Source organism: Loxodonta africana, chromosome 20, assembly GCF_030014295.1.
Source record: "Loxodonta africana isolate mLoxAfr1 chromosome 20, mLoxAfr1.hap2, whole genome shotgun sequence".
Lineage (NCBI taxonomy): Eukaryota > Metazoa > Chordata > Mammalia > Proboscidea > Elephantidae > Loxodonta > Loxodonta africana.
In genome coordinates, this window is record NC_087361.1 from 69,144,187 (window position 1) to 69,197,781 (window position 53,595).

Genomic DNA, 53,595 nt, shown 5'->3' on the forward strand with positions numbered 1-53,595 from the left:
CGGCTGCTAACCAAAAGGTCAGCAGTTTGAATCCACCAGCTGCTCCTTGGAAACCCTATGGAGCAGTTCTACTCCGTCCTATAGGGTCGCCATGAGTCAGAATCGACTTGACAGCAATGGTTTGGTTTTTTCGTTTTTCCCTTATGGGGTTGTAGTTAAGCTCCGTGGCTAAAGGACCCAGCCAGGAATAAAAATAGAAAGTCATGGAATTTGTAGAAGCTTTGTCTTCCTTTTCTGACTTTTGTTAAGTGTTTTTTCCTCAACTTTCCATGCCTCTACTCTCTCTTTGGAAACCCTGGCGGTGTAATGGCTAGGAGCTATGGCTGCTAACCAAAAGGTTGGCAGTTTGAAGTCACCAGGCACTAATTGGAAACCTTATGAGGCAGTTCTACTCTGTCCTATATAGGGTTGCTGTGAGTCGGGATCGACTCCACAGCATTGGGTTTTTTTTTTTTAAACTCTCTCCAGCAGAGCAGGGAGAAGGTTCAATGTGATAAACTTATTTGTGTTAAGATATGAGAGCCTGAAGGTTTTGCCCCCTCCTAGGGGCACCTGCAAGGAGCCCTGGCGGCGCAATTGTTAAGCGCTTGGTTGCTAACAGAGAGGCAGGTGGTTCAAACCACCAGGTGATCCATGGGAGAAAGATGTGACGATCTGCTTCTGTAAAGATTACAGCCTTGGAATCCCTGTGAGGTAGTTCTACTCTTTCTGATAGGGTCACTAGGAGTCAGAATCAATTCGACAGCAACTGGTAGGGCCACCTGCTGGAGTCTCTGAGTGGTGCAAACAGTTAACATGCTCAGCTATTAACTAAAAGGTTGGTGGTTTGAGTCTACCCAGAGGTGCCTCAGAAGAAAGGCCTGGCAATCCAGTTCTGAAAAATCAGCCATTGAAAGTCCTACTGTGCACACCTCTACTCTGACACACGTGGAGTCGCATGAGTCGGAATTGACTAGACAGCAGCTCTTTTTTTTAGGGGCACCTGCATTTGTACTTAATGAAGTAATGTCTCACCTAACTGTGGGCTGTCAGCTTCAGTTATGAGTCATGGCATTGTCAGCAAACCTAGGTTTGCCCTAAGTCTGCCGTTCTCCCGCTGCATGTCCATAAGTTCCCCTAAGCTTTCTGAGACTCAGCTTGCTCACCTGTAAAATGGAGTCTAATGGCTCCTCTCTAGCCACCCTTTAGGGTTGTTGTGAGGATAAAATGAGTCAGTGCACACAAAAAGCATTGTAGGCTGTGAGATCCGGACAGAAGGAAGGATTCCTCTTGCCACGTCCTTGGGTAGGGTGGAGTCTTCCCACGCCCTCCAATCATGCCAGAGTAGACCAGTGGCCTTGTGTGGAAGCCACCTCCTTTTTAATCTTACAACTGCCAGCAGAGAAGGGAGCCCTGGTATCTCTTTCACCTTCAGCCCCGCCTTCAGGGGAAGGGTGAGAGGGAGACCAGGAGAGGCCACTGGAGTCCGAATCTTGCTCCTCTCACTCATGTCAAGAGGGTCTGGTCTGGGCATGCAGCAATGGAGTCCCTCTGGTAGTGAGAACATGGGTTCCAGATGCCTGGTTGCCCTCCACCCCTGACTCCCCAGATCTTGCTCAAGCCTCCATCTCAATAATGTCGACAGCCTCCCTTGGGTTAGCTTCATTCAGGGACACCTTCTTGGATGTTAGCCGCATCAGTCTTTCTATCTGAATTTTTCCATTTGTTTGGAGATGGGGACGCGGGCCCAGAGGGGTCACACGCCCTGCTTAGTTTCACACTGAGCCCCCCGCCCGAGTCGAGTCCCTAGGATCCCAGGTTGTCCCAGCTCTGCCTCAGAGGGATGCCTTTCCTTTCCTGTCTCTCCCAAAGCTCCTTTCACCTCCCTTTCAATTTCAAGCAACATCTCAGACGCCCTTGAGCGTGAGAGGTTCTGGGTGGGGTTTTCCTTAGCTCTCTGAAAAGTCTCCTAATTCCTGCTCCTCACTGGAATGGACTCAGGAGCCCCTTCCCCATGTATCCTGCCCTCTGAAATGTGGGCTGGGCAGTTCTGGTTTTGAAACAACCACAAACCTTCTCGTGCCATGGAACGGTCCTCTATCCCGCCTCCAGCCCCAGGACGTGGCCAGAACCACCAGCTCTTACCCAACCTCCAAAGCTCCCAGAAGCCTGCCCAGAGCTCAGCATCAGAATGAAGACCTCCCCCCATGGACCACCTTCCTCAGCCCCTAGTCTGCATTTATCCCTGCCCACCTCTACATCAGAGTCCCTGGGTGGTGCAAATGGTTAACACATTCAGCTGCTAACCTAAAGGTTGGAGGTTCAAATCCACCCAGAGACACCTCGGAAGAAAGGACTGGTGATCTCCTTCCAAAAAATCAGCCACAGAGCAGCCTATGGAGCATAGTTCTACTCTGACACACATGGGGTTACCATGAGTCAGAGTCAACTCTACATCAACTGGTTTGATTTTGGTTTTGGCCTCTGTATCAGAGGCGTGTGTGTGTGTGTGTGTGTTGTCCCTACTCCTCTACAAGCTTGCTGAGGGCAGGACCATGACTTGCCCTTCTCTGTGTTCCCAGCACCTGTCCCAGCACCAGGCACAAAGTGGGTACTCAAAACCATGTTTCTTGAATTTAATTGAACCTAAGGCTGGCAGTTTGGGGGCCACACACCTGGACTCCAGGCTGCCAAACAACGATGGGATCTCTAAGACCTGCAGTGGAGGACAAGGAGAAAAGGATTGGGACCAGGCTCCCCTTCTTGGCCTCCTCCTCCATCCTCAGCAGACCCTCTGCCTCTCAGGTCTTCCTACCCTTGGCTGGGCCTGGTCCACCTGGCTGAGAAGGCGAGGAGGGGCCTAGGCAGAGAGAGCAGGTCTGTGTGGTGACTTGCCAGTTGCATGAGTTGATTTAATGCCCCAGTTCATGGGGAATCCTCCCCACCCCACCGCGCCCCAACTCTGGGCATGTGGAACTGGCCTCGATGAGGAAAGTAACAAGGAGGTCACCTCCAGCCACAGCCCAGAGACAGCTCCGGGGAAAGGCGGGTGGGTTCTTGCTAGAGCAGAGACGCAGGAAGGAAGGTGCTACTGAAAGGACTCAGCCTTCCAGAAGGAGACCAGAGAGCAGAGCAGCCCCCAGACCAGAAAGACCCTTATCTTTCTCAAGTTTTTACTTTAGGCTTATCCCCAACCAAAAAAAAAAAAACAAAAACCCATTGCTAAGGGGTCCAACTCATGGTGACCCCATCCTAGTGAACCGAAACAGCAGCAAGAGCAACCAAAGTAAGGCAACAAAAGAGCCTTTAGGCTAGCAGGTTGGCCAGGCAGAAGAGCCAGGCGTCGGCTAGCTTGTGAGATCTCCTTCTCTGGGTGCTTTGGAAGCAGAGGCGACTGGGGTGAATGGCTGCCCGGAGGCTGAGGCATGACTGAGGTGTCCCGTCCCACACTGCTGGGCCTAGGAGACCTCATCTGGACAGTCAACCTTGGGGTGTGACCAGCTCGGGGATGGGCTGTCTGAGGAGGGAGAGCCCTCCTGGGAGGCCCCCGTGTGTGGGAGGAGGTACTGCTGCCCCCACCCTGGACGACTCTCTGGCTGGCTGACTCAGGCCCTGCCGTCAGGTCAGGATGTGCTGGGGCAAGCCCCAACATCCCCTCCACACACACCATCCCCCGCAGCCTGGTGTTGCCTGAGCTTCTCCCTCCCATCTCCATCTGGAGGTTGGCTACAGGTCTTTTGCCTGAGAGGTCACTGCTGGCCACTTCCCAAGCCCTGTCCCAGGCAGGTCAAAGCCCTCCCTGGGGGCCAGAGATGGGAAGTAGTATCCTGACAGGTGTTCCCATCAGGAAGACCTTCAGGTGATGTGGGGGCAGACACCTGCACCTGACATCTCTGGGCCCCACAATGGCCCTGCTGGTTGGGTAGCACAGGTATCTTTATACTCATGTCTCAGGTGGGGAAACTGAGACCTATGCTTCACAGCCCACGAGTGGCTGAGTCTCAACTCAAACCTGGGCTTTTTGATGCTAATTCCAGTTCTTTCCTAGACCCCACACACAGGGCCATGCTCTAGAAGATAACCGACATCCTAACACACTGGTAAGGCCAGGGTGACAGCAGCTGGCCTGGTCCCGGCAGGCCTCTGTCCAGTGCTCTCTCAAGCCAGGGCTTGACAGCATGCCACTAGACTAGCTTTGCTTATAAGACTTAGGGAAGAGGCTTCTGGGAATAAAGCAGGCTCTCAGCTCATGGGAAGAGGAGCTGTGAGGGCCTCTACTGGGCTAATAGCTTCTCCTTTAACGCTTCCGGGGCTGGAGGCAAGACTTACTCAGTTGGCCTCAGCCTTATTTGTTCTCCTAGGGTTTGCTCAGTCATCTTTGAGCAGTTTTGTCTGCATTTGAACATCCCTGTGGGCTCAGGTCTGAGGTGTAAGAACTGCCTTGGGTTAATCCTCATTATGTACTAGGCACTGGGCTAAGGTCCTGCCACGCAGCCTGTCAGGTCTCTTTTGCCCCAAGTCTGCAAGCCAGATGCCATTTGTATTTCTATTGGCAGGTGAGGAGACTGGTCTGAGAGTACTGGCACCTTGTCTAAGGTGAGCAGCTGTGCTGGGATCTGAGCCCACGTCTCCAAAGCCAGTACTTTTAATATTAGGATTTGACTTCACCGAAGGGTCTGACATTGAAGGGGAAATTGAAGCTGCAAAGAAACTCCTTCTTCTCTCCCCACCCCAGAGTCACCGTGGAGTAACCTGGAGTGGCTGTTGATGTTAGCTGCTGACAAGTCATCCCTGACTCCTGGCGAGCCCATGCACAACAGAACACAGTGCTGCCTGGCCTTGCACCAACCGCGTGATGAGTTGTGGCTTGGACCGTTGTGATCCACAGGGTTTTCACTGGCTGATTTTCAGACGTAGATCACCAGGCCTTTCTTCATAGTCCATCTTAGTCTGGAAGCTCCCCTGATACCTGTTCACTATCATAGCAACACACACGCCCCCACTGACAGATGGGTGGCGGCTCTGCATGAGGTGCGTTGGCCAGGAATTGAACCTGGGCCTCCCACACGGAAGGTGAGACTTCTACCACTGAACCACATGGGGTGGAGGGGGTTAAGTCACCTCTTAGGGCTGCACCTGCTGCAGCACCACTGTTTCCATGAGGCTGGCAGGGAGTGTCAGCTCCGCATGGGCACAAGCCACCTGCCTGCTGCAGGCCAGCCCCTGCCTGCCAGGTGCTGCTGGAGCAGTGAAGCACCAACTCCGCCCACTCCAGCAGAGAGCATTCTCAGCTGCCCCCACACTGGGCAGGCAAAGGCTGGGGAATGGGCCTGCCTGGCTGAGCCTCTGGCTGCCCCAGGTGTGCAGCTGGTGTTTGGGAGGCGGGTGCCCCAGAGGAGCCTGCTCCTTGGTCCTGCTGTCCAAGGAAGGATGGCCCACAGCAGAGGCAGCCACCCTGGTTGACTGTCACCTATGAACCTAGGGGGAGAAGCGGGCCACTCCAGCACGGGGATAACTCACCCCTTTTTAGGAGGGAGTAGAGACAAACAAGGAAGTGTCAGTGACCAGCAGAGGAACAAACCCAGTTCCCAGAGCACACAGCTCTGCAGATGGCACTGTTGTCACAGCAATGAGACAAGCATGGGACATATTGCGTCTGCACTTTTTGCAGAAGATGGTCCTTGTCTCTCCTCTGTTTGCTTTGTGGCCTTGGGATCAGCTGGGGAGAATGACCTCCACCCTCCCTTCCCCTCCTCCTTTTCACTGTGGACTGTGGCTGGCAGCGACATTTAATGCCAGTGTGGAGAAGGCACCTGACCTTGGGGAGGAATGTGGAAAATGTCTGCAGCCCAGAGCAGCCACCCCCCACCTGGGGCCCAGGAATGTGGCTCCTGCCCCCCAGGCCCCCAAGGGCGCTGAGTGTGCTGGGCCGCCAGCAGAGCAGAGGGTGCCGACACAGGAATGGCACTGTGGGAGGGTGCTGCAGGGGTGCCCTGATGAAACTCCTGCACTATAAGAAGGCAAAGACAGAACTGCCAATACCTTGCTCCTCACAGCGCCCTCTTTTGCCCGTAGGGCCCCTGTTCTCCCTGTCTCCTGGAATCCCCTCAAGCCAGAGATCATGGATACAGTTGCAACTTTTGATTTCTCAGGTCCACAGAACCTCAGAAAGTCAGAGCCCTTTGAAATTAGGAGCTCCAGCATCTGTCCCAAACTACAGATGTGGAAACTGAGGCCCAGAGAAGGGATGCGAGTTGGTCACAAGTGCACTGTCATGGGCTAGGACCCGGGTCTCCAGACTCTGGGGTGGGTGCTTTTCCCACAACCCCTCCTGCTCCCATTATGCTGGAAGCCAGTATTTCCCTCTCCTGCCAGGAGGAGACAGCTGGCCTCTCCCAAGCTCTCACAGGGTTCCTGCTGGGAATCCGGTTCCTTTTGTGGGTGTCCATAGGGAACTGCCGGGGTGGGAGCTATAGCCACAGAGAGCAGACCCTGAGAGTCTGGCTTGTGTGTCCAAGGCTCTGCTCCCGCTCCTGGTGAGCAGGCCATCTGGGTTCTGTCTGGACTGCACCGATAACCAGAAAAACCCAAACCCATTGCCGCTGAGTCCATTTCAACTCATAGCGACCCTATTGATAAGGCCAAGTTAACTCCAATAAATGCCCTTCTTTGGGATGAAGCCGGGGAGAGGGTTTAGAGTAGGGATTCTGCAGCCCTCTTGTGGCCATACACAGGCATGACTGCTGTCATCCAGGCCTCCCACTGTAAGCTATGGAAATCTCTCTGCCACATTCCTTCCTCCTATAGAGCGCTGCAGGAGGGCTGGATGCGGTGGGTCTGACCCCTCTTTCCCCTATCACTTAGGCCAGAGCTTTGGCTGCACAAAGAAACGTGGGAAGGGTAGAAGAGGCTATGCCTTGCTCACCATCCGATCCTGGAGGAAGGAGGCCTCAGGCCAGTGGGCGAGGCCCAGCATATTCCCCAGGACACTTAGGTGTGGGGAGAGACATGGTGGTTTCCATGGAGACAATGTAACCAATCAACACGAGACTGGATGGCTTGAAAATTTAGAGGATATTTATTTCTCGGGAAGGTTCACAACAGCTGGCAGGCACTGCCCTTCCCCGCTCTGGGAGCTTCCTCTCTCCTTTTCCGAGAAATCCCCTCTCTTCTTGGAAGGGGCCATGGGAAGGCTGGGATGTGAAGAGAAACCATACACAACACTCCAGAGCCTTAAAAAAAATGAAATGACAAACAGCCCTCTCCACACAAACACACACGTACAAAATAAATAGATGTATAAAAGAGGCCCGCTCCTTCCATCCTGGGTGAGGCGTTGCTTCCGGAGGCTGGGCGGGGCAGCTTTGCCCACTTCTCCCAGGTGGCATTATCCAGAGGCCACACAGTAAGGGAGCACCCTAGTGAGCCCAGAAAAAGCCCTGGCTGTGGGCCGGGGGTGAGGGGTGGGGGCACAAAGAAACAAATAAATAATAAATAGAACCCAACTTGCTCCCAGAAGCCTAAGGGCATGGGCTGAGGCTGGGGCCCCTGGGGCCTGTTTCCCTGAAGATGGCAGGTCCAGTGACAGGCGAAGAACAGCAGGGAAAACACAAGGGAAAGCCACACCCCATGGCCTCCAAAGCCTGCAGCCTTCACATCACCAGAGCAGGTCCAGCTCCAGAACCCCGCCTCTGACTGGCTGAGGTGGGAAACGGGTAGCTGGGCCTCCTCCCTTGCTCTCTCGCCTTCATCCTGGCCATCTCCATGGGAGGAACAGTAGCTGCCTCCAAGGTGGGCTCCTCCCCGGGAAGGGTGAGGCACAGCCCTCCTTCCTCTCCTCTCTGTGGCCTCCCTGACTGGGGACATCCTGAGGTCAGCTGGCAGAAGTCCTAGTGTGACTGCGAATAATCAAAACAACCCAACCCCCATGTCTTCCTCTGCCCCCTGGCCACACGTGTCACCTCCATCTGTCTCCACCAGGGCTGCACTCTAGGCTTCCCTGAGGCCAACAAGGAGGCATCAGACAGAAGCAGGGCAAGGGAAGGGGCAGGAGCTGCTGGAATGGACAGTTTGGGCAGAAGGCCAGACCGGACACACGAAGAAGTCCAAGGGACTTGGCGGTCCAGGTCCCTCCCGGAGAAGCAAGGCCAGCGGGGCCGGGAGAACTTGGGGCTGGGTGGGCTGGCCCCTCAGCTGGGCAGCAGCACGTGTTCCAGGAGGTAGGTGACCGAGTCCCAGTGCTTCCAGAGAAGGAAGACGACGAGGACCAGGAGGGCGGTGCTGGTGATGCGCAGGCGTGTCTTCATGAGAGGCGTGATGAAGCTGGCAATGGTGGACACGAACACCAGCAGCACGGCCATAAGCGCCAGGATCACATTGATGAACTTGCCCAGAAGCGCCCGCGCGTTGGCGTTCTCCACGCCCTCCAGCTGCACCACCTGCTGCTGTTGCTGTTGCAGCTCCAGCTTGGTGACCCGGGTCAGGCAGGACTCCACAGCCTCCTGCAGGGGCAGAGGGGTCAGCATGGGAGCTCAGGCAGGTGGGACCCTCAGGCTGAGCCTATCTTTCTGCCCCACCAAGAAGGTGACAATGCACGAGGTCCCCTCCAAAGGGGTGTAGGGTGACCAGCTGCAGCTGGGGGCTGACTCCTTCATGGCTATTTAGGACAGATGCTAGGACATGGGGGTCTTGATGAACATGGGAAGGGGAGGATGGCTCAATCCTAGCTCCCTCTTGAGGGAGGCTAACCAACCAACCAGCTGCCATTGAGTTGATTCCGACTCATGGCAACCCCATGTGTTTCAGAGTAGATTGTCGGGCCTGTCTTCCAAGGTGCCTCTGGGTGAGTTTGAACCGCCAATCTTTGGTTAGTAGCCCAGTGCTTAACTATTTGCACCACCCAGCATCTCCTAAACCAGCTGTCTTGAGTTGAGGGTTTCCAAATATTCATCTCCATGGCTGCCATGGAAGAGGTCAGGATGTAGGCAGCCTCAGCAGTCAGCTTGCCTTTGTACCCTGCACTCTTGCTCTGCCTCTTGTCTCCACCCACCGCACGCTGCCCTCTGCATCCGTGTGCCTATCTGCCCGACCAGTGGAACAGGCTAGGCTCACCAGCCCCCACTTGGAAACCACCTGCACCCTCTGGTCCCTGGCCGCACCTGGATGTCCCGAGCCCTCTCGTAGGACTGGTAGGCCACCTTCTCCTCCATGCTGGCCAGCTCCTGCTTCAGGTTGGTCATCTCGTTCTGGTGCAGCTCAGTCAGGTCATTGAGCTGCTCCTCCAGACGCTCGTACCTGGCCAAGGGAGAAGGTATGACACCAGGCTTGGCTCCCCGTACCTCCCTTCTATCCCCAGGATTGATTTCATTCATTCTCTCCACAATGACTCAACCCACCCCACTGTTGGGCCCTGTTCAAATTTCAGCAGCAACAACATAAAGCTACTATTGACACAGCACTTATACGTGCCGGTGCTGTGCTAAGCACTCAGCTCATACCTCTATGATCCTCACCACATGGCAGGTGCTAGTGTCATTCCATTTCACAGATGGGAAGACTGAAGCTCACAACTTGCCTAGGCTGACATGGCTTATGAATGGAGGTGTCAGGGATTGAATGACTTCAACCTGGGCTCTTACGCCCTGGGCCAGTATGCTTTCCTGGGTAACAGGGACCCACAGGTATAGAGGACATGGTCCCTTCTCTAAAGGATGAAAGATCAAAAGATGGCTATCATGGAGTGTGGTAGGATTTTAGGCATGCTTTCCCCTCAATTTTCCAAACCTTCTTCATATGTGTAGAGATGAAACAGAAAAAGTGCTGATGCATTAAAAGATCTGCAAGCGTACCAGGGAGCAAGTGTCAAGTGCCACATGGCAGATACAGAGCAGAGGCCAGCAGAGGGAGATGAGGGACCAGACTCCGCTTGTCCAGGCTGACCTCAGGAGTTTTAACTGGAAGTTCCAGCTCACCATGTATATATGTACAATGTACACACTCTGACTTTACACGTCTGGATACACTTCATTTTCACAACAACCCTAAGAGGTAGGTATCCATATCATCCCCATTTCACAGACAAGAAAACCAGGTCCAGAGAAATTAAGTACTTTGCTCAAGGTAAATGGTAAATAGCAGGGCTGGGATTTGAACCCAGGCAGTTCTACTGTCCTACAGGGTTGATATGAGTCAGAATCAACTGGACAGCAAGGGGGGAATCTGGCTCTGGAGCCGATGCTCTTCCCCAGAGTGTGTCCAGATGAGAGGCTGTGGAGCTGGTCCCTGTCTCAGCTAGTCCCCTTCTATCCATTGACCACCTAATGCTCCAGGGCAGGAGGCTCAAAGCATCCTGAGACAGGCAGGGCCTTCCTTCCACAGGTCCCAGGATCCATGTCTTCTGGCTGCCCTGACAAGTCTGGAGAAAGGCTTCTCAGGCCCTCCTCCTGGCCCTTCTCAGCAGCTCAGGGCCTGTCTCAAGGCTCCCTCGTCAGTGTCTAGAACCCTGAGACTGCAGTTGGTGGCCCTCTCCCGCCCACAAGGGCCCGTGGGTCCCCAAGCTGGCACCTACCTGTAGCGCTCCTCCTGCAGGCACTGGGTCATGTAGGTATAATCCCTCTGCAGCTGGGCCTTCAGGTCCTCCATGGAGTCCTCCAGGTGTGACTGCCCCTCTTTGATCTCCCGAAGCTCTTCCAGCACCGTGTCTAGGTTCCCAGGGGTACCGTACAGTGTGTTTGACTTGGGGCTCCCCAGTGCACCAGCGGGCCCCGCCCCAGAGTTGCTGCCTGCCCCAGCTGAGCTGGCGCTGGCACTGGAGCACTCGTCATCACTCCCATACTTGGGGCTGGACACCAGCGTGGCGCTGCCACTCAGCGCCCGGGCCGCCTCCTCAGGGGGCCCATCCTCCAGGGGGTCCTTCAGGTGGGCAATGTTGTCGGCACTGCCGAATTTGTTACGGATGAGGCTGGCGAACTCCCGGGGCTTGGACACCACAGCGGTGTGGGTGGCCTGTGACAGGCCTGAGAGGCTGCCCTTGACACCCTCCACCACGCCGCCCCCGAAGCCGCTGATGCCGGCCCGCATGTTGGCGCCCACGTCCTTCAGGCCCTGCTGCATGTCCCGTAGCACGTCCTTGGGCTGCCGCGAGGGCCCGTTCTGCTCGATCTCCTTCAGGCGCCGGCGGTAGTGCTCCAGCTTCTTGTGCAGCTGGGCGATGGTCTGAGCGGACTTCTGGTTCTTCTTCTCGAACACCTGCTTGATGCGTGACACCTGCTGCTTGTCCGCGTTGTTGGCCAGCTTCAGGTACTCCGCCACATTGTCGTCCCGTGCCTCCTGCTCGATCTTGATCTGTTCTGTGATCTTCAGGATCTTCTGGTGCAGGTGGTCGATGGCCACCTTTGTCCGCTGGGGGTCTGGTGCCCCGTCGGGCACATCCAGGCTGATGGGGCCATCGGCATCACCATGGCCTGGGCCACCAGGGAGGCTTAGGGCCACAGGGTCCCCCTTTTCGACCTAGGAAGGCAAGGAGAGGAAATGTGGCTAAATCAGAAAACCATGGGTGGGGGGTTGGGCAGAATTCTCTTATGTGTTCCTGGACACCTGTGGCCTGGGTGTCTCTGGGCACGGTTTCTCTGCCTGTAAGATGGCTGCAAAGATGGATAGGAATCTTCAGGGAAAGAGTCCAAGAGAATAACAACAGGTCCCTCACAGCTGCCTACCAGCCGCCATTTATAAAGGACTCTCACCTCAGCTATCTACCTCTCTACAAGATCCAAAAAATGCAGTCTGGGCAGATCTGCTCCTCTTTGTCTTACAGATCAGGAAATTGGTCCAGAGAGGTCAAGCAAGTTGCTCAGGGATACACAGCTACAAAAAGACAGAACTTCAGCTCAGAACTCCTGTTGCTCCATCACACAGGAAAGCAGGTCTGAGGCCTCATCAGAGAGCCACAGGGTTGATTCTCAGTGGAGACAAAACGGTCCCTCTGGACTCACTTAAGACTCGTGTCTTGGGCAGCCTTTCCCTCAGAGCTGACCAAAGCCTATACTTTGGTCCCATGCAGGGGAAGGATGTCTCCCTGGTCTCCCTACCCTGTCTTCACTAATGCACCCAGCAGCTCCCCGCCAATGCTGACACCTCTCCTGGCCCCGTTACCTTCCAGTTCTCTGGAGTTGTCAGCAACCTCTTCCGCTTCATAGTGGCGGGAGTACTCAGCCCTGCCTGGTCCTCCAGACCTGGGAAAGGTGCACACACCCACCTGCCCTGATGGCTAAGTTGCCAGGGCTTGAAGTCTGAGAGGTAACTCACAGGCCAAGAGAATCGGGGACCAGCTTTGGGGGTACGAGGGGCCAGCCACCCAGCTGGCAGGGGACAAACACGCAGGAAGGAAATGACAGGCCCCTTTTCCCCACCAGTTGGCAGGCTTCCTGAGCACATTAAGAAGGCACAAGCAACACAAACCTCAGAGAGCTGAGGCAGAAGAGGAGGGACTGAGAAAGATGAGAAGGAGGTAGAGAGGAAGGAAAGGTCACAGAAGACAGGAAAGGGAAAATGCAGGGTCAGAGGAGAGGGCAGGCTGGGGACCCTCTCTCCCGGGGGTCTGGCCCCCCGTGGCCCGTGGGGTGGATCTCTCTGTCCACAGCTGAGTCCTGGGTGTCTTATCACCACACAACAACGGAAGCAGCAGGAAATGGCTCAACCCCATGTATTTTTACACACAGCGCGCCCCAAGAACAGCTGGGCCAGCTCATTTGTTCTTTGTACGTATGGGGGGCAGGGGGAGGGCGAGGTATACGTGGAGGAAGGGGTTAAACACAGAGAAAGTGGCCCAGTCACACCCACTGGAACCAGAAACAGCCGGTGCCAGTTAAAGGCAGTAGTCACGGGCTCCACTTTTGTGAGGTGCAAAGTTACTGGAAAACAGTCCTGCCAACCTCGGCAGCAGGGGAGGGCTGCTCCTCTCTGGGCTTCCCTGGGCCTTTCCAGGTCACAGTTCTGCTGGGGACACTGGGGATGCCCTTCCGCATTCCCCTTGAATTGCTCTCCTAAATGCCTTGGACAAAGGATAAAGCTGTAACAACAATTCCTATTACTAATACTTGTTGACACGTGCCGGGCATGTTCTAAGTGCTTTATGTATATAGATTCATTTACAACAGAGCAACAACCCCACGAGGTCAGTATCATTATTATTCCCATTTTACAGAAGAGGAAACCAAGGCTCACAGAGGGTAAGTCACTTGCTTAGGACTATAAACCAGCAAATGAAAGACCAAGAATTTGAACCCTGTCTGTTTCCGACACTCAGGCCCTGACCCCACCTTGGAGGCTGGGAAGTGCCTGAAGATTCCCAGATCCACAGGGCTGCTGGAGCATCTCTGCCTCTAAGGGAGCCTGGTCCTCGCAGCGGTTCCCTCGTCCCTGCCACCTCTTTGGGACACACAAGTCTAGATCAGTGGTTCTCAACTCCAGAGCAACTAAATCAGGGTATCCTATAATTGGGGCTTTACAGAAGCAAGGAAAAAGAAAGGTGCTCTCCCAGCCCTATCCTGCTGTCTCCACAGCCAAGAGCAAATCCTTGGAAATGTCTACATAGTGGCCACAGCAAATAAAGTCACCTCTGCAGACTCACCACTGTGACATTTCCAGCTTTCCTCACTAGAGCTAACCCCTAATCCTAGAGACCCAGATATCTCCAGGAAGACTTCACTCACCCACCCGCAGCAACCACCCCTCCTGCGGCGACCTGGGGGAGGGGGGCTCTGCTGCTAGTACAGGCCCTGCAGCCCACCTGTGTGGGGGGTGTGTGTGAGGGAGGGAGAAAGAATGAGAGAGAGAGAGAGAGAAAAAAGGGTTGGGGAGGGGAGAGTGACCTGGGGGAACACTGTGTGAGAGATACCAAGATCCTGTCTGTGGCTTTTACCCTCAGGACTGAAATACCTCAGCAGCCACTGACATCTGAATAACTCCCCCTGCCAATTCACCACAGAGAGAAAGAGAACAAGAAAGAGAGAGAGAGAGAGAGACTTACTGATCTATAACGAGAGATTCTAATTCAGAGACTGGGCTCACCCCTGCTTCTAGCTCAGAGCCCATCCTCAGGGAAGCCTTTCAGGAACTTTCACTCACCTGCCACTTCCTTAGACCCTGCAGTCCTCTCCCTTGGCCCTCAGCTGTTCTCACACCACTGGGAGCTGGGAAGCAGGCAAGGGCTTGCCTCCTCACTCCAGGCTGGACTGAGGCACCCCTAACACCAGCGATGGGGTGATCTCACTCAGCTCTGCCCTCCCCACACACAGGCTGACGGGACCTGGGAAAGGTTGTTTCAGGGTTCTGGAGAACAAGGAGCACTCTAGATGCTGACAGGAAATACCAGATGCCCTGTTTCTCTCAACACCCCCTTCTCCAGTTTTCTAGGACCCACCCTCATCCCTGGAGGCAACTCTAGATTTCCCAGGACCCAGTTCCCATGTCTGAGGAGGGTGGGAGATGGCAGCGGTTCCCTTCAGAAGGAGAGAGGGTGGCCGAGGGACAGAAAGACAAGAAGTGGCAGACGTACAGGCAGAGATACAAAGAGGGAGTTATGCTTTAACAATGGAAGGAAAATCAGAGAAGGAGAAAGGGGGAGAGTTAGGGAAAAAGACAAGAAAGCTATTAAGATTGAGAGTGGTGGAACCAGACGAAAGTATGAGAAGACAAGGAGATTTGCCAAGAAAGAACAGCAATAAGACAGGATACGGGGCCTGCAGGCCAATGGAGCAGCCACTAAATTTGGACTCAGACACCGATTAGAGCCCTGGCTCTGTCGCTACCAGTTGTGTGATCTTGGATATATCACTAATCTCTCTGAGATTCAGTTTTCTCATCTATAAAAGGGGGTCAATTCTACCTACCTCAGAGGGCTGGCGGGAGGATAAAATGAGGTCATGGGTGAAGGCAACCACCACAGTACAATAACAGGGCACACAGCAGGGGGTCAAAAACAAATTAAGAGAGTGAAGCAAGGGCTCTAAGACAGGAGGGAGACCTGGTGTGATGGCCAGAGTCTCCCAACCTGCTGGCCTGGGCTGCAGCTCCATGTGGGTATGCACAGGGCACATGGGCCTTCACTGCAGGGTCACATTTTCACAGAGCAGAAGCTCGTCCTCACTCACTCCAATTCCCTGTCCTGGGGCTGGGGGACTAAAAAGAAGCCATACAGCTCACTCAACTCCTGGTCACTAGCAGGAAAAACTCCAGGGTCCCCCAGCTTGGAGCACCGCCACACCCCTCTGGAAACTACCTCAGAGCCTCACCCGGCCCACATGGCCCAGCTCTCTGCTCAGGCCCAGCCACCAGCACTACATGTGGAGGTGACTCCCAGCCTGAAGGCTTCCTTACCCCACTCTCCTGGGGTGGCCCCAGAATTAACCCCAGTGCACAGGCTGGGCAGGCTCCAAGAATCAGAGAAGTGTGGTGGGAGGCTCGTGCCCCTTCCTCAGCTCCCACCATTCATGTTGGGCAACCAGGGTGTCCACCAGGCAGGACCTGGGCCATTGACCTTGTTCTACACCAAGACTGAGTCCAAGAGGTGCTCAGTGAATGTTCTGGATGGGGACTTGAGCCAGAGCTGGGGCACTCTCTGAAGTGTCAGGCCCTACGCTCCCCTCTCCCTCTCCCTGCTCCAGTGAAGCCTGCCTGCGCCCACACACACCTGGAGGGCACCCCTCACACGGCCCTCTTCCAGCAACACTAAAGGAGCCGGATTAGGCAGTCCGCCAGATTACAGGAGCTGCCAGATCAGGCTTCCCAGCCTTGGCTTCCATGGCCCTCCCAGGACTCCCAGCTCTCCGGGGCTGAGCTCAGTGTCCTCATGTTAACCGGCCCTGGACCCGGGAAGCCTGCTCGTCCTCTCACACTCCAGCCCAGCAGCCTGGGTCCCTGAGGTCCAGGGAAGCACCAGGTAGACATCGTCCAAGCAGAAAGCATCAGGCTTAAGTGAAGCTTTTTTGGGAGTGGACATGTACACCCACCTCGTCCCCCAGGTGATAAGACTGTCAAATGGACTTGAAAGTTCAATAGACTTGAAAGCTCTGAAAATTGTGAAATGTGAATCATGGTCCTATTCATTCACCAACTGTATAAAAACAGAAACATTCAGAAGGATGGACCATATAGTGACCACTTGTAAGTGGTATGTGCAAGCGGTCATTGTTTGTATGGTCTGCCAGAGGGACAGCAGAGGTTCCGAACCTGTCACTTCCCTCACCCTGGGGTCAAGCAGTCCCCTCCTAGATTTACAAAGTGGGTTCCCATTAAGGGACAAAGCAGGCTGTCCTAGGCATCTGCTAAGGGGGCTGGAAAGCCAGCATCGTGGTGGCTCTCAGATTAAAAAGAAGGAGGAAGGAAAGAAAGAAGGAGGGAGGGAGGGAGGAAAGGAGGAAAGAAAGAACGACAGGGAAAAAGATGAGCTTTCTGGGCTTCTATGCTTCCCTCCAGGAGAACAGGGCAGCCCTATCATCCAGGGACAGGTGGCCCTCAGGTCCCATCTGGGGCCAACCCTGACTTGTCTGTGGGTCTGGCCAAGCAGGTGAAGGATCCATGCAGGATGCTGCTCCTGGGAGCAGGGTCTGGGCTCCCAGTGGGCTGTCAGGTGACTCAGCAGAGATGCTTCTATCTGCTGACTTCTGGCCCTGTGATTCTGAGCTGAGTGCCCCTCCTGGCATGGAGAACATTCAGATTCTTCTTCTACTAGCTCTCAAGGTAAGGGGGGAAAGCCAGGGCCAGGAAGGACAGGAAAATCCAGCTAAAATCCTTCAGCTCAAAGAGGTAGATTGACAGTCTTTGACCTTATCACGAAGCTGGGAGGGAGGGAACTTGAAATGCCCCACACCAACCTGGCATCCCAGCCAGAGCTGGAAAAATTACTCAGCCATTAGGGGCCTGCCCCCAGCCCCCCAAACAGCTGACAGTCCTCCTGGTGGGCTGGTGGCACTTTCTCTTCCTGGGGGAGACATGTGGCCATGAAGTTGCCCAGCCCCAGCTTTGGACGCATCATCACAGCTGCCCCAAGCCCTCCGTGGTGGGCAAAGTGGTGCAGAGGGCGGGGCGGTGAGGGGCGGGGGAGGCATTGGCCCGCCCCGGGTTCTACTGGTGTCTGGGAGCCTAAGCGGCTTTTCTCCAGAGGGCTGAGAGGCAAATGCTTAGACGCTTAAGGGCTACGTGTGGGGCAGGGTAGGGTGTAACCAGCCCCCACAGCAAGGTCCTAGCTACCACATGGGGGATTATAGGGGTAGTGCCCCTTTCCTCGTGCTATAGCACGCCCTTGGTGGCTTTACAAGGAATTCCACTCTGCTGCAAGGGGGCTGAGTCCCTGGTAGTGCAAACTGTTAACGCTCAGTTACTAGCTGAAAAGTTGGAGGTTTGAGTCCACCCAGAGGCACCTCAGAAGAAAGGCCTGGTGATCTACTTTCCAAAAATCAACCACTGAAAATCCTATGGAAGCACAGTTCTAGTCTGACACACTTGGGGTCACCATGAGCTGGAGTCAACTTAATGGCAACTGGTTGGCTGTTGACAAGGGGATCTTTGGAGTAGATTTCATAGAGATGAGGAAGCTCACTCCCCACCCCCAACCCTTTCCCACAGCACCTATGGATCTAAGGCATAGTGCAGCTAGCACCTACTATCTCAGCAGCCCAGGGCCCTGGAGGCAGGCTTCAAACCATCTCCTGCAGCCAGCGATTCTTCCTCCACCCTGACCCTAAGGGCTGCCCTCTCTTCCTGGTGGACACACTCCTCTCACCTAACCCTTGGCTTCTGGGCCTTTCTGTTAGACCCACCCCTTGGATGCTGGTCCAAACCTCTGCTGAGAACAATGCCTTTTTGTGCACACAAATATCACACACTCTCCTCTCCTTACACCCACAGACCCCTGGGTGAACCCCCACACCTGCCCTCCCACCTTGGGGTCTCCTCATTTCTCCACCCTCTGAGTACTCCAAATTCTTCAGGCCCCTAAATACTTTGCTCCTTGTGGACTCTCCCACTGTCCACTGGGCACCGCTCACTGCCCTTTGCACAGGGACCCAGACCTCCCCACGCCCTCTCCCTGCCACATCTGCAGGCAGAAGCGACCACGACCCCAGGAACGCCTCTCCCACTTAGCTTCACATTAGCTTCTCTGACCCCAGCTGGAGTGACACACGACCACTGGTTTCTGGGGTTGCCGTCCCTCTCATTCATGCATCCTCCTGCACCAGAAGCCCAGCCCCAGGGGCCCTCCCTGCACTTGTCTTGACAGCCTCAGGCTGGGAACGCCTGGTACAGCCCCCTCCTCCATTCTCCCAGCCACAGGGGCTCTCCATCACGGGAGAGGAGAGGCAGCTGCACCCTTGAGAAACCAGAGGGTGCGCATGGCCCACCTGACAATCTGCAAAAATGGTCTTCTCCCCATTCCACAACCCCACCCCACCCAGCCAGGGCAGGGCAATGCTGGCCCCTACCCTCCCAGTAAGCTTCTCTCCTTCACCCACCAGGGGCTTCACCTGTGTGGGCGCCATTTCCAGGAGCCGGGCTGGTGATGGGATCCCAGGGGTTCTGAGGCCCCAGCTCTCTGTGGACTGTGCCAGGGACTCGGGGTCACAGTCCCTGGGCAGCGCCGGGCTTGCCGTGGGAAGCCGGGGTCTGCAAGCGGGTGTGCCTGAGCTCCCAGTCTCCACAGCCGCCATGCCTGGTCTGAGGCCCAGCCCAGGGATTAGGGGCGATTGCTCTGGGAGATTTCCTCCCTCACCCGGGGGCGCCTGGGCTGCTCCTTCCCATCTGGCAGGAGGCCACAGAGGTCACCAAGCAGATGGGCCAAGCTCTCTGAAGAGGTGTCCCCAGCCCCCCACCAAGTCCAGCTGTTGCCCTGTGTGCTCAGTGGGCATGATACCCAGGTGTGACAGGCAGCCCCGCCAGCACAGAGCGGGGGCACACCTGGCAGCATTGGGGGCATGTTCATCTGCATCATTCACCCATTCAAATGGGAGCTCTGCCTGCCCCTCACATCACGCCGTGCTTGGCCAGAAATGCCTCCACCATCAGAAGTCCCTGTCACAGAGCACAGCCCAGGCACAGTCCCACCGACCCCCTGCTGCAGCCTCAAAACGGAGTGGGCCTCCTAGCCTGGATTCTGGGAGTAGAGAAGCTCTCCAAAGCAAGAAGACTGAAGCCTGGAGGGGGTCCTTCACAGATCCCGGCACAGCCAGCTTGGCCCCAAGGCCCCTCCCTGCCGCCCTGCCCACTGACTCCTCAGCCACCACCGCCCACCAGGCCTCCTCTCTACTCCAATAAATGCCTGCAGAAATCAGACAGCAGCCAGCCTCCCTGGGCTCCTCCAGGGTAGTTCCTCTCCCTGAAATGCATTCTGCTGTGGTCACCACTGCAGCCACTTCTCCTCTCGCTTCTGCTTCCCACTCCCCCGTTCTCCCTGTCCCCCAGTGCTGCCCAGGCAAAACACCCAAGACGAAACATGACATGACGGAAAACTCACAGCAGGGCCTTCCTCCTTGGACTTCATTTGGGCAGTCCCCGCAGGAAGTTCTGTGAGTGGCCAGCAGAGGGGGTCCGGTGTCCACAGTTGAGGACGGCAAACAGTGGGGCGCTCGTGGCTGGCAGAGTCCAGGGCCGGCTGGGGCTCTCTATCCACAGCTTCCCAGGGCAGAATCACTGGCCAAAGCGGACTCTGATTCTGCACCAACTTGAGCCTGGAGGGCAACCTCGGGCTTAAATACGAGGGCCAACACGGATCCCACAGATGGGGTGGGCCCAAGCTCAAGAAGGCGTAAAGAGATAAGAAAGACCCAGTGCTATCTCTGGGGTTCTGCTGCCAGGGCCTACAGCCAAAATCACCAAGAGCAGGACTCCCATACCCTGGGCTCACGGAAACCTCACAAACATTTGTGGTGGCCAGTGACTCAGGGTTTGTGAGGACAGGGGTCCAGCAAAGCATACTGCACAGGCCCCAGGCTCTGGGACCAACTCAGACACTTCCAGCAGCTCCCCACACCTATAAACGATCTCCTTCCTGTGGTACTCAATTTCTGCTTTATACTTCAGCATTCGCACTGCAGGAGAAAAGGCCTGGCGACCTGCTCCCATAAAGATTATATACAAGAAAACCCTCTAGAGCTGTTCTATGCTGTAACACATAGAGGCGCCACATGGAGGAATGGACAACATGGTGCAAGACAACAACTGTTCATGTTGCATAATGGTTATTTGTAAAGAGGTTTTACTGCCCCCATTAAACGACCAGGGGGAAGGGACCATCACGTGATCACTGTGCCTGGCAGAAGACTGACCCTCAATATCTATGTTTATAGAATGACTGACTGATCTATCTCACTTTAGGCACAAAATAGGACAGTCCGGCTATGGCTGTTCTGTCCCCCGTAGCAAGGGAGACACCTTGGTCTTCTCACACTTCCCTGACACCCCTTTCCTGCCCCCTCCTTTCTAACCCACTAAGCTAACGTTTTTAACTTTTCTTTACAAGTAAAAGAGGAGCAGAAAGAAAGAAGGAGAGGCAGCAGCAGGCAGCAGGAGAGGCACAGAAGGGGCTGAGTAAGTTGAGCCCTGGGGCTCTCTCTGTACTGAAGGTCTCGCTCCCCTGGTTGCCCAGAATCGTGAAGACCCAAAAAGAGCTTCCAGTGAGGCCACGCTGTACCACCAAGATGACATCAGGGAGCATCTCCCCCAAGAAAGGCACGTGCCTTCTCTCTAGTGAGAGAGTCAACTCCACTCCAGGGACAACTTACTCATCACCACAAAAACTAAGCAACAGGAAAAGAGGATAGGGGCCCAGGGGTGAACCAACAGCCTGCTAAGAGAAGAGGAACAAATAGGAACCAGGGGGATGCCTACCAGGCAAGCTGCCAGGAGACAGATCCATTTTTCTCTATGATTCTGTTCTCGTCTTTGGACCAAAGAGATGTTCCCAAATCTGCCAAGGATACAGAACTACCTGCTCTGGGTGTTGGGGGCAGGGAGCCCACAGTATCATGGCATGGTGGGAAAATCAATTCCCTGAGTTTGAGTGCTAGTTCTACCACTTATTTGCTATGGGACCCTTGGTCAAGTCACCACAGGCTTGGAGACTCAGTTTTCATGTCTGCAAAATGGGTAGGCCTCCTACCACAGAGCCGATGGGAGGAGTGTGTGAAGTATGGGGAGCTTGGAAGGCCTTGGCTGAGTTGAATCTGTTTGGCAGGAAGACATGCCAAGGCTGGGCTCCCTGGGCACTGGCAAAGGCCTTGAGTAGCAAAGCCGAGTGCCCTGCAGTCAGAAGACCTGGTGTAAATCCTCACCCTGTCTCTGCCAGCTTACGGCCTGGGCGGGCACTGGAAATCTGAGGTTTCACACGTGTCTTCACAACTACAAGAGGAGGCAGCTGCCGCTATGCCGCAGCCTTGATGGAGACCCGGGTGAATGGGATCTGTGGTATCAGGAGGTTGAAGAGAGGAGGGTAAACAAGCTAAGCCTTTGCAGCCAAGTCTCAGTTTTCCTAGCTGCAAAATGGTACTAATGATAATTCTGTCCCAGAGCCTTAAAAAAAAAAAATCAAACCATTTGCCATCAAGTTGATTCTGATTAATGGAAACTCCATGTATGCATGGTAGAACTGTTTCCAAGGCTGTGATCTTTCAGAAGCTGATCACCAGGCCTTTCTCCTGAGGTACCTCTGGGTGGGATCAAACCACCAACCTTTTGGTTAGTAGTAGAGCGCTTAACTGCTTGCAACACTCAGGGACTCCCCCAAGGCCTTGGCAAGGATAAAATGACGACGTGCTTGAAAATGCCTGGCACACAGTAGGTTTTACTTCAATAGAGGACTATTCCCAAGGGCCTCCTACCAAGTGGGTATGTGCACACACACGCACACAATCCACATCAAACGATACCGGTTTGTGCATCACTCAGACTGAACCTGGAAGACCTGCCTGGCACAGGGAAAGCCAGAAAAGGGGCTGCCAGGTGGAGCAAGGGCGAGACAGTGGCAGGCAGACGTGGGACTCCTGCAGTGAGAGCTAAAGCGACAGTCTCTGAAAGGACGTGAGCCACAAAGCAACTATCCTTCTGCAAAGAAAAGGTGCAGCTGCGTAAAAGCCAGTCCTGTGTACGTCCTACTAGGTCCCGTCTACCCCCACTCCCTGCTGCCTCCTCTCTGGCCTGGCTGAGACAGGCCACATGTCAGCCGAAGCAGGGCAGTCACTGTCCGTTCACAGGACTAGCTGCTGAGCACTGGCAGTTTCCAGCTTCGCTCTGTCTACTCTTCCACATTGAGCCTGAGCCTGGGGGAGGCAGGTGGGCTCCGGCCACCCTGCAGGGGAGGCAGGAGGCTGGCCAGGTCCATGCACAGAGCTCTTCCCTGGCACCTCCGGCAGGTTTGAGCCCTCTCTTTCACCGGGCTCCCGAGTGTAGTTTTTCCTCCACAGCCTTCCTGTTTCTTCCGCTTCCTTATACGTTATGCCACGCCCTTTCTTTCTTTAACACGCTTTGTTATGGGTTGAAGTGTGTCCCCAAAATATGTGTTGTGAATCCTACCCCCTATGCATGTGAGTAATCCCATCTGGGAACAGGGTTTTCAGTGTTACATTAACAAGGTCATATCAGCTTCGGGCCTTTGAGATATAAAGGGTAGATGAGGCACAGAGATGGAAGCACAAACAGGGGAAGATGGAGGCCACGTGAAGATCAGCAAGGAACCAGGAACACAGCTGAAAAGAGACAAGCACCTTCCCCAAAAGTCAACAGAGAGAGAAAGCTTTACCCTGGAGCCGGCACCCTGAATTCAGACTTCCAGCCTCCTAAACTGTGAGAGAATAAATTTCTGTTTGTTAAAGCCACCCACCTGTGGTATTTGTTACAGCAGCCCAGGTAACTAACACACTCTTCAAGCATTACATTTTTCCTTTCCTCTTCCTTTGCCCTTTTTATTATTCTTCTGTCCTCCCCCAGCCCCTTTTAAAAAAATCTTTCTACTTGTAGTTCTTTCTCATTAAAAAAAAAAAAAAGTATAAACCACACATTCTGAAGGGTGGGAAACCCAAGAAGTCACAGGCTTTAGGAGCAAAGAACAGTGCTGAAAAACAGCTAAATTTAGTAGCTTAGAATACAAGGTGAGGCCTCAAAAAACCGCAGGCCCCAAATGTGCTGTGAAAATCTCCCAGGTAGGGTTCCTCCTTGAAAGGCCAGGCAGCTTCCCCAATGCTCCCAAGTTCTCTTGGGAATGGGGCTTGGGAGAGTGGTCAGTATTCCTAGGAGCAGGTGGAGACACACAGCCGTATGAGCTGGGAAGGAAGACAGAAAGGGCCAGACTGGCGGATGCAGGGGAAGCTGTGGGGCCACTCCCAGGTGCACACAACATGCCTCCCCACTGCAGCTGCTGCCAGGGAAACAACGCATTTCTTCGCCCCCTGGTCCTTTGCGGACCTAATGCCACAGACACTCCTATTTCGGGAGGTGCAGTTATGTGCTTGGCTGTTAATCAAAAGGTTGGAATCTATCCGCAACCTCAGAAGAAAGGCCTGGCAATCTACTGAAAAAATCATCCACTGAAAACCCTATGGGGCACCGTGCTACTCTGACACACATGGGGTCACCATGAGTCTGGGTTGACTCTATGCCAACAGGTTTTGGGATGGACAGCCTCTCACCTAGGTCACCTTTGTTGTTGTTAGTTGTCATCAAGTTGGTTCTGACTCACAGTGACCCCATGTGTGTAGAGCAGAACTGCTTCATAGGGTCTCCAAAGTCATGACCTTTTGGAAGCAGGCTGCCAGGAGCATCTGGGTGGGTTCACACCACCAATCTTTCAGCTAGTCGTCAAGCGATTAACCCTTTGCACTACCCAAGGACTCTAGGTCACCTTTCCAAAAAAAAACCAAACCCATTGCCGTCGAGTCGATTCCGACTCATAGCAATACTATAGGACAGAGTAGAGCTGCCCCATAGAGTTTCCAGGGAGTGCCTGGTGGATTTGAACTGCCGACCTTTCGGTTAGCAGCCATAGCTCTTAACCACTGTCTACCAGGGTTTCCAAGGTCACCTTTAGGCAAATTAAAATTTGTGCTGTACAGGTAGAAAAGACTAATAGTTTCATGCCTTTCATAGTCACTCCTAGGAACAGGCCCAGGAGAAAGTGACCATCTCCTTTGGGGGCAATTTTTAAGAAGCAGAGTGTCCTGCTGTTGTTAGGTGTCATCAGACTCCTAGTGATCCTGTGTGACAGAAATCTGCCCAGTAGGGTTTCCTAGGCTATATTCTTTACGGGAGCAGATCATCAGGTCTCTCTCCTGTGAAGAGGCTGGATGGGTTAAAACTACCAACATTTCGGTTAGCAGCTGAGCACTTAACCATCATGCCACCAGGGCTCCTTAGGGCACCCTCTACCTCACTCTATTTGTCCAGAATAATTTAGAACAAAGGAGCCCTGGTGGCACAGTCATTAAGCGCTCGGGTACTAACCACAAGGTCAAGGGTTCAAACCCACCAGCCGCTCCAGGGGAGAAAGATGTGGCAGTTTGCTTCTGTAAAGATTTACAGCCTTGGAAATTCTGTGGGGCAGTTCTACTCTGTCCTGTAGGGTCGCCTTGAAGTCAGAATCCACCTGACAGCAACCAGTTCTAATTTCAGAATGATTCCTTTCTAAAAGCAGAGGATGGAAGCACAGAAGCCATGTGGGGTCCTGCTTACTCAGGGTTCAGAGCTTACCGAGAGCTGATGTGATTAAATGAGAAACATACGTAAGAGCACTCTGCAGACTAGCATGCTATTCCACTGACCGTCAGATGCCAGCCAAGAAGCTTCCAAAGGGACGACTTAGTAGACAGGTGTGAGGCCCAGATGATATTGAGTCTGAAGCAGCCTTCTCCTGCAGGGAAGAAACCTTACGTAATGAAGCTAATGTTACAGAGCACTTGTCTCCTCAGCTGCCCAGAGGAGGCCTCCTAGTCACAGTATCTCCAGGACCTGAGGGAGCTTTTGCCGAGCACGCTGCATTATTTACTAGCTACGGATACTGGCCCGGCTCGGGTCCCTGGCTGGGCTATCTGTAGAGACTTTTAAAAGAAAGAGAAAGGCATGCAGGGAGAACTTGCCCATATCCAGACCTGGGAGAGGTCCAAGGGGACACAAGCAGCTGGAGGCATCTCAGTCAGCCTTGGGAGGATGTGGGAAATGGGCTGGGGAGCCAAGAGCAGCCGGACAACCTGCTGGGAACATCTCCAGTGCCACTCACTGGAGAAAGAAGGGAGGTGGGAGAGAGCTGCTGTCCCAGAAGCTGCGCTCATTATCCCAGCCCCCGACTTCAGCCTGGAAGGAAGGCAGCAGGGCGTGTACATTCACCCCTGCCTCTATTTCAGAGCCCTCTGCCCCTTGGGGTATAAGGAGAGAAAGCCCAAACTGTGCCTGTGAAAAGGAAGAAGAGGGAGAAGTCAGGATCAGGTTTGTGATATTGTATTTCCATTACCTCACCTGGCACCAGAGGGGACCAGGGTCCAGTGTCACATCTCAGGGATGTGGCCAACCCGGGGAGGGATCTGCACAGTGGCTGGGAAGGCCTGTGCCAACCCCCATGGCCCAAGCCCACACTGCCAGCTCCGGCTCCTCACCGTCTGCAACCCAAGGACAGGCAGCTGCTCTGGCTGCTGACTGTTAGCGGCTCTGGCCTGGGGAGCACGTCCGAGGGGACTGGGGCCGAGGTAGACAAGGCAAGGGGGATGGCTGGAGACCTGAGCAGGGGGCCATCACTTGTGCTCAGGCCAGCACCCTCTCTGCCCCTAGGGCCACAGCGAGCCAGAAGCATCTCCCACAAGTTTCTGGCCTGAGCTGAGACACGAGGGTGGCAAGAAGGCACGGCCTCTTGCCGTGTAACTTGGAAATTATCAAACTTTACTCCCTGTGCCCCAGGGACATCTACACTCTTGGGAGCCAGGGCTAATTTAGAGAACACTGGTCTCCATTCTAACTAGAAAGAAAGTCGAGGGTGTCATGGGAAAAGAATAAAGGAAAATTCCAGAGACCAGTTGCCTGCTGGGACAATTCACTGAGCCCACAAGTCTGTTCCAAAAGCCGAGAGGATGGTGCTGCTCATGTCTCGGGCGTCACAGCTTCAGGAAAAGGGCAGAGGCTTCATTTTTTGACTCGACTCCTGACTGGACCAGTAAAAGCCAGTTGCTGTCTAGCTGATTCTGACTCCCAGCAACCCCACATGTGTCTGAGCAGAACTGCGCTCTACTGGGTTTTCAGGTGGCTGATTTTTTAGAAGTAGATCACAAGGACTTTCTTCTGAGGCACCTCTGGGCAGGCTCGAACCACCAACCTTTCGGTTAGCAGCTGAGCGTGTTCAATGTTTGCACCATCTAAGGACGACTCCTGATTGGACAGGACCTCTGAAAGGGGTTTCACCTGAATATGAGGAATTCAAATCAAACTAAAGGAAGAACTTTTTCACTTGCCAGGCACAACGAGGTCTTCTGCTATGGTGAGGCCTGAAGGCTTCTAGGAAATAGGGCCCTTTAATCACCTAGATAGGGAGCCCTGCTTCCTGGCAACTCCCAGAGTACCCAGCCCGGCCTGGAAAGTGGGCTGGCAGGAGTGGCACCGCCTCTTTGAGGCCTGCTGGCTCTGCCTGTAGCCCAGGAACCTTTCCATGACAGAGAAGGCATCTGTCCTCCCAGCTCCCGACAGAAAGCCTGGGTGTGAGTCCAGGCTGGCATGGGCCCAAGCATGTGCAGAAGTGGCCTCCCATGCACCCTGGCCTACGAGCTCAGACACATAGGGGGCTCCGTGGTGGAACGGCCTGGCCTCTCCCAGTTGCCGAGGAGACATGTTTAGAAGCCTCTTCAGCAGAGCTGGCCCCACCCTGCAGGCTCCCAGACATAAACAAACCAGTGGCCCTTGGCAAGGGCCTATGGCTAAGGGAGGCCCCTCACTCTCCATCCCTCAGCGTAAACAGGTTTGCTTACTTATGTCAGGGCAGAGAAGAAATCTCATTGCTGGGTAAATCTGGTGGGGGAGTGTCCCAAGAGGACAGGGTGTCAGGGTGGGCTCTGGTCTAGGTGATGAGCCAAACTCCCCCACTCTCCCTGTCTGGGTCCTAGAGATAACAGCTCCGTGAGCCACAAGAAAGCAGCCAGTGGTGACATCACCTCCCTGCCTTCCCCCCCTCAGCCCCCACCACCCCTGGTGGAGACCTTGGCCCTCTCTCCTACCCTCCCCTCTAAGCCAGGGGGCAGCAGCCTAGCCTGGCTATAGAAGGCCTCCCACAACTGAGCACCTCCACGCTGGTCCCCAAAGGCCGCCCTGATGCTCCCGGCTCCCACCCCATCCCCTCCTCACCCTCAGAGGAGATCAGCCACACTGCCTACAAGGGGAAGGGCAGGGGCTAGGCTGGCAAAGTGGGCCTCGAACCAGCTGCTTGCTCTTCCCCTCCAACCGTCACCCTCCTGAGACCCTCCACCTGGATGCACCTTGCACAGGCTGGAGGCGCAAGCTGGGCCGAGCTAGCCCGGGAATGCAGTCACAGCTGGCAGAGGTTCTGAGCAAGGCAGAGAGGCAAGTGATGGCCGAGTCAGACACAGAAGAGATAGCAACAGAGTACAAGCTGCCGACCCTCGCAAGGGCTAATCCCCTCCCTAAAAGCGGGGGCATTGGGGATGAAGGCAGGAGGGAAGAGTTGCTAGATTTTTCCGAGAGAGTACACATTTTCCAGGAGTCACTGTTTAGCAAAAAACGGAAAGTCGGAGTCAACTCCACTTCCACTCCACAATCAGAGACTCCCTCGGCAGCCCCCATCCAGGCCAGCGTTTTCCCGAGGCTAAGACAACACACCCACCCATGGGGAGCCCAGAGCTCACCTCACTCTCCAGTCCCGGGCCAATGCCCCAAAAGGCAACAAGTGGTTACAATTTTTTTTATCCACCTTACACATACAAGTCATACAAAAGCATACAAAAGGCAGAATGGTGGGGCAGAGATGACAATTTGTTTTTGTAGGGAAAGAATTTAAGGCACGACCTGGAAGAAAGCTGAATCTGATGGGATCAAATGATGACCAAACTACCACCAAACTTCATCACCAAGGTAAGCCTGCTTCACTGGACCAGGAGCCTCCCTCTGCACCTCTGTTGCACCCCTGTTCTCGTTGGGGTTCTAAGTCCCCTACTTTCTTAGGTGGGGGTAGGGTGAGTCTTTCCAAGACAGCTTGGCCATTTAAGCTGCCTCCAGGGTGTTTCGGTAACTCAACCCCTGCCTGGGCCCACTCTGGTCCAAAAGCCAGCTGGTGAGCTCCGAACAATGGCCAGGGTGTGGGCCGTGGGGAGGCTTATGAATTAAAAATAGATGCTAGTAATCGCCGGCGCTTGCTGAGCCATGTGGGGCTGTTTACTAGAGAGAAGAATACCTTCTATTCATGCCCAGAAACCAGGGCGGAACCACCATGGGGATCATACAACCAACAGCCTCTGGGTCTGGGGGGTCAGCTGACAGAGCAGGGCTTCCCCATGGCTGGAAGACCCCTTTCCTCTCAGCTCTCTCCTTGGGACCCCAAGGGCCACAGCCATCCCTGGAAGGCCAGCTCAGGTCACAAAAGCCATATAACTGAAGGAGAAACGCCAACCAAGAGATAGCATTCCCTCCCTTGGCTGAGGCAAGGCTGCTCCCTGTGGATGGTGCATAAAATGGGCCCTAGCAGTTTCAGTTGACTTCAGTTCTCAGCTTGGTCTCGTGGAGAGTCTAGGAACACGGATCTAGTCCTCTCTCTGCATTTAATGGCTGAGTACCCACAGGCAGGTTGTTTCTTGATTCCTCCATACCTCAAGCTACTAGTTGCTGTTGAGGTGATGATTCCAACGCATGGTGATCCCGTGTGTATCAGAGAAAAACTGTGCTCCACAGGGCTTTCGATGCTTGATTTTTCAGAAGTTAATCAACAAGCCTTTCTTCCGAGGTACCTCTGGGTGGACTCGAACCTCCAACCTTTTGGTTAGCAGCAGTGCACGTTAGCAGTTTGCACCACCGTGGGACTCCTAGTCCTCAGTCTACTGTCTGTAAAATGGAGATAATAATACCTGCTCTGCCTACTTCACAGATATGTTGTTAAGATTAACCAGACAACACATGTGACAAACTCTAGAAAGCGGCAAGTTCTAAACAAGGGCATAAAGCTGTCACAGTAACAACCATTTTCCGCATTATCACCCCGAACCAGTCAGTTAACCCAAGAGTCTTTGGGCCTGGTAGTCCACACGCAGCAGGAAGAGACTCCTCCCCGCCCTCTGGATACCTCAGGGACAGAGTGAAGACCACATAGGAGCCACGTGGAAAAGCAGTTAGCCTGCTGGTGTGCCTACCCCTGCAGCCCCTGACCCACTGCACACCCACTCAGCAGGCATCACAGCATTGCCCACTCTGGTCGGTGCCCACTGCCCACCACCCACCCCTCCATCTGCTCAGGCAGTTGGAGATCTTCACGGGTGCCCTGGGTACCCGGAGGCCACAAGGTTCCCATGTTCTTGCCTCACAAAACAGCTGTAATACCAGGGCCCCTTGCTGGGCAGGATTTTTTTTTTTTTTTATTCTTTAGATGAAGGTTTAGAGAACTAGTTTCTCACCAGACAGTGCACACATTGTTGTATGACATTGGTTAACAACCCCACGACATGTCAACACTCTCCCTTCTCCACCCTAGGTTCCGTATTACCAGCTTTCGTGTTCCTTCCTTTCTTCCAGTCCCCGCCCAAGGGCTGGTACACCCCTTTAGTCTTGTTTTGTTCCATGGGCCTGTTCAACCTTTGGCTGAAGGGTGAGCCTCAGGAGTGACCTCATTACTGAACTGAAAGGGTGTCCAGGGGGATACTGTCAGGGTTTCTCCAGCCTCTGTCAGGCCAGCAAGTCTGGTGCTGGACAGGATTTTTAATTTGATTTTTAAATGTATTCACAGACCTACCTTTGAGAGGGGGGACCGGCTGCTGCCCACGCAGGGCCCTGGCACACTAAAGGCTGAACAACCCAGTTCCTTCTCCTGGACCCCGCTAGCTCTTCATTTTACAGGGCCCTGTCATCCTCCAATCCAACTCATCCCATCTCACTCTTTGAATAGACTTTTCCCCAGTTGAAGCTCTGCTTACAGATGGTCCAGCATCATGGTTTTAAATTCTACCTATACTGATGACTCCAGTCTGGATCTCTCCCCAGGACTCCAAAATCACGCATCTGACTGCTTCTTTGGCACTTCCACACGGATGTTTAATAGCCATTGCAAGCTTAATGTGACTAAAACCCAGCTCTGATTTCCACCACCGCCACCCCTCCCCACCAACACCCTTGCCGAATATCTGCCCCACTTGCCATTTTCCTCAACTCAGTAGCTACTTATTCTTTCTAGTTGCCCAGGCCAAGGTCCTGGGAGCCAGCTTTGGCTGCTCCCTTTCTGTCCGGGCCAACATCCAATTCATCAGGAAAGTTTGTGGCTCTACCTTTGAAGCAAATCTAGACTCCAGCCATGTCACCGCCTCCACCATTCCCCTCCACCCCGCCCCGCTCCAAGCCACCATCACCTGACCCTGGGGAGCTCCAACAGCTTCCTCACTAGACCCTGTGCAGACCCTTGCTTACAGCTACTTTCCACACAGCAGCCAGAGTGATCTTTTTAAAAGGTATCATTCATCTGCACAAAACCTTCTAATGACTTCCCATCACACTCAAAAAAAAAAAAAAAAGTCCTTTTCCTGGCCCACTAACCAAAGCCAAAAACCCACTGCCAACGAGTCGATTCTGACTCATAGTGACCGTATAGGACAGAGTAGAACTGCCCCCATACAGTTTCCAAGGAACACCTGGTGGATTCAAACTGCCAACCTTTTAGGTTAGCAGCCATAGCTCTTAACCATTATGCCACCAGGGTTTCCCTATTTAATCTGGAACCCTCCTCACTCCCTCCCCACTCTCCTGCCCCTACCCCACCTCCCCGGTTTCGACCCTTCTACAGGCTCCACCTTGTTCCTTCCACTCCAGCCACACTGCACTCCTTGTGGCTCCTTGTACATCCCAAGCGCGTGCCTACCTCAGGGCCTTCTCGCCTACCTGTCCCTCCTCCTAAAATGCTCTGCCCCAAACATCCCCATGGTTCATTCTCTCAGTTATCGGAGAGCCCTTTCCTGACCACCCACCACGCTCTGTCCCTCACTCTGCTTTTATTTTGCTTCTTAGCGCTCATCACAACGTGATACACTGTGTACTCATTTATCTCGTGTTTGTCTCCCCCTACCAGCTAGGATGCAATCTCCGTGAGAGGACCAGTTTCAGTTACCATCAAGTCATGGCAACCCCATGTGTGTCAGAGCACAACTGTGCCCCATTAGTAGAACTGTTCCCCAAAATCAGTGGCTGATTTTTCGGAAGTGGATCGCCAGGGCTTTCTCCCAAGGTGCCTCTGGATGGACTCAAACCTACAAGCTTTCAGTTAGCAGCTGAGCACATTAACCATCTGCACTACCCTAGGACTCTTCCACGAGAGTAGGGGCTTTGTTTTCATTCACTACTGCATCCTCAGTGCCTACAGCAATGCCTGGTACATAGCAGATGTTCAATAAATATCTGTTGAATGAAGAGGAGGCAGGGGGGTGCCTGGTGAAGATGTCCAGACTACTGACGAGGAAGGCAAGAGGGCAGCTGCTGACTCGAAGGCTGACCAGGTGAGGCTCTGCTATAGACAAATGGACCATAAGTACCTGTGGGAAAGTCCTTTCTCCTTACAGAAATCTAGAAGCAAGGTCATTTGTGGAATATATGAAACGACATTTCATGGGAATGATGATGTTGAAGCACAGAGCTGGGGGCTGTGCTGTGTAAAACATGCTAAAGGCTGTGCCTGCCCATCGCTGCCTAGGCTTAGTGCTGGCACACGCAGAGGCAGCACAGCATGGTGGGGAGGACACTGGATTTGGGGTCCACAAACCCAGGTTCTAGCCCCAGCTCTGTCTCTTAGTAGTGTTGTGACCTTGGACAGTCACATCCACTCTTTGGGTCTATTTCTAAAAGTCAGATGTCACCATATCACCTGGCTTACCTACATCGCAGGACTGTTTTAATGAATTCGTGAAACAATGTCTACAAAAGCACTTCATAAGTTGGAGATGTGCAAAACAAACGTGAGCTGCTGGACAGTGTCTGGCATATCGCACACACACACGAACGTCTGCTGAATGAATGACCTCTAAAAGTATTCCAATCTCAAGATGCACAAGAACCCAAGAACTGATGCGAGGACAACTCCAGGTCTTGTGTATGGACGTTTATGTGCTCTGGTGACAACCGATGGTTTACCATTTGATACCAGAGTTTCTCCTTGAACCTGAACGCTAGGTAACCAACCCACTGTTGTGGGCTGAGCATGTCTCCCAAAAAGATATGTTGAAGTCCTGATCCTGGGTACCGGTGAATGTGTCCTTGTTTGGAAATTGAGTTTATGAGGTATAATTAGTTGCATTAATATGAGGTTACACTGGAATAGGGTAGGGCCTAATCCAATATGACTGATGCCCTTATAAAAAGAGAAGTGACACACAGAAGGGAAGACGGCCATGTGAAGACAGAAGCAGAGACTGGCGTGATGCAGCCACAAATCAAGGAACACATGGGGCTGCCACAAGCTGGGGCAGACAAGGAGGGATCTTCACCTAGAGCCTGCAGAGACAGCATGACCCTGCTGACACCCCGAATTTAGACTTCTAAGCTCCAGAGCTGTGACACAACACAGCTCTGTTGTTTTAAGCCCCCCCTCCCCCGCCCCAGTTTGTGGTCCTTTATTACAGCAGCCACAGGAAACTAATACACCACCAAGCCTCACAGCATCCAAATGTTTAGGGCTCTGGTCATCCATTAGTTTTCCCACTCTCAACTCCGTATTACTCAGGTTCTCTTTTCTTTCACCCCTTCTCCCCCTTTATTCCATGGCAGACAGGCTACTCCCACCCCACGACACACGCCCCTTAGAGAACTACATCCACATTCATGATCTCACCCTCAGTGCTGACTTCTAAAGCTCTACCCCAGCCCAGGCCTTTCTCCCATAAATCCCACTGCCAGCTGGTCCTCTCTGGTTGCCCAGAACCCAACCAGTCCGAGGGCACTGGGTCCACTCCAGGTTTTCATTGCAGCTCTCCTTCCCCTGCAGTCCTCTCACAGCCAAGCCACTCTCTCTGTCTCTTCCTCCCCCATTTCATCATTCTGGAGGCAGGACAAGCATCCTAGTCCTCAGGTTGCTTCAGTGGCATCACACCTTCACCCTCATGGACAAGCCCGCCCTCCTCCACCTCCTTCTCTGCCAGCCAAGATTCCAAGGTCAAAACCTTTGAACACTCTCTGGCCCAAACCCCCAACTCCTTTGTCATACTTGACCTTTTAACAGCTACCTAACAACCCCCCAACCCCAGATCAGTCTGATAGCCCTTCAGCTCCACTTCTACCCTCTGGCTACTAGAAGGGAAGACCACTGGAGGGAAAATAAATCACAACCACTGGGGGTACTGCCAGTACAAATTCAGAGCCTCCCACCTCAGCCGGTGCCTCCACTACACCAGCCAAGTCACCCACACCTTCCCACTCAGAGCCTCCCTCTGCCCTGAGCCAAACGTGTACTGTCCTCCTCAAGCCAGCCCTTTCCCCCTCGCCCACTACCCTCAGTAAACAGCCTCCCCTTTTGTCCCTACAGAAGGTGGCATCAAGTGAGAACTCCTGTCAGCTTTCCATCACCACCTAGCCTGTACCTTTTCCAACCACAACACTCACTCTTGTCTCCCAGAGGAGGTGACCCTCTTCCTGACCAAGAGCAATGCTGACCTCTGGACCTCAGCCCCTCACCTGCTCACTACCTCACTACAATGAGAATTCCCCTTCCTCATCAGAGTCTTCAGTCTCTCCTTCCATAAGACCTCTCCTGTCAACATAGAGATTGCGCAGGTATCTCTCATCTTCAAAAAACCAACAAAAACCTGACTATTTCAACTGTACATCCTGCAGTCCTCTCTCCTTCCCAGCCCAGCTACATATCTGTCTCCCCTCCCACCTGCTCCTCAATCCAATGGAACTGGTTCCTTGCCATGAATACCAATGACCCCTACAGCTTGGTATTGACTGTGTTCACTTCCAAATCCAGATCTTACCCGTCATTTCTGCTACGTTTCACACTGCTGACTACTTCCCCTTCTTTTTTTTTTTTTTACAGAGCAAATTAGTTTCTCATTAACAATTAATATATAAATTGTTTTGTGACATTGGTTGCCAATCCTGCGATGTGTCAATACTCTCCCCTTCTCGACCTCAGGTTCCCCATTTCCATTCGTCCAGTTTTCCTGTCTCTTCTTGCCTTCTCGTCATTGCTTTTGTGCTGGCGTGCCCATTTAGTCTCACATACATGGTTGAACTATGTGTGTTATTCTTTGTTTTATAGGCCTGTCTAATCTTTGGCTGAAGGGTGAACCTCAGGAGTGACTTCAGTACTGAGTTAAAAGGGTGTCCAGGGGTCATACTTTCAGGGTTCCTCCAGTCTCTGTCACATGAGTAAGTCTGGTCTTTTTCTGTGACTTAGAATTTTATTCTACATTTTTCTCCTGCTCTGTCCAGGACGCTCTATTATGAACCCTGTCAGAGCAGTCGGTGGTGGTAGCCGGGCATCATCTAGTTATGCTGGATACTTCCCTTCTTGAAATTCCTTTCTCTTTTTGTTTTGGGGTCATCTCTCATCTCTCTCTGGGTTTACTCCTACATATTTGGCTTCTCCCTCTCAGGCCCCTTGTGCTTGCCTGCCCCTTGCATGCCAGATCTGTCCTTGGCCTACCTCTCACTCAACAATGCCGCTTGGAGGACACATCTACACCATGACATCAACCTCAATGCTGACTCCCAAAGCTCTGCCCCAGCCTAGTCCTCTCCCATAAATCCAACTGCCAATTGGTCCCCTCTAGTTGGAACCTCCCAAAGGCACCTGGAACTCAATGTGTCCAAAACTGAACTCATCACCATCCCCCCCGCGCCCCACCAAACTTGGTCCTTCTCCTGTGTTTCCTCAATCAGAGAATATTTCCTACCCCTAAAGTTCCTATACCAGGAGCCCTAGAATCATCCTCTACTCTTTCAGTTCCTTTGTCTTCCACTTCTAATTCATTACCTAGTCTTATTGATTCTAACTTCTAAACGTCTTTTGAATTTGTCCTCTTCTTTCCATCCCTACTGCCACACTAGACTACTACAAGCTCCAAAAACGGTTTCCTTGTCTCCTGTCCCACCTTTCAATCTCCTGTCTACACTGAGACCCAGAGAGACCCCCTCCCACCAATTTCTGCCTATGACCCTTCAATAGCTTCACACTGCCCCTAGACACAACATGGCAAGGCCTTTGGTGATCTGGGCTCTGTCTGCCAGTCCTCAGAAACACTGTACATTCCAAACACAATGAACCCCCCACCCCACCATCCCACTCTTTCTTGGCTAAATTATACTCCTTCAGGATTCATTTCAATGATTTCCTCTAGAAGGTCTTCCCCAACTCCCTCTGGGCTATACACTCTCTTCAAAGCTCCCATGGCATCTACCACAGCTCTTATCACTCTGCTCTCATTAATTGTCCATTCACCTGTCTGTCTCCCCCTCTAGACAGTCAACAGCCACCCCAGCTTATGCGGTCTTGTAATAATAAATATTCAATAAATATTTGCTATCTGAACAAAAGAACAACTGCACACATTCATAAAGTGTCAAACTGGGCTTTCTCCTTACCAAACAACCCTTCATGGATTCCTCCCCTATCTTTTTTGGTTGGTAGTTACAATAAATATATTGTGACAGGCTCTGGGAGCCCTGGTGGTACAGCAGTTAAGTGATTAAGTGTTTGGCTGCTAACTAAAAGGTTGGCAGTTCAAATCCATCAGCCACTCCTTGGAAACCCTATGGGGCAGTTGTACTCTGTCCTATAGGGTCACTATGAGTCAGAATCGACTTCACAGGAATGAGTTTTTTGTTTGTTTGTTTGACGTGCTAGGCTCTGTTCCAAGTATCTTACATACATTAACTCATTTAATCCTCCAACAACCCTACTATTATTACCTACATTTTCAACTAGGGAAACTGAGCTACAAAGAGGGTAAGTACCTTGTCAGCTAGTAAGGGGCAGAACCAGGGTTGAGTCCTAGTCTGTGCTCTTAACCACAGCACTTACGTTCCCTTCACAGCATGTTTAAGGAAAACAGACCAAAGTCAATACTGGCCTGAGCAAAATATAAGTTTGAAAAACAGACCTGTACCCCCAAACAAACACGAATTTGCCATTTTTGGCATTAGCTCTTGCTTCAGCTTAGTCATGCCTCTGACTCCTTCAAGCAGGGCTGATAACTGCAGGCAGCAGGATGTCAGCACCCACCTGAGCCCCAGCTCAGGTCCCCAGGCCCAGAGGGCCCTCGGCAGGTAGCTGTTGCCACCAAGCAGCCACCCACCCAGAAAGCCCTCTCCTCGTGCCTGCCTCACCTTGTCTGCGAGGCCCTCCGCCTCCTCAGCCAGTAGGTACACGTTGCCACTGTCGGCCAGCAGCAGGGCTGTGTCGGTGGTGGAAGAGGAGCGGGGGCGGCCCTGGTGCTGGTGCAGGATGGCGGCCAGGCTGCTGTCCTGGGGGGCCTTGCGCAGCAGGTGGGGACTGCCGCGCTGGGGCTCCAGAGAGCTGCTCTTGGTGCGTCGGCTGCCGCCCCCGCTGCTGCCACCCCCACTGCTGCTGTGCAGGCTGGCGCCCCGCTTGATGGAGGGCCGGGAGCGGATCTGCTGCAGCACACGGTTGAAGGCGGTGGGCCGGGCGGGCAGGTCATGCAGGGACATGGCGTAGGAGACCCGGTGCATCTCCGGGGAGCGCTCCTTCTCGTCAGGGGAGTCATGGTCCGACATGCCCTGGGGATGCTGCTGCTGGCTATCCTGAGATGCCTGGTGCTCCCTCTCTCGCGACCGGCGGCGACTGTGGAACAGGTGCTTCAGGCCGTGGCCAAACATGGAGCCCTCTGAGAGCTGCTGGATTTTCTGAAGGGGAGAAGATGAAGACCACCAGTGAGAGAAACACTCTTGATGGCCTAGACAGCTGGAGCTGGAGGTGAAAGTTGGGGTGGTCGGTTCCTGGGAGACCAGCATAGCTACCACAGCCGTCTGAACCTGGATGATCCCTATGAATGGCCTGTCATGCCTAATAGGTACCTTGCGGAAAGGTGCCAACTCACCCCTCTTTCCCAAAGAAATGTACCACATGGCTCCTAGCAGGACATTTCAAATCAATGTGTGGGTTCAGGGTTACTGGCAATGACGCTTTCGGGACTACAGTCTGGGGCTCAGTGGCACACACAGGTACCACTTAGCTCACTCGGTTATACTCCTCTGGATGAATTCTTTCACCATAGTACCTCCCTCTTTCTAAGTCAGGCCCTCTTTCAGGCCATACTGGCTTTTAGACCAAGGTATCCATTTCCAAAGACACCTCATTGTGATGTTCCCTGGGAAAAAAGGGGTCATACAATTTACATTGTTGTAACAGATACTAATTGCCTACCCACTATCTATTACCCTTTCTTTCCTACCAAACAAACTACAAGATCTTAAAGTACCTTGCTAAAAATTCCTGTTTTGTCAGGCTCTCTTGCTGCTAGGAGTAGCCCCATGACATAGTTTTGGTCAATGAAAAGCTAGGTGAGGGTATCTGGGAACACTTGCTTTCCTGATAAAGTCACTGCCCTTCCTACTTCTTCATGTCTGGAATGTGGAGGTAATGCCTGGAGATGCAGCAGCCATTTTGCAGCCACGAGGTGACTGGCCTATCTGGCTCCACAGATGGTGGACAACTTGATACCCTTCTGGAGCCACCATACTAGCTGTGAACTGCCTGTCCTGAGGTTCTTGTTCCATGAAATAAATAAACATATCCCTATCTATGGGGCAGAAGTAGTTCAGTGGTATAATTCTCACCTTCCATGCGAGAGACCCAACGTTTGATTTCTGGCCAAGGTACCTGAACAAGTTTCAGTGGAGTTTCCAGACTAAGAAGGACTAGGAAGACAGGCCTAGAAATCTACTTCCAAAAACCAGCCAACGAAAACGCCATGGATTACGATGGTGCAGTCATAACTGATCATGGCAATAGCACAGGACCAGGCAGTATTCCATTGTGCACGGGTCACCATGAATCAGGGGCCAACTTGAAGGCAGCCAACAACAACAGCTCACAGGGACCCTATGGGACAGAGCAGAACTGCCCCACATAAAGTTTCCTAGGCAGAAGTCTTTCTGGGAGCAAATTACCAGGTCTTTGCTCCTTCAGAGCCAGTGGGTGGGTGCAAAACACCAATCTTTTGGTTAGCAGCTGAGTGCTTAACTGTTGCACCACCATCACTATGAGTCAGAATCAACTGAACAGCACACGTCTTTGTCTATATAACTCTATATAATTTTCTGTTATTTGTAGCCACTCTTATTCCTAATATAGTTGCCAATGAAATAAGCTTTACCTCTAGGAGCATAGCTTGTTCGTATTGCTGCAGATGATAATGTGACCAATTCTTCAGCATACATGTCAGAATCAGCTAGCCAAATGACTGTCTTTCTGTTCAGATTGGAAAAAACCAAAGAGGCCCTGGAGCCCAGTGTTGGCGTGGCCAGCTCTCCCTCATAGTGCTGTTGCTGAGATCCTCCACCTGCTCCTCAGGCAGGTCTGCTCACGGAGAGGTGGCCAGACATTCCAACCAAGGCGAAACAACATGTGGTCTAACTCCAGACAGCTGCTGCCAGGAGGATGGTTTATCTCGCCAGGCCGAGCCCTCTGCCGAGCCTCCGAGTGGTTGGGAGGACGGTGCGGGACTTGGAGGGCCAAGTGAGACCCTGCCCTTTGTAATTCCTAAGAAGAAAACTCAGAACCCAGCAGTTGGGGCTCAATGAGCTATAGCAGGTCTTCATCTGTGTGGAACAGTCCACAACTCATGAGGTGGCCTCAGTCATTTTTTAAAACACTTTAAAAACTTAATACATACTAGATTTTCTTTTTTTCCTAGAAACAAAGTTTTAGAGCGGAAAACTTAGACCATTCAGAAACTAGGAGAAAACAATCCTTAGGTCTTCTAAACTGCCTTAGCCTGCCCTCACTGTTACTTTACTTCAGCAGGGACAGCTTGTACAGACAGCTATACTTACATCTGGTTGTAAATAAACTATAAACCAGCTGCCATCCAATCAACTCTGGCTCATGGCGACCCATGTATGTCAGAGTAGCACTGTGCTCCATAGGGTTTTCAGTGGCTGATTTTTTGGAAGTAGGTCCCACCATGTATTTGTATACAAATTTAGGATTTTCATTCTTCTTCTTCTTTGAGACTTCCAACACTCCCCAGAAGTAGGCGGGGTTCTTACATCACCCATTTTACAGACCAGGTATGTTCCATCATCACAGGTAACAACGAACTAATCATTTACAAATTGTCAAGGTGATTTTTCTCCTGCATTATCTCAATTGCAGGAGAAAAATCACCTTGACAATTTGTAAATGATTCCAGTGGGTGGGTATCTCAATTGATTTTCCCAGATACAACAGCAACAACAGCAATATTTCCATTTTTAGAAGAGGAAATCAAGGATACCACTGTTCTTCCCCGAGAATTTAATTCTGGGGCAGCCCTGGAGACGTTAAGTTACGCAGTCCCAGCAGACGCAGGTCCTCTTCCGGGAGTTTCCATTCTCTCAGGGCCAGCCAGAGGCAGGACCATGAGGCCCGTCTGAATCTGCTCTGGGTAGAACCAAGACATCCAGGCAGCCCTGACTTGGGAGCACACGCAACCAGGAGCTGGAACTTGACCAGATCCTGTGGGCCTCTAGACCAGGGACCAGCCAGTACACCGCCTTTCTCCCTCTTCCAAGCTGATATAAGACTTCCCTCCAGGCATTGTGGAGGGGGCCAGCTGGCTCTGGGATTTGCCCAGCTGCTTCTGCCAAATGGTCACATTACAAATTGTCTGTCTAGCATTCTATTCCACGTCCCCACCCCTACTCCTAACCTGGCTTCTCTAGCACTGTGGCTCCTCTTCTATATCCGCTCAAGTAAAAGAATTTCTCTTCAGAAAGAATTTACCAGAGGGCCTGGAGCTACGAGGAATTTTTTCCTCCTCACCCCAGGAAATAGTGGAGGTGCTGGGAGAAGAAGAGCAGCCAACACCGTCTGCCATCTTGCCTTGGATCCCAAAATCTTTGGTCAGCTTATTTTAAAATTATACAACAGCATTTTTCAAAGTGCTTTTCAATTTATGCTACATCTAGTGTGAGTCTAGCCTAACCTTAGGAGGTAGAATGTGATAGATCATAGTATCGGTATCTCCATTTCACAGATGAAGAAACTGAGGCACAGCACAGTTCAGTGAATGATCCAAGCCACACAGACTAACCCCTAACTTCTAGTCTAATTTACCTCCACTGGCCCATGCACGGACTCCAAGGCTAAGCTACCAGTTGCCATCGAGTCAGCTCCGACTCGATGGCAACCCCATGTGTGTCATATTTTTCAGTGGCTCAATAGGGTTTTCAGTGGCTGATGTTTTGGAAATGGATTACCAGGTCTTTCTTCCGAGGTGCCTCTGGGTGGACCTAAATCTCTAACATTTTGGTTAGCAATCAAGCACCTTAACTGTCTACACACCCAGGGACTCTAAGACTAAACTAGGTACGGTACTTACATTTGCCCTAGAACAGTATCTGTCTTAGTCACCTAGTGCTTCTATAAAAGAAATACCACAAATGGATGGCTTTACCAAAGAGAAATTTATTCTCTCACAGTCTAGTAGGCTACAAGTCCAAATTCAGGACATCAGCTCCACCCAGGAGAAGGCTTTCTCTCTCTCTGTCAGCTCTGAAGGGAGGTCCTTATGGTCAATCTTCCCCGGGACTAGGAGCTTCTCTGCACAGGAACCCTGGGTCCAAATGACGTGCTCTGCTCCTGGTGCTCCTTTCTTGGTGGTATGAGGTCCCCATGTTTCTCTGCTCACTTCTCCCTTTTATATCTCAAAAGAGGCTGGTTTAAAATACTATGTAATCTTGTAGATCTCACCAATATAACAGCCAGTAATCCATCTCATTACATCACAGTGATAGGATTTATAACACACAGGGAAACCACATCAGATGACAAAATGGTAGACAATTACACAGTATTGGGAATCATGGTCTAACCAAGTTGACAAATATTTTTGGGGGACACAATTCAATCCACGACAGTATCAAAAGCAGGATCAAACCAAAACAAAAATGCCTGGGTGAGTTAGGGCCCCTGAACTGTAGTCATGGATCTGCCTCTACCGCATTACAGGGCTTAACCACTGTGGGTCTTCATTTCCCCCCTCCCTGTCTGTTCTGCAGGTAAAGGGAAGTCAGGGACGGTTGCTGTGCAAGCTCAGGACCTTCTTCCAAGCAGCACTGCGGAGTCTGCCAAAGTCCATGGAGGAACGCGGGCAACGAACAAAAAGAAGTCAAAGATAGGAGGAGGAAATGGAGTATGTGGCTAATTACCTCCATGAGCAACTGCCTCCTTTGCCATGAGATCAGAAGAACTGGATGGTGCCTGGCTATCACTACTGAATGTTTTGATCAAAGATTCCATAGAAGAATCCTGATTAAAAGGGGAGAAATGGAGAACAGAATTTGAAGTTCTGGAGCCATTGAGACTGGATGAACCTCCAAAATCATTGCCCTGAGATAATCTTTAAACCTTAAACCAAAAATATCCCCTGAAGTCTTCTTAAAACCATACAGTAGTTTGGCTTGCTAAGTAAAGAACGTCTGCCTTCAGCATCGTGCTATTTTAAAGAACTATCTATATGGGATCAAACTGACAAGAGCGACTAGAAAGATTAGATAGGAAACTTAGGGGCAGCGAGTTATATTAATGGAGGGGGAACAAGTCAGAAAAGGAGGATGAGAATGATTGCACAACTTGAAGAATGCAATCAATGTTACTGAATTGTACATGTAGAAATCATTGAGTTGGTATATTTTCTGCTTTGTATATTTTCAACAACAAAAATAAAATATTAACAAAAGGAAGACAAAGAATAATGTGGGGTGGGATGCTCGAATGCAGGCGTGAGGCAGGAATAGTGGGGTGATACACTGGGGTTGGGCTCTTCTGCATGTGGGTGTCAGGGAGGAGATGGTTCTGGAGTTTTGACATAACACAGTAAGTGTTTTAAAAAAAAAGAAAAAGGAGAAGAAGAAAAAAAAAAAGAAAACTCAGCACATACACATAACCAGCTACAAGTTTTGGAAGTGAGGAAAACCATGGTGACTAGCTTGAGGGAACTCAGCCGCCAACGCAGCAGAAAGCACCACCTGCTCTGACTAACAGGTTCCAGCTACTAAATGTCACTTGCTTTTCCACACTAACTTTCCCCAACTGCCAGAAATCATTTGGTGGCCAAACTAAGCCATACATTAGGAAAAGAGAGCCGAGCTGTTTTAGAGTTAAAGGTGGGCACAAACAGAGCTCCCATGACCTGTGAGGACAGAGCAAGAGCTGCCCCCAAACTACCCAGAGGCTAGATATTACCGAAAGGGAGAGCTTCCTGGGTTAGGTATCTATACCTGGTGACGTAAATGAGGAAGGTTTGCTGTCCTCCTGTTTCCTTTGGGTGCCATTGCCCTTTCGGGAAGAAAGGGTGGACTAGATGATTTCCGAAAGATCCTCCCTGAGAAGGCTGTGGTCTCTGAACAGTTAGGCTTTATCCATTCTCCTCTCTGGATATGGGTCCCCCAAAGGGCAAGTTTGCTTCAAATTCTACAAACACAGCTGCATGAGGTCAAAACTAAAACACTTCAGGGTACAGAGTCTTTGGTATCATCTGGTTGGAAAATGGTGGAAGGCAGCTTCTGATTACTACAGGTCCCTGTGTCGGTGACAACTCCCAGAGAAAGCTGAAAGGATACTAAAAAGTTACACTAACCTATAGCTAAGTGTCCCACCTGGCAGCTGACTACATATCCCTTCCTCCCACCTTGGCTTGAGGTTCAGCTGTGAGGGTTCAGTAGAGCGATTGGGTCATCCTGAGCCTTGACAAGCCTAGGTCGCCAACGTTCCTCTATTTATAGGGTCTCTATGGAAACAGGGCCAGCATCAGAGCACTAATCACTGTAAAAACCCACAGAGTTCTACTCTCAGGATATAAAGTAGATTGAGGAAGTCTCTAGTTGCCCTTAAGAAGTTTTGGGTGAGGGCTTGGGGGAGGCGTGGAGCCATCACCCAAGGCTTGGCACGAAGACCAACCTCAACGATGGAGAAGAGCGAACAGCTGCACCTGTTCAGGCTTGTTTGGGGCTTCTATTGGAAATGCAGTGATGAAAGATTTTTGGAATCATTTTTACTTCCAAAGCATCACAGCTGACATTAAGAGACAGATCTCAAGTCAGGGGCAAATGATTTCCCATTCCAAATTTTATTTTAATCCTTTATTGCAGGGCTTGAACTGCCCCCCTCCACCCAAACCCCTGCTGAGAATTTGCATTTTTAACAAGGTCCCAGTAAGTAACACATAAGAATCACCTGGGGACCTTGTTAAACTGTAGATTCTGATTCAGTATATGCAAGTTCTCAGCAGAGGTTCAAACCAGAATGAACCAGTTTGAAGCCCTGCTTCATGGCTTAGAGAATGCTGCCCGGAGCCGATGAAAGTTGAGCAAGGTCACCTCATCCACTGGGTATTTCAGCAGAAGCCAGTCAACGTACACCAGTACACACTGCCTCTTCAAGTCCTACTCCTTCACCGCCTCATTCCTCCAGAAAGTCCTCTGCATGACTCCTTTTGCAATGAATGGTGCGCTGCCTTGTGACACGTCTTCTAGTGCTCTCTCAAACTGTCATCCAACTTTTCGCCCACTTACAAACTGTATACTCAATGAGAAAAGATGCAACTGGAGGGCAGAAGCCACATAGTCCACACTACCCAGGGGGTCCCTGGGTGGCACAAATGGGGAAGCACTCGACTACCAGCCAAAAGTTGGTGGTTTAAACCCACCCAGAGGCACCTCAGAATAGGCCTGGTGATCGCAGCCTCAAAACCCCTATGACACAGTTCTAATCTGCACACATGTGGTCACCATGAGTCAAATTCGATTTGCTATCAACTGGCAGTTAACAACAAAAGCATTATCCAGTAGAGAACTCAGTGCAAACATAGTGATTTCTATTTTTAATCAAGTCTACAAAACCATTAAATAGGTGACTTAATCCTTAGACAACTACCTTTTCCAAAGATCGAAAATGCTCATTCAGGCAGCTTTTTTGTGTGTCTAATCCAGATCCCTCCTGCTGCAGCTTAAACCCTCGCCTGAGTCTAACATCTTGGTAACTGCCAAGAGTGAGCTGGCTTGGAATGAGATGAACACAGACCAAGGAGCCCAAATGTGTTGACTGTCTTCACAAATGACTAAGGGAAAGCAGTGGGGGCTCCTGCCCTCACACCCAGCTTTGTTTCCCAGGGTGGCCATTGCTTAGTCAACTTGGCTGGAATAAGGAAGCCTTTAGGCACGTGGGATTGAAAACACAAATCATTGTTTTTCTAACAACAATCACAAAACATACCCGCTATCTCTCAACAGCTTTGCTTCTTCTTCTAACATGGAGAGAGACTTAAGTGATTGGCTGATAAAGGTGGACTCTCTCTGGTCATAGCTTCATTCCAAAAATGCACCATTCTAGTCTATGGGGATTTCAAAAGGAAATCCCATTTCTTACAAGAGATGAGAATAAGAGATGAGTTCTGGCTTGCCTCTAAGACCACTACTAAAAAACCGCCTGAGCCTTTTCCCCAGCCCCTGATGCTCATACTTTTTTTTTTAAACTCCAACCCAAAATGTAGGTCTTATTGGAGGTTTCAATTTCTTGTTGAGGGAGAGATTCTTGTTAATGGAATTGGCAGTTAAGACACAATTAGACTCCCAGAAAGAGAGGCACATTCTGTAAATACTGAGCCTGTAAGACAGTTCCCACTAGAAGAACAACTAAGGCATCTGGGAGTTATCTAGAACCCAATGTGTGACAATAGAACAGAGAGTTCCCTTTGCCACATGCTTTCTCAACAGCGGTCACCAGTCCTCCCGAGCCCACACACGCTGCTGCTGTGAACATTACTGGAGGGCAGGGAGCAATGCTGGGCCTTGGACCCTCTGCCTTCCTCACAGAGGTGCAGAAGACAAAACAAAGGACCTCAGAATTCTTCGCCACCCTCTGCCTTCCCGACTATCCACAGGCTGCAAGAACAGCCTCCATTCTGGTCAAGCATGCACGGCACGAGACTTGCACTTACTGCCTTATTTCCCCCTTTGAGAATGCCCTTCTCCTCTGGTTTGCTGATAACGGTTGCAGCTGCAGAAGAAGGACTTGGTAAACTACTTCTGTAAACACTGCAGCCAAGAAATCCCTATGGAGCTCAGTTCTACTCTGTAACACATGGGGTCATCACCAGTCAGAATTGACTGGTTTTTGCAATGGGTTTGGCTTTTGTTTTCTTTGATATCTTGTTCTAAATCCACCTTCTCCAGAACGCCTTGTTTGATTAATTCTGCACGTTTCCCATACCACCGCGTGCTTGAAGACCCTGTTGTGGATTGAATTGTTTCCCCCCAAGATATATGTCAACTTGGCTAGGCCGTGATTCCTAGATTGTCCATTTCCTCATCTGATGTGATTTTCCTATGCATTGTAAATCCTACCTCTATGATGTGAATGAGGCAGGAATAAAGGCAGTTATGTTAAAGAGGCAGGGCTCAATTTACAAAATTAGGTTGTGTTTTAAGTCACTCTCTTTTGAGATATAAAAGAGAGAATTGAGCAGAGAGACAGGGGGACCTTATACCACCAAGAAAGCAGTGCCAAGAGCAGAGTGCGTCCTTTGGACACAGGGTTCCTGTGCTGAGAAGCTTCTAGATCAGGGAAAGATTGATGACAAGGACCTTCCCCCAGAGCTGACAGAGAGAGAAAGAGCGCCTTCCCCTGAATTTGAACTTCTAGCCTCCTAGACAGTGAGAGAATAAATGTCTCCTTGTTAAAGCCATCCACTTGTGGTATTTCTGTTACAGCAGCACTAGGTAACCAAGACAGCACTCTTAAGCTTCTAAGTCCATTTTGCAAGTGGCTTTCCTGCAAGGATTTCCACTTAATTTGGCTGGGAACTCCGCTGGAGGTAAAGGCAGTACGTGTGGTTAAAGAGCTGATTTCCCATTTCTTTGTTCTGAGGCTTGCCTCAATTTACCCGCTCTGAGGAAACCTACCCCAGGGGTCGAGCTCCCACCTGAGACGGCAGGAATCTTCCATCCTGAACCTAGCCCTTAAGTAGAGCTGGGAGCCTCACGTGTGGCAAGGCCACAGGTAGCCAGGCCTTTCATTCAGAGCCTCAGGGCACACACTCGAGCCTCAGGGCACACACTCACATCCCTATGAAATAGCTTGTCTTTTAACCCATTTAAAAAATGGAGAAACTGAGACCCAGAAATCTTATCAAAATCCCGTGCCTTAAAAAATGAAAGTAGAACAAACCAACAAAAAAGAGAGGGAAGAAAAAAAAAAAAAAAACAGAAAACAGGGGCTTCTTGGGAATGTCAATGTTCTGTTTCTTCACCTGGGCAGCAGGTAGGTGGGTGCTTGTTTTGCTGTTGTTGTTTAAACTGTGCATATATGTTATCAGATATTATCAGAAGGCCCTTTTCAGTGGGCTCCCCACACATGCGCTGACAGGACCCAGGCCATTCTGAGGGCTGATGGCCTGTGATCATCAGTAAAGGTTGTGAGCACGCAGAGAGAATCAGAGGATTCGGTTTGGAATTTGTCTCAGCTATTTGGCTTCTAATTGCTTTTCCTGCCCTTCACTCTGAGCAGGCAAGAAGACCAGTGTGTGGCGTGAATAGAAGAATATGAACTGGAATCAAATGAATCCTGTGTCAAAAGCACTTAAACCAGAAATGGAATAATGGAATTCGGAGCTCCCCATCTTTATTCAGGGAGAAAAATATTAAGAAGTTCCTGGGGAAATGAGTCACAGGTGTTTTTGTGAGGGGAAAGAGAACCTTAGTGGGAGCCCAGGGGTAGGCCTCTGGTCTGCACCCAGACCCTACCTTTCAGGAAAGGTCGAATTCCTCAGGCTGCTCGTGGGTGGAAGGGTGGCACATGGTTAAGAGCTTGGCTGCTACCAAAAGGTCAGCAGTTTGAATCCACCGGCCGCTCCTTGGGAACCCTATGGGACAGTTCTGCTCTGTCCTATAGGGTCGCTATGAGTCAGAATCGACTCCACAGCAATGGATTTTTTGTTTTTGGTTTGGCCTTCTGGCTTCTGACACACATCAGGACAAAACCAGCTCATGCCTATGCTTAGACACTCATCCCAGACCCCAGAATTTTGATCCCATGCTGTATTTTTAACAGGAATTCACACTCCACCTCTCTTCCGTGCTTGTCCCTAAGCTCCTTCCCTCTCCCATTCTCACTGGAGCTGACTTTTTCTGGCTGGAGATTTCTGGTGCACATTGGCCAGTCAAAACTCTCTGCAGTGTCTCCTCCAAACTAACATGAAATCTGGTAGAAGCAAAGGACTGGATATTGTTGTTAGGTGCCATCAAGTCAGTTCCAACCAGGGCTTCAAACTGGTTTTTCCCAGTTCTGTCGTGGCCAAGGAAGTGAAACTAGAACAGACTCAAATTTTTAAAATTTGGTTGAACCAGAATGGTAACTGGAATGGGAAAAACTACAGGTCAAAACCCTGCTAGAAACCTAATCTCTCTCTCAGAGAACAGGGTATAGCATAGCAACCAAACCTCCTGCCCCTCGGATTTTGAGCAGAGTTGGAAACAGCAGTGCCTTGCTCAATGATGGCGGCTGATGGTACCACTTTGAGCGTGTTGCTCTCTACAGTCCTGCCAAGAACCCAGCCTCATGCATCAGGCTCCTGAAAGGGCTCACTACGCCTCTTCTGAGTCTCCCATTCCAGGGCTTCAACTTGCAATTTCCCCGTCGGTTATCACTCTGGATCACCCTAATTGTAAAAATTCAGGTCTGTTCTAGTTTTGCTCCATCGGCCATGACTGAACCAGTTCGAACCGGTTCAAGGTCCTGATTCTGACTCACAGGAACCCCGTATGACAGCGTGGAACTGTCCTATGGAATCTTCTAAGCTGTAATCTTTACCAGATATAATATTTAATCTTTACCAGAGCAGATTGCCAGGTCTGTCTCAAACAGAGCCCCTGGCTGGGTTCAAACTGCCAACCTTTGGTTAGGAGCTGAGCACTTAACCATTGTGTCACCAGGGCTCCTTAAGGACTAGATAATGACCACAAATTAACCAAGAAATGAACACACGTAGTTAAGCAGAAATCCAAGCCACAAGTGGCTGGGGGTGGGACTCTGACTGCTGGGTTCCACCATACGTGTGTCTGCTGAGATCTCCCTAGAAGGTCACATCAGGTGTGTGGAGGAGCTGAGAGGGCCCCCAAAGTATCTGCATGAACCTCCTGGGGGGCAAGCCCCGTTTTCAGGTTATTTTCTAGTCATGGTTTTAGAACTGCTCCTTTAAGATCGCTCTTTATTTTTTCTTTTCATTGTTCCTCCTACCCCCTCATCACAGGTCCCAGGCCACCAGAGCAGAAGTTACTATGCAGGGCAAGACGAAGGCCATGGAAGGGAGACCACAGGAGTCCCTGGAACCTCTGTCTGCCACTAGTTAGGGCATCGTCCAGACCTCTTTGGGAAAGACCCAAATTCTCTCCTCCATGGGGGTGCTTCAGATAAAACCTCTTATTTTCTCCCCCTTCCTCAAAGATGATTTCCTCCAGTGCACTTAATCCATCACAATGCCTGGTGCTGTCATGAGAAAACAGAAGTGGGGACTAAGGGACCAAAAGTTACCAGTTTCCAAAGTTTAAAATGAAAACAAAAGGAAGCTGGAACTGCTGAGCTCCTTGGCCAAACACAGGTGTTGGGTGGGGGGTATGAAAACTCAAACTTGCCCCTCGCTGGTACCACTATCAAATCAAAAACCAGTTTCTACCCAGTTCCAGAGCCAACGATGGAGTTTTTCCATCATTGGAAAACTACGCCTGAGAAACATGTTGGGATACATTCCAATATCCCTAGTCCCTTTCCCAGAAAAGCAGCTCAGAAAAGTTGAGTGATTTGCCTGAAATCACACAGCAAATCAGACTGCGTGCGACGGCCTCAAGTTCATGTTTGCTTCTCAAGTCCCTGTCCTGTAAACATGTTGTGATGAAGTGGACAGAGATAACCAGGAAGAGGCCCTGCTTGTTTTCCTTGCTCCCACTGAGCAGGCAGTAGCTGTTTTCTTCTCCTTGCTATCAGTCTGAGCCCAAATTGCTGCGATCCACCTCATGGTATAGGGGGGGCTCCTTTTCTCACATCTGATATCAGTTCTGGCTCAGGGACGTTCGGCAACTAATGTCAAGTGCACAGTTGCTGTTCCGCCTCCCCCAATCAGAATGAGGGCATCATCATAAAGAGGGACAGAGATAACTAGAGGAGAATGGAGATGAGCAAGCTTCTTAAGGCAGCTTAATCTACAGAGATAAGAGCAGTGTAGCCCCCACCCCACGACAGCTCAGGGGGGAAAGGAATGAAGCAGAAGTCTCCACTGCTGGCCTGGAATTTCTGAGCTGGAGTGGGGGTGGTGGAGAAGGGGGAGTTTCCAAGGCTGCCTTTTGTGGATTCAGGGAGAGGGTCCCATCTGGTCAAGGAGTCAACTGGACCGGACCAGAATGAGACTGAAGTCTGCCCACAACAGTGTCAAGGGGACTCCCTTCCTTTCACCCTCTCACTTAAAACAGAAACTGCACCTCCTGACCACACAGAGTGGGCTCCTTGGGCCTGGCTAAAGGCAAAGCTTCCCATGCAGAGCTCATCCAACAGAGCTCATCTTTTAGACATACAGTGAGCCCCAAACCTCTGGAAAGGACAGCAGGAGAATCAAAGGTCAGATTCCAGTAACTGCCACAATTTTTTGAAAGTGCACAAAACAAAGAGCTAGCTGTCCCCCCTTCTCATCCCTCCCCAAGCACACAGACAGGTAGCATTCACAGGTAAGAGCATACTTACCTGCGCCCCAGTGGCTTCCTGACTCTGAGCCGCTCAAGCCAAACGAGGAAGGTCATTGGCTTATTCTGGCGATCTCCTTAGTGGCTGCTGCCATAGGATACAGGCTTTATCCAACGTAACCTAGTCCTTTTTGGTAGTCCTTTCTGCTCCCCTAGCCCTGGCCCTGCACCCCCTCCAGAGAAAATCTCCCTGAGGCATCAATCTCCAAGGAATCGAAGTTCCTTCCTGGGGCTGACATCTCTCTCAGCCCCGCGGTGAGCCGGCTTGAGAAGCCTGCACTCCCTGCTGCCGCTCCAGCAAAGGTGCGTTATTTATGCTGGCTGCTATTTCAACTGATATAGGTGTATATTCCCAGCTCGCCAAAGGTCTCAGCAACCTCAGGAGGGAAAATAAACGACTCTTAGCTGCCTGCAAAGGTACTTCCAGACCCCGGTTCTAGCTGCTGGCTCAGCCTGTATGCTACTTGAACCGAGGCCCCAAACCAGCCCAAGCTCCACTCGCACCACCTGTCAGTTCTCCACCCTGGGGGTTGGTTCGCAGGCAGTCAGCGATCTCCAAGCACTAGCTGGACCTCTGGCTCCACCTAACGGCAAGAAATCCACACCCCCCTTTCACAGACGGACAAACTGAGCTCCAGGAAGGCCTTCCAAGATTCCAAACGGAGGAAACTAATCCAGCAAAGGAAACTAACGGTCGCCTGCTCTGCCTCCCACGCTGTTAATTTTCTTCCCGTCTTCCTCCAAGGAGGGAAAGCGAATGTCAACTTTTTAGTTAGCATCTTGGATTTCCCCAGCCCCTTGTCTACGACTAGCACTTCTCACACATTGTTCAAATAATTTCCTCGAATGGGTGAGTTACTAGAGCGTCTTCTGAATAGCGGGAACGAACGCACAGCCCTGAAAGGTAGCTGAAAGAGAAATGGCACCTGACGTCCAGCCCCGGGCTCCAGCCGAGTCTACGAGCACCGGTTCATCCTCTCTGACCTCTGCCTCGCTCCCCCGTCACTCTCAGCCTGTGAGAGGCCTTCTGCGTGGCGAGGGCCGGGCTTGCCAGGGGAGGGTCTGCGCTCACCTTTAAATCGGGAGGCTTGCTTCGGTGTCCCGGGTTGGGCGCCGCGGCCCCAGGTGCCTCCGAAGTTGGCCCGCCAGCAGAGTTGGCACCCGCGCCCTCCCCAGGGCGGAGGTCCGCGCCCGGCAGGTGGCAAGGGGCGTCTTCCTGCCCAGCTCCATCCTCCTCGCCTTGCTGCTGCTGCAGCTCGTCCGACTTGCACCTCTTCATGGTGTCTGCGGGTCGGCAAGGGGAATCTGTCCTTCCAGCGCACGGTCTTGGGGGAGACCGCACCCCCTCTTACGCTCCGGAATGAGGCTGGGGGTTTAAATTATTAACAAGGAGGGGAGTCGGCGGATCATCATTTCTTAAGTGAAAAGCATAAAAATAAAGGAGGGCGAGGGAGGGACGAGGCAGGGGAGCCTTGGTTACAGCCCGGGATAGTTGACGACGACCTGGGGAGCCGAAGGCAGGTCACCGTCGCGGCTGGGCAGCAGGGCTCCTCGGGCAGCCAAGGCGGGGCGAGGAGGACGGCAGCCCCCGGCCCTCAAACTTTCTGCCTCGGGGCTCGGGTAGGGCGGAGGGGAGCTGGGCGGCCCAGCGCATCCCTCCAGGCTGGCCCGGCCGCTGGGCGAGGCAGGGCACGGGGCAGCCAGCTGGGCAGCGCCCGGTCGGCCGCCCTGGGCGCCGACTGCAGCCCCCGGCCCTGCCGCGCGGCCCCCGCCCCTCATGGGCCGGCCACGGAGCCGGCGGCGCGCCCGGCCCCCTCCCCGCCCTCCCGCCGCGCAGCTGCTGCAAAGCCGCCGCCGCCGCCGCCGCCACCGCCGCCGCCGGAGCCCGGCTGCGAGCGCGCAACCTACCGCGCCCGCCCGCCCGTCTGCCTCCGCCCGAGAGGGGAAGGCGAGGCAAGGGGGAGTGACAGCGCCAACCAGCCAATGGGAAGCTCCGAGGGCTGAAGGGGAGTCGCTCCGCGGCGTTTTCAGGGTTGGTTGCGCTGTGCGCGTCCCCGGAGAGGGCCGGAGGGCGATGCTGCCGCGGCTAGGCGTTGCGGAGAGCTGGCAGCCGAGCAGGGGCTGGGGTGGCGGGCGGTGGGAGCTGCGGCTTTAGCAGATGCGTGAGGGACCCTCCCATGAAGGCTTTTCCCCACTGACTCGTTTTATTAAGCTGAGAGGGGGCACAATGGGGGTGTTTGTCATCACTGCTTTTTTGCTCTAACTTTGCACTTTATGCAGCCCTTCCATGGGGGAGACGCCGATCTCCTCCGGGATGCTAAAAACCCAAACCCAGTGTCGTCGAGTGGATTCCGATTAGTCGGAGTCAAACCTAAGCCTACATTCCGAACAGCAAATGCAAACGGGGGGATGTTCGTCTGCCCCATTGCACCGCCCCCCTCCCCCCCCGCTTTAAGTACCTATCTCGAGTGACTCCTTACTTAGCTCAATGCCTAGAAATGGGAAAGTGTTTGTTTAATTTTTATAAGCAATAATGTACGTGAGAGTACCTTGCAAACTGTGAAGCAGCATTTAAATAATAAGGGGCTGTTAATGGCGGAGGTCGATACACAGGGGAGAGCAGGAAAGGAATGCTCTTTTCACATAAACCTCGGCCAAACTGCACTGAGTAATCTTGAGGCAGAAGAGAACAAAATGCTGGGGTTTCCAAGATACGAAGCCTAGGAATAATAGCAACCCTACTTGAGTGCCTACTGTATGCCTACCTTGGATAAGGTGGGTTTGCCCATCCAGCGGTTTTAGACTAGTGGTTCTCAAAGAGCGGCCCCAGGGCCAGCAGCATGCCCATCACCTGGAAACTTGATAGAAATACGCATTCTTGGCCTCCACTCAGATCTACTGAATCAAAAGTAGTGGGCCCAGAAATCTGTGTCTTAACAAGTCCTTCAGGTAAATCTGATGCATGCCCAAATTTGCGAAAAATTGATCTAGACTGTGGGGAAGGGGCCACTCTGTTTATGAATCAGAGAGATGCTCTCTAAAGGATTTTACAGTTTACCAATCTCTTTCACACTCATCATGCCATTCTAGCCTCACTTCAGTCCTGCTAGTCTGTGAGTTGCTGGCTCTGCTCTGTCTTCTTCCCATTCCAACCACTCCTTTTCATGTGTATTCTAAAAGAGACTAAGTTGTTAAGAATTTACTTCAGTAAAACAGCCACTTTCTAAACTAGGCAGCTCCAGCTTTAGAAGACAGGAATTTAGGATGGGGTGGGAATGTAGAACCACCCCCCCACAATGCTACAAGCCCATTTTTGATGGTGAGGGAGAGCCAGAATACCAACGAAGACACTGGCAAGTCTAGACAGAATCTGTGGGGGCAGATTCCCCTGGAGCCAGGTGTCAGGCAGAGGAGTATAGTGCCCCCTGTCTGACTTGCCCCAGAAATGTATAAATG

The 53,595-nt window shown here is 52.0% G+C and overlaps 1 protein-coding gene across 5 annotated transcripts; it reads right to left on the reverse strand.

The window, feature by feature from the left end:
* Positions 1-6,700: 6,700 nt before the first annotated feature.
* TMCC2 (transmembrane and coiled-coil domain family 2) lies at positions 6,701-51,842 on the reverse strand. 5 transcript variants are annotated; one of them, XM_003410259.4, is made up of 5 exons: positions 51,212-51,842; positions 36,517-37,053; positions 10,547-11,487; positions 9,138-9,273; positions 6,701-8,480 (listed from the first exon to the last, which is right to left on the reverse strand). In XM_003410259.4, exons 1-5 carry the CDS (start codon positions 51,416-51,418, stop codon positions 8,169-8,171), a joined length of 2,133 nt encoding a protein of 710 aa, XP_003410307.2. In that variant the 5' UTR covers positions 51,419-51,842; the 3' UTR covers positions 6,701-8,168. The 5 variants fall into 5 exon arrangements, with proteins under 5 accessions (XP_003410307.2, XP_064129388.1, XP_064129390.1 ...); XM_064273318.1 differs by lacking the exon at positions 51,212-51,842 and adding an exon at positions 50,141-51,205 and having other exon boundaries at positions 6,705-8,480; XM_064273316.1 differs by lacking the exon at positions 51,212-51,842 and adding an exon at positions 19,487-19,700 and having other exon boundaries at positions 6,718-8,480; positions 36,517-37,037.
* Between the last annotated feature and the right edge of the window lie 1,753 nt (positions 51,843-53,595).

What these genes read in the sequence shown, in the direction of transcription:
- TMCC2 (XM_003410259.4), bottom strand. Translation starts at nt 51,418, where the DNA reads ATGAAGAGGTGCAAGTCGGACGAGCTGCAGCAGCAGCAAGGCGAGGAG. An exon ending in CTGCAGGAGGAGCGCTACAG is followed by an intron (nt 9,274 to 10,546) that starts GTAGGTGCCAGC and finishes TCCCTTGGCCAG; the next exon opens with GTACGAGCGTCTGGAGGAGC. An exon ending in AGAGGGCTCGGGACATCCAG is followed by an intron (nt 8,481 to 9,137) that starts GTGCGGCCAGGG and finishes CTGCCCCTGCAG; the next exon opens with GAGGCTGTGGAGTCCTGCCT.